Here is a 60,948-nt window from a genome sequence, read left to right as displayed (position 1 = left end):
AGGCGAGTACCGCTAAAAGCCAGTTAGAGAAATGGTTTTCAAATTGCTGTCCATATTGAGCGGTCCAGTCGCGCTTGGAATTATAAATGAATTTTCTAATTCGAATATTTTTCAATATCAGCATGGATTTTTAATAGCTTTTTCCCATTTCTGTATTGTTGGGTTTTCTTTTAATGCGCGTTCGCTACGGTCTTAATAGCAGACTACTTAATGCACTTAACAAATAAATTTCATTAGCGATTGCGTGTAGCATTTTCCAACATGTGTTGATTTGTATATTTTTTTGTTTCATGCATTTCAGTTCTCAATCAAATGAGCGCCAATTTCTTAAAGATTTCATTAGTGGCGCACCAGGTTCGTCCGGTGCTCGTTTGGCTGCTTGGCTGCAACCGGAATCACGCCTCGATCCCAATAAGTGAGTAACCTTGATACACTTGCATTTTGTGAGTGTTTTTTAATCCTTTCTCCTTCTGATGTTTCTTTTCGTAATGCGACTTCCAATCAGATGCGAGTTGAATACAATAACTGAACCGCTGCGTTATGGCTGGCCAACGCAGATTACGGTGACGATACGCGATCAATATGGTGATGCTGTGCTGGTGCCTGAATTGAAGGTAAGTTGGATTTAAACAATTATATGTAAAAAATGGAAACATTAAAATTTTCAAGGACTCGCTCATTGAGTTCAGCAATCTCGATCCGAATGTTGTGTTTCAGCTCTGGAATCGTTATTGGCTTATTTACATAGACTTTACTTAAAAAAAAAAAAACCCCACAAAAAGTAGTCTAGTGGAGTTAGTTCGCATGATTTGGGTGGCCAGTTTATGCCCCGATTACACAAAATTTTTCGACTTGGAAACTTAGATTGGAATAATGCAATGTGTGTAACTGGTGTCTCCATGCGGTTGAAAATAAAGATCGTCTATGTGTATTCTTTTAAGCTCAGGCCACATAAAGTCTTCAATCAGAACAGCTCTTTCATTTTCATCTTCGAAGAAAAACGAGTTAATTACTACTGTGGGCAAGAAGTAAGGTGAATTTGGTTGTAAAATTAAAAATCTTTATTTATTCTTGTAAATCAATGTCATCCCCTTCAAAATAATCCCCTCTCGACGAAATACACTTATGCCAACGATTTTTCCAATTCCCGAAACATGCCAAATAGTCCAGTTCCGGTATAGCCATCAGCACCTTCTTCGATTCAGCTTTTATCTCCTCAATCGACTCGAAACGCGTTCCCCGGAGTGGTCTCTTGAGTTTTGAGAAACGCCAGAAGTCACACGGAGCCATATCAGGCGAATACGGGGAATACGGGGAACGATATGCAGGCAATTTTTGGCGAAATAGTCACGAAGAACGAGTGCAGTGTGAGACGGTGCATTATCGTGATGCAAAAACTAAGAATTGTTGGCCCATAATTCTGGTCTTTTTAGACGAATTGTTTCATGTAAACGACGCATAACGCTCAAATACTCGTAATATTCCTTATTAACAGTTTGGCCAGGTGGAAGGAATTCATAGTGCACCACACCACGAAAATCGAAAAAAACTGTCATCATGACCTTTATTTTTGAACGACTTTGACGTGCTCTTTTCGGTCTGGCCTCGCCTTTAGCACGATATTCGCTTGATTGGTCGGTTGTTTCAGGGTCGTAAGCATAAATCCAAGTCTCATCTCTAGTAATGATGCATTTGAGCTTGTCCTGATAGTCTGAAAGCATTGTTTCACACACATCAACGCGACGACTTTTTTCCAAGAAATTGAGAGTTTTCGGTACCAAACGCGATTTGACTTTTCGCAGGCCCAAATGGTCTTTCCAAATGGTTTTCACAGATCCTTCTGATATTCCGATCATATCAGTAAGGTCTTTAACAGTCAACCGACGATTTTTGAGCACTAACTCCTTCACTTTATTGACGTGTTGGTCATTTGTTGACGTCGATGGTCGTCCGGAGCGCTCCAAGTCATCAACACGTTCTCGACCCTCTTTGAAGTCTTTGTACCACTTATAAACATTTTTCTGCGACATGGTCGAATCACGAAATGCCTTCTGCATGCTAAACGTTTCCGCAGCCGAAATTTCATTCCGCAAACAAAATTTGATGACACTTCTCTGCTCAATCAAATCAGACATTGTAAAAATCGAAAAATGCACTCTTGGTCGTTTGATAAACACAAGCGTAAATATATTACTGATAATGACATTCACATGAAAGTTGGCCCAGATGTTATTAACAGTGCTGCCAATTCATGAAAAAAATAGCTAGAGCGAAATTTTAATCCCGCGAAGTTTGAAAAATAAATTCACCTTACTTTTTGCCCACTGTATTATTCCACCAGTCTAAAAACCACACCAAACAGTTCGGTGCAATAGCAATATTCTCAACGAACGTATAGTTTTTGGTCTACCTGTCCGTTTTCTATCCTCGACAGAACAAGTTTCTTGAAATCTTTTCTCCAACTTTTGAAGTGTTGACTCCTTCGTATGATTGCTTCTACCAAAAAAATTTCGAATTTTGCGTTATGTTGTTCTTAAAGATTGACCATTTGCATAACAAGCTTCAATAATTTTAACGCGTTGTTCTGTGTGAATTATAAATGTGAAATGCCACATTGACAACGAGCATACATGTTATATTGTTTGATCAATACTTTGCGAAATATCGATGACTACAGCCATCTATCGAGAAAATAATGGATTTCTTTTCCCTCAAACTAATATTTGAAGGAAATTGTTTTTTTTTTTCTTATGCCATTTCCTAGCTTTAGAATAATACCATTTATTTTAGCTACGTACATTTGTGTATTTTATTTTGTTAATGTCTACCTTCAGGTTGAAATCAAAGCAATTCCGACCGGCGCTTCTGGCAATGGCAACATAAAAATGAGACGCGGCTCGTATACCGACAACACCTCATATGGTGGCGTATCTCCACCACCGCGTCTAAACTACGAACCGACAATTAAAGAGAAAATGTGTTTTAAAGCCATAACATTTATGAAACCCTACGGCAATTACTCATTTGAAGAGTTGCGCTTTAGCAGTCCCATACAAACGCGCGTCACTGAGACACTCTATGCCCAAGACATGGAAGATGGCACATTCAGCGTTCACTGGACGCCCAACTCAGTTGGCAGTTATTGCCTTACAGTCAACATTGATGGAATTCTCTTAGAGGAAGTATATCGGGTAGAAGTGAAAGAAGGTGGTTTGCCTCCACCCTCCCACAAACAAGCGTTGAAGAAACCACAACCGCCAAATAAGTTGCGTAAATTTTTCACTAAGAATACGGCGGGCTTGCGCATACGCTCACATCCAACATTACAGTCTGAGCAGGTGGGCATTATCAAGCTGAATGGCATTATTTCATTCATTGATGAGATTGAGAACGATGATGGAATATGGCTGCGACTTTCGACAGAGTCTATACGTCAGCATTGTACTACGGGGTGGTATCCGACTGAAGCGTGGTGCTTGCAATATAATCAGCACTTTGGCAAGACATTGTTACATCCAGTCTCTGAGGTGAGTACCACGAGTGTGGTAACAAGCACAGCGGTAACGACTACAAGCACTACCGCTACTGGTACATCCACAACGGATACGTCGGTAGGTGTTGGCACTTCATCTGCTATGTTAGTTGGTGGTGGTAGTGGTGGCGGTAAGTCGATGTCTAAGCTTCGTCATAAAAATTTGCTAGACGACGCTGAGCCACCCGTTTCGCCGGTACCAATTGAATCACCTTCGAAATCGAAATCTACATCACCTAGCAAGAAGATATTCGATTTCTCGCATGGCCGCTTTACACCACCTAAATCGTCGGATGTTTCACACGCTTCGACAAATCCATTTTTGTTTCCGAGTGTTGAAAAGTCCGACTCGGAAGATAGTGAATTACAAAGGGTGTTTGACATGCAATCTTCGACGCAAACCAGTGTCACCTCATCATCCCAACAACATCAGCAACAAGCGCAGCAGTCGCAACAGTCGCAACAACAACAATCTGATATTTTATCTTTACATTCATTACAAAACACAAGCCCTTCACAGATCGGTTCGGCCATTGCGGGCGTTGTTGGCGGTGGAGCTATTAAACTGCAAGCGCTGCAGAAGTGGTTTAAAGGTGACACCTTGGAGGGTGCAGGTTCCGCAGCTGGTAGTGGACCGCTTTCGCCCGCTAAGGAACATCAACGTAAATGCTCCGACGTCACTGAGGTAATGTCCTCGGTGTCGGTACGCGAGTTAGTGCGGGTAATGGGTGGACAGGATGCACGGTGCAATGGAAATAATGCACATGCTCATGGAAGTGTGCCGCAAAGTTCTAGTCCTGTGCAAATACCAGCCGCCGGTAGGGGTTTTGCAGATTCCCCAAGCGCTAGCGTAAAATCAATTGAGACATCAGAGACATCTGGTATACTCAGCTCGCTTACTCAGGATTCGAGTCATTCGCACAAGAGCTCGAAGGAGGAAGAGGGGGGCCAGCTAGAAACTTCTGCAGCCACATTTGATATATCTACAATTCGAGTCACCAGCTTCACACCATCGCAGACGGCAGCATTGCTTTCAACACCAAAACACTCGCCTCGAAAATTGGTAACCAGTCTTCGTCGTACCACATCCCCATCGAACCGTTCCGTTGAATCCACTGCAACGCCTAAGGAACCTGATTTGGCACAACTCGAAGATGATATGAGTATGTTGCAGATTACAACAACCACAACTGGTGGTGGTGTGACCACGCAAGATCAAGTTTTATTTGGCGAGATGAAGACAGCCAGCACTACCGCAAGTACGGACGACTCGAGCCCGCCTATCTGGCCACCACCATTAAATCAAACTGGCGCTTCTTTTAATACAACAACTATCGCACCTAAACCGTCGCCCAGTAAGCATGGTGTAATTGGACCAATCAAGCGCGCTATGCCTCCATCACTTGCCGAGAGTATACGTGCTGTCTTCGCTGCTTTCCTTTGGCACGAGGGACTCGTACACGATGCAATGGCATGTGCCAGTTTTCTGAAGTTTCATCCATCTCTGCCCAAAGAGGGGGCCACAGTTGTGACTAGACGAGATTCGAAGGACAGTCGATTGCAATTGTCTCGCGAGCAAAAGGCACAACAGCGGCACTCTGTGGAGGTGGCAAATGCGGGCACCTACTTGAACATCAGACCGTCAACGTTGGAGACTCTCACAAAAAGCGGAAACTCGTCGTTGAATAATCGTAAACATCGTAAAAATTTGGCAACCTCTTCTGGTACTGGTAACGGTGAGGAATCGGAAGGTGGAGAGAAACAGAAATTACATACACTACCCGAAGTGGTGACTGTGCTGCCACCCGCGCTGCGCTGTCTCGTCTATTTGTGGGAGCAGGTGTGCACAAATTGTGTGCAAGTGATGCAGTCGAATATAGTCGAACGAGAGAAGGCAGGCGGTGGTACTCCGACGCGAGAACCAAGCATCGACGCTAAAGAAAAGCAAGAATCGAGTGAACGTGAGTTAGCGAAGAAGACGCGACGTAAGAAAAAGGATGATGGGTCATGGTGTGAGGTTTGCGAGGTATTTCTACCGATACCCGTGACATATCATATGAGGATCGTACATCCTGGCTGTGGCAAATCGGCTAAAGGCAAGGGGTATAATTCTGTGGGGATTTTCTGCGAAGGATGGGCTGGCAATTGTGGTGAAGGAGGTAAGGGGGCATCTAGTTGGTTCTTGATGTGTGACGAATGTAGAGAAAAATATATGACAGCGAATAAGAATGTAAGCAATGTAAACAGTGCACCGGGCGTGACACTTTCAGGTGAGATAACAATACAATGTGGTTTTAAAGATACATACAAATACAGTACATATCTGAAAATATATTTTTCATAGGTAATGAAATGAATTTATTTGGCGTAAAAACCACTACACTGATCGCGAATTCTGAAATTTATACCACAATGCGAGAGAATGCCTCGTTCTTGCTGGAGCTCTCGTCTAGCGCATCTACTCTGAATACTACAGGGGGTAATGTCGCTGCTGGCATGAACCCACCCAATTTGGGCACATCAAGCAAACGATCACCCCAACAAATGCCCGTTGTGGTCGAACATCAGCACTTCAATATGCCTGATTTGAATAAACCGAGCACTAGTCGTGGTGATTCCGCGCGTAATAGTCGCATCGGCTTGCGGATGAGTGGAAAATTTGGCAGTGAGTAATATAAAGTAACTTTTTCGGAGTTAGAAGTTTAAGTACCAAATTTGAAATGTTTCAGGCTCGACACCGTATCGTAAGAGTTTTGTTGGTAGTTCAGCATCACCAGAACACATTTGGGTAGCACCAGAAACGTTTGCTTGCTTAGAGTCTTTAGGAGTCAAAAATAACGAGGATTTACCCTATGAAATGTTTGGCTTGAATACAACTGACAATGGATTTGAAAGGGTGAGTAGATTTTCTATTGAAACAGGTATGTTCTGTACCTTGAACAACGAAATTTTAAAGACCAATCATAAGACTGATCACCTGCCGCCGTAGCCGAATGGGTTGGTGCGTGACTACCATTTGGAATTCAGAGAGATCGTAGGTTCGATTCTCGGTGAAACACCAAAATGAAGAAAAAGTTTTTTCCAATAGCAGTCGCCTCTCGGCAGGCAATGGCAAACCTCCGAGTGTATTTCTGCCAGGAAAAAGCTCCTTATAAAAATTATCTGCCGTTTGGAGTCGGCTTGAAACTGTAGGTCCCTCCATTTTGTGGAACAACATCAAAACGCACGCCACAAATAGGAGGAATAGCTGGGCCAAACACCCAGAAAGGGTGTACGCACCAATTATATATATAATAAAAAGTATGATGTCCGCGAGCGAAATTCCAATTATATTTTTTGTGGCTGCGGAGATATTTAATTTTCTATATTTGCACAGGACTTGCTCTGAGCAGGGAGGGGTTTAAGACATATTCCAGATTTGAATACGATGTCGTGATACCTGATGGGACATAACAACTTTATAAAATGACTTATGGTACATCGACGTGGTAATGAAGGAACAATTTGAATTTTTGTACGCACTTAGTACAATGTAAGGCATTCATTATATCGAGAAAATGCGGAACACCTTCAAGGAAAAAAGTTATAAAAAATCCACGAAACTTTTTATTATTATTATTAGAAATGTTATATGTTATCTGTATTTTCCATAAACTGGTGGAGTATTGTGGGGCTACAGGCTCTCGGTTTGTGGTAGTATAGGGGTGGTGAATGTAGTTTATCCATCCTTTTCGTTTTGGCGTAGAAATATCGTGTTGTTGCTAATTTCATATCTCTCTTTTCATATGTGGGATCTTTTGTTACCGGTGCTGAGAAGGCTTGTTTCACTGCATCTCATTCCGAATTTCTTTAGCAACTTTACGTTTGCAATTTACTAAAATTTGATAAGCTATATAACTAATATACATACCAAAAATTTTATTAAAAAGGAGATCTTGTAGAATTTTTCCATATATTTGGATAAATGATTTAAGTGGTTCTTGTTAGTGACATCTTTTTACAAAAGTAATAACATAAAAAAGGTGAAAATTCGTTGAAAACTGGTGAAAATGTTAATGTGCTGCTGTATCGGTTTGTCGAGGGGTGTATAAATCATATAGTTGAAGTCAGGAATAAAGGGCAGTAACAAAGTTTCTCCATTCAGATTTGTTTTACGCCAGCCTTGCTTTCGTGTGTTTTGGCGGTTCTAGTCGCTGGCGATTACCACTACACCGTCATTTTGTATACGTAGGAACCAACCCTATTTTCTTTTCCAAATTTCAAAAATTGCCTTTCGAGATGATGTTTATAGGAAAATTTTAAAAATTTATTGAAGATAGAGATTAATGAGGACTTAATTCATTCAAGTATGAGATCATCAGGCACGGTTGCATTTTACGTTTCGCAGCCATAGTGTAAATTGGTTTGACATTAAAATTAAAATTTTTTAACTTTGTGCGTCGCGAATTGTGTGATACATTCCAGATTGGACGTAGAGAGTCGAATGCTGTCAACTTTTGTAAGTTTTTTGATACCCGTCCAGCCATAAATCAAGAATAAATGGAAAATGCCTTATTTTAGTAACAGCGGCTTCTTGCACAAGTGGTATTGCCATGTCGAACTAGGAATGGAAGCTCCGCGCAATCCGACTTCAGCCGCTTGAAAAGTTTTTCATAACAACAACACAAAATTTGTTGAAAAACAGTTTTGACAGTATACACTCTTAACGAGCACTTTATTCTCTCTCCAAGAAGGTTTTCGTGCATTATGCGATTTTCTGCCTCAGTGTAGAGTGTATGCCGAGCACGAGCTTGATCAGCTTACGTGGAACTCGCTTACATTCAAGAGTTTTACGAATCTGTAGTCTTCGCCTCATTGTGTCGAAATGGACAGCTTCTAGTATACTTTTGTCACGAATGCGCCTGCTGCGTCTTTTATTGATGGTGAGAATGAACTTTTATATGACGTCCGCCTTCTTGTTGTTCTTTAAGGGTCTCGGTTGCGATTTATTACAGCTGTTGCCTCAGCTTCCCGTTCTAGATTTTCTATCTAGATAGGTTACAATTTCGAGTGCTGCTTTTACCTCACCATCAGTTGACTACTTATAAGATTTTTGTCATGTAATAGCGTAAGGTAAGAAGTAAAAAGATCTCACCGTTTTTTCGCTTTATTTCGACGATCAAATAAACATAGTTGCAATTATGTAAATGATTCTAAACAGTTTTCTGATTAATTTCCAATTCTTGAACCCTGGTATAAGTACCCGCACACCGGTTCGCCTCGACGATTTATTTGATTTTATTAACATTGTCGACTATGGGCTTCCAGAATGGAGTCATGAGAACCATAGCTGCACGCAATACTGTATTTGTCCCATAAGCAGCAGACATTATTGATTTTTAAATTGTTCTCTTTCGCATGGCTCACTAAAGTCATCTAGTACTTTTTATTTCACCTAATATGTCCAGTAGTGTACAGATCAGCCCTGAAAATTTGCTTGTGGATGGAAATTATTGTGCCTACGTTAATTCCTACTTTCAGCCTCTTTCTGAAATGTCTTACGAATCCTGCGATCCAAATAACTACGAAATAATGACGGGCTCAATGAATACACAGGCAGGAGGCGGCGGTGGATCTAACACGGGTACGTTGTCTAAATTCCATCGAAGTTTTTCGATGGGCCAAGGTTGGGCTATGGCTCAGCAACAGGGTACACTCCAATTGAAAAACCTTGCTGCTAATGCTGACGAAGCGCAGCAAACCAAGGTCGTGTTTCGGCGTCGCAATAATTCCACAAGTGAAAGTGATGGAGCATTACTCATCTGCTATCCTTCGGAGAATTTGCGCCGCCTAGTGCCAGAAAGCATTTTGAACAGCTCCATAGTGCACCCAGCTGTTCAGCGGCTAAATAATATAGAGGGCGGTATGGGTACTGCAAAACCGCTATCAGCCGAACAGCAGGAAAGTAATGACAATAACGAGAGGCTAAAGACGGCCGAATCTGTTGGTGTTAAGACGAAAGAATATGACTATTCTACAGGCAATGTCTGCTTAAGATCAAATGCTGTGCGCGATAAGGATTCATCATCTACACTTCTCGATTTAGAGTTGTCAACACAAGTGAATGTGTTGCTGCAGCGGCCAGCCATGGCGTTCATTACACAAAAACATGATCTGGAAAAATTGCGTTACGCTATGAAGCGCAGTTTACGCATTGCCGCTTGCCGCATTTACTCGCTGCAAGCGCTCAATTGGCTGCTACGTTCGGTGACACAGAGTATCTGTCTGCACGATCTGATGTGGTGGTTCGTTAGTTCGCTGACCATTTCTGCAATTGAGATGATCGATGGAAAGTACGAAGATGTAGAGCCGGCATTGGAGCATCCCGTTACATACACACAGATCAGCGGTCGATTCTCGCATTTAATTACGCAAAACTTGCATATTTTCCTACAGTCTGTTGCCGATCTCACACTGTACTTGCCACTCGGTTCGCCTTTGCAACGCATCGCTATACATTGCTTCGGTATACGTTTTCGCCAAACGGATCATCAATTTTTACACAATTCCCATGTATTCGGTAATATTTCGAAGATACTCTCCAAATCTGATGAGCAAGATGATGTTATGGCAGTATCAAACATGGGCGCGGCTGGTGCGGTAGCAGCGGAGAATGTCAGTTCCACGGGCATGCATGATGTGGAACACAATTTCCAGAGTGTTAGTGGCGTGACAGTGGGAGTTGCAGGTAGCGTGCCGGCAGGTGCTAAAATTATATGCTATTCTGATTTGAATGGGATGTTTGAAGTAACTGTGTCATCGCGTCAAGCCATGGCCGAATCGTTGACTGACAACTCGACCGAGACCTTCTGGGAGAGTGATGAGGAAGATCGCAACAAATGCAAGATCATTGAGGTATCGATGAATAAGTTGACGTACACATGTAAAGTGGTTTTGGTGCACATAGATAATAGTCGGGACATACAGGTGAGTGATGTACTAAACTTTTTGTTAAAATGGACTTTTAGTATACTATAGTACGAAATCTTTAAAAGCTGAAACTTCGATAAATGAGGCAAAGCTTTTCCTTTAACTTATCAAATGTTTCTGTATTTTATGTTCGCCTTTAAATCTCCCTAAAGCTTTCTCTTCCCACTTTGTTTAATCTTGCGACGAAATATTTCCAATTTGTATATTTTTCCTTTTAGAATAAAGTTCTAAATGTGGTATTTTATGCTGGCCAATCGCTGGGTGATACAAATCTAATAAAATCCGTGGATGTTGATCCTAAAGCGTGCGCCTGGATCTCCGCGAAGATCACGAACGAGTCTTACACACATTTCCGCTTGGAGTTTCATGGTCCGGAGAACACTTTGCGTGTGCGACAAATCAAATTACTTGGCCTTCCGAGTGTTATGAGTGGATTGGATGAGCAACTTAACGAGCAATACGGTGAATTTCAAGCGGCAATTGGTATCAGTGGCAATGGTGGCATGGGGCCAGGACATATACAGTCACTCAAATCTAATCTGAAACTTACTAATGCTGTACGAATACAACAACAAATCTGTGAGTCCGAAACGTTACGTGTCTTCCGGTTAATAACAGGTCAGTTCTTATTGTAGAATATTATGAAGAGTTTTACAAAATTTACCACTTTCGATTACAGGTCAAGTCTTTGGTAAATTGATCAGCACTGTGGTCCCAGATGCAGGCCATCAATCCATACTTGGCATGGATTCTAGCGGTAATTCGATGCTCGCCGATTCGCTGGACTTGCGCGAACACATGGTCGGTATACTCTTCTCGCGCAGCAAACTCTCGCATTTGCAAAAGCAGGTGATCGTGCATATTGTGCACGCAATAAAGAAGGAAGCACATCGCGCTAAAGAAGATTGGGAAATAGTGAATCTGGCGAATTGTTTCAAGGACGCACATGCCAACACCACATCTGCCACCTCAACGGGCGAACCGAAGAGTGAGTCTAGTTCAGAACGTTATCGAGCGCCGGACACCTACTGTTTCGAGATGTTGAGCATGGTGTTGGCGCTCTCTGGTAGTGTTGTAGGCCGTTCATATCTTTCACACCAATATGGGCTGCTTAAAGATCTGTTGACGCTGCTGCACACAGGCAGTGATCGTGTCCAGCGTCAGGTAACTGCGCTACTGCGACGTATATTGCCTGAAATTTCGCCAGAGGGTTTTGCCGAGTTGATGGGCGTACAGCGTTTGCCGCCGGCGGATTATAATATTGCGCACCAGAATGCCGCTGATTTTGATATGAATCGCTTGGGTTTGCTGGATATATTTTTGGCTGTAATAGCTAAGGCTTTGCAACTGCAAGTCAAAGTCAAGTCCCCTTCGATGAAACCGAGTCTCGAGAAGACACCGGCTTTTGTACGTCTATGCAATTCGCTTGATTTATCGGTGCACCTTCTGAAACCGACGCAGAAACCAAAGTTGAATGCTGAGTGTGAGCAGAATAGTGGAAATGCTGACGCTATTGAATACGCCGGGAAAACACACCCATTTCGTTTTGATCAACAAGTGGAATCCGGTGAATATGAGCTAGGTCGCTCAACGTTGAAGATAAGTAAGAAGGACAACAAGAAAAATCTTAATCAGCGTTGGTTCTTGAATGGTTCAATCTCAACTAAGCAGGCGGAAAGCATCATTAGTCTAGTGCGTGATTTGGCTAGCGTAAGTGATGAATATTTTATTAATGCTGGTTTTTCATGTAGAAATGAACTTTTACTTTTCTCTAGGGTAAATTGAGCGAAAAATGGTCTCAGATCACCAAGGCTGCCATTGCTGAGTCGGTGTTGAATTTAACTCGTTTGGATGAAATTTTTCGCAGTCCAGAATATTGCATCAAGACGTCCACTCTGTGGCTAGCGCTTGCTAGTCTTTGTGTACTCGATCGTGACCATGTAGAGAAGCTATCGTCGGGTCAGTGGTCAAAGGTTTCCGATACCCGTCCCATGTGTACAAATCATGATGATGGCGAAACTGCTGCCATTATCCAGTGCGAGACTTGTGGCTCTTTGTGTGGCGATTGTGATCGATTCTTGCATTTAAATCGGAAAACAAGAATGCATAAGCGAACGGTTAGTAAAAATAGGGGAAAGGACGATATTCAATTAAAATTTAAGAGACAAATTCAGAGGAATTGCCATGGGTAAGCGCCAACTACTATTTCTAGAGCGTCGTTGATATCATCTAGGCTTATGGAAGACGGTTGTTTCGACATAGCTCCGATGAGTGGTGTTAGATGAGTTGGTTTAAGCAGGCATTTGAAGAGATGGCTTGTGACATTCGTGGTACTGGATATGCGTGTGCCGGGTAAATATAGAGTATAACGTGGTCAATTTTGGATACTCTGGAGTTTAACCTTTAAAGCAGCTGAAGCTTTTGGTCTAGAATAGGTGGTGATTGGCCTCCTAAGACGAGATATGACTTCTGACATACCTGGAAGTCCCTTGTTAGGTGAAAGCACCGGCGTAGAGCGTGACGTTGGCGGTTGTGCATGTCTGTTGGTGAGAACTGCACGGAACACATACCCTTTGGCTTACTCTTTATATGCCGTAAGCCAAAAGCAGGTATTAAGATAGTTCAATCCATTGCACTGAGAAAACATAGTTTAAAATTCAGGTCCGGGGTTAGGCTCGATGCCCAGATCAGAAGTATTTGAGCAACTTCCCGAGACAAAGGATGGAAGGTGGGGCTCACCTGAATTTCCTGAATATGTGAACAGTTCTTACCAAACACCACCTAAAACACACTCTCTTATGCCAACTCAACTTATACGTATTTCTTTAAAGCCCCAAAAACAGCATGTTGCCATTAATTATAATTAATTATGAGAACAGTTGTCAGTCCCAACAACCTAAATAGTAGTGCTGATATACAAAAAAAATTTGTGGATTGTGGGACATAGAATTCGTGCAATTCTCTCATTCCTTACATAACTATTATGCTATATTCGTACTTCAGTAACTACCCATACATTCCATTCCAATACTAGGTTTGTAAAGAAGAAGAAGAAGCCATACGCGTCGAGCTGCATGAGTCCTGTGGCCGCACTAAGCTTTTCTGGCTACTGGCTTTGGCTGATTCGAAGACCCTGAAAGCGATGGTCGAATTCCGCGATGGCAGCCACACTATAATATCCGGACCCCAAGAGGCAGTGGGTCGTTGTCGTTTCTGTGGCATTACTGGAAATTCGGGCCTGCTTGAAATTGGCAACGTTTGTGCCGATGCGCAGTGCCAAGAACATGCGGCCAATTCGTGTATGAAGGTTAAATCGTGCGATCATCCATGCGGCGGTGTTGCCAACGAGAAGAAATGCTTGCCTTGTCTGCAACATATATGCCATGCACGTGAAAATAAAATCGCCGAAGAGTTGCATGAGCCAAAGTTGACGCAGGATGCGGACGATATGTGCATGATATGTTTTGTGGAAGCGCTCTCATGCGCGCCATCCGTACAGGTGGGCATGAGGGAAATGTAATTTAATTTATTTAATCATAACAAACATTTCGTTTTTTTTTTTTGAATATTTAGCTCGAATGTGGCCACGTTTTCCACTACCACTGCTGCAAAGCTGTGTTGGAAAAGCGCTGGATTGGACCACGCATCACATTTGGATTCTCTTTATGCCCCATTTGCAAAGCAGACATACAACACAATCTGCTCGCTGATATTTTGGAGCCAATTAACTCACTTAAACAGGATGTCAAACGCAAAGCACTGATGCGGTAAAAATGAAATAATATAGAACAATTTATATATTATAACGTGAACTAATTTGTTTCAGTCTCAAATATGAGGGCATCGTCAAGGATACCGACTCCAAGGATGTCACCAACTTGGCTATGGATCGTTATGCCTACTATGTGTGCTTCAAATGCCAGAAGGCTTACTATGGCGGTGAAGCGCGTTGCGATGCCGAAATCGGTGAAAAATTTGATCCTGAAGAGCTTGTCTGTGGTGGCTGTTCGGATGTCGCTCGTGCCCAAATGTGTCCCAAACACGGCACTGATTTCCTGGAGTATAAATGTCGTTACTGTTGCTCTGTCGCGGTGTTTTTCTGTTTCGGCACTACACACTTTTGCGACACGTGTCACGATGATTTTCAACGTCTCACAAATATACCGAAAACCAAATTGCCCCAATGTCCGGCGGGCCCAAAGGCTAAACAACTAATGGGCGATGAGTGTCCATTGCATGTCATACATCCTGCTACTGGCGAGGAGTTCGCGCTGGGGTGTGGCGTGTGTCGTAATGCGCAAACGTTTTAGCATGATGCTTTTGGGGTGGAGGCAGGCGGTTTAATGCCGCTCGAGGAGTGGATAGAAGTAGAAATGTTAGATTTGGACAATGAACGCAGTTTTGAGGTGGTACTACGGGCTGACGAACGAGATGAACGCGAGGGGAATCGCTATGAATAAAATTTTAAGAGATTTGTAGAATTTTGTTTTTACATATGTACGTAGAGTATTTTACTTTGATCTCGAAATTCGAATTTTATAATTAATCTGAATGTTAGCGTTAAATTAAGAATTGCATACAAACACACGTAAATACTCACATACATACATACATACATATATTTAAATTATGTTGCACTTAAAGTACTCACTTGTGAACGTGCAACATTGCAATATTAATTGTGCTAAAATACCACTAAGTATATACTCTTACACATACTTATTATATTCGTATTTACACATACATATACTAGTACATGCATATATAACAATACTCGCATTTCAAATGGGAAAATAGTTTATCAAAATTTTAATAAAATTAATATAAATAAAGGCATCTACTATTCATTTTAAAATTTGCACCCAAACGATATGAAAATGAAATATGAGTTTTACATTCTTCGGAGAATTAACAAAGTGCGATTCAATGCAAAGTGGTGTTAACTTCCAACTAAACTGGAATTCAGCCAAATCTGCTTTTGCATAAAGTTTTGAAGTCTTATTCCCGACAATAAGCAGTTCCAATATTCTAACATTTCGCATAAGTAAGTAATATGGATGGTTCCATATGTAGAAGTCCACGCAAGTGGGGAAAGTTACTGATCGCCATTCACTTGGGAGTAGCCAGGACGATTCTTCTGCATATGGTTCAAGCAGCTCACAACTCCCGGGATTAGCCCAAGTATCCTCTGGGTAGCTTCCGAACACCCGTTCGGGAGTGAGCTAACGTGAGAAAGCGAAACATTCCAGGATAGCTGGTTGGTTAGCCTAGATTTGGGACCCGCTACTTAAAATCCCACCCTCCAATGAAAACACACAAAACCTCGGATGAAAACTTCCAACACTGATGACGACCCCTGCAAACGAACTAAGGACTATGATTTGAGGGCATGCACCTGGAATGTCCGGTCCCTTAATGGGGGAGGTGCCTCTGCCCGGCTGGTTGATGTCCTCGTGAGTGTAAAGGCTGACATCACTGCCATCCAAGAGATGCGATGAATGGGGCAAGGTAAGAAAAACATAGGACCTTGCGACGTCTACTACAGCTGCCATGTAAAGGAGCGCAAATTCGGTGTCGGATTTGTTGTGGGAGAGAGACTTCGTCGCCAAGTACTGTCGTTCACTCCGATGTACGAGCGTCTCGCAATACTCCGCATTAAAGCGCGATTTTTTAACATCTCGCTTATTTGCGTCCACGCCCCAACGGAAGAGAAGGACGATGCGACCAAAGATTCCTACTTTGACAATCAAGTTTTATCATTTGAACGGGCTGTTTAATCGTGTAACTTGCCATGATGATTTGGCATAAACAACTGAATAATAAACAAAAGATTTGACAGATGTCACCAAACAAAATGGCTGCCACAGGGCGCCAAAAAACGGCCCGCGCCAATTGAAAAACCCTATAGATTCGCCTGGAATGAAAGCATCGCCGCATACCTATAAACAAAAACACAGATGTTCTTGTCGGGAAAACAAGTTTTATATTTCTTTGTGTATAAAGAGATTTTTGTTGGTTGTGAAATATATCACAAAATTAATGATTATTGAAGAGAAAGAGGGCGTTAATAGAATTTATGGTAGTCGCAGACGGTGGGTGTAACTACAACTTCGAGATCGACCTTTTCTATACTCTTTACCGCTTGTATCGAGAAGATAAGCTGATTCCATCAAAATCGCTGAAAGCCAGTTAAAGGTCTGATGTTGGCTACACCTTCTGAATCCCTTTTTCGATGGGCTATATATAGTATTATATATATATACATATATATATATATACCTATATATTAGGGCGGGTCGATTTAAAAATCGCACATTGCTCTGTGAAAATCGTATTCTAGGGATCAAAATAAGAAACTTTGCCGAAGGAACCATACCTCTAAAACGAATTCTGATGTCCCCCAATTTAAAAATATCCCCATTTTTGGCCTTTACATGAAAAAATCGGCTAAATGGCTATGTTTTTTCTTTATTTTTATTTATTTATTGGGAGGTTGAATTAGTTTTAAAGGTTTTTTTCGAAGATTTGGGGCTTTATTGTGAAAAAACGGTACAAAATATTTTATTCGAAGTATTGGCCATCGCTAGCTACAACTTTCGCCCATCTTTCGGGCAATTTCCGGATGCCGTTTCTCCAAAATTCTGGCCGCTGCTTGGCTATCCATAACTCAACCCATATTTTGGTAGCCTCGTACGAGGAGAACCGCTGGTCCGCCAAATCGAGACTCATATGCCGGAACAAATGATAATCGGAGGGAGCTATGTCTGGACTATACGGCGGGTGGGGTAACACTTCCCAGCCAAGCGTTCAAAGGTATGTTTTGACAGGTTGAGCAACATGCGGCCGAGCGTTGTCATGTTGCAAAATAACCTTGTCGTGCCTTTTTACCGTTTCCGGCCGTTTTTCTTTCAATGCCCGGCTTAAACGCATCAATTGCAGTCGGTAACGATCCCCCGTGATTGTTTCGCCCGCTTGGAGCAGCTCAAAATATACGACGCCGACCTGATCCCACCAAATGCAGAGAATGATTTTCTTGACGTGAATATTCTGCTTGGACGTCGACGTTGATGCGTGGCCGGGCAAACCCCATGATTTTTTGCGTTTTGGGTTATCGTAGTCGATCCATTTTTCGTCGCCAGTCACCACCCGATGCAAAAAACCCTTCCGATTTTGTCGCTCGATCAGCAATTCGCACGTAAAAAGTCGCCGTTCGACGTCGCGCAGCTTCAACTCGTACGGGACCCAATGTCCTTGCTTTTGGATCATTCCCATTGCTTTTAGACGCTTGCAAACGGTTGATTTATCAACGCCCAATGATTCAGCAAGCTCTTCTTGGGTTTGGCACGAGTCCTCGTTTACCAATTCCCCCAATTCCGCGTCCTCGAACTTTTTGGGCTGGCCAAGACGCTCCTTGTCTTCGGTGTGAAAATCACCACTTTTGAATCGTCGAAACCAGTACTCACATGTTGAAATCGACGGAGTATGGTCTGGGTAGGCCTCCTGCAGCAATTCACGGGCTTGAGCTGTATTTTTTTTCAAATTGAAGCAGAAAAGCAAAGCTTCCCGCAAATTGCGTTTCGACGGCACGAAAGTTGACATACTCGGAGCACGAAAACACTGCGTTGTTTATACTTCAGCGAAATGACAGATACTGATAAACAAAGCCTAGGGATGAGGCTTTGTCATGAATATATATTCAGTATTGCCAACGCGATAAAGTGATAAATAGCGCCATCTGTGTGTCACCTTTAAAACTAATTCAACCTCCCAATATAATAATATTTATTATTTATTTATAATAATATCTATTTTTTCTCTTAAGAAATTTATTTAATCAGAACATATGTAAATGAAAAAATTAATTTAAGTGAGTTATAGAAAAGAAACTAAAAAGTTCGACCCAAATTGGGGGACATCAGAATTTGTTTTAGAGGTATGGTTCCTTCGGCAAAGTTTCTTATTTTGATCCCTACTTTACTCTAGGGTAAATTGAGCGAAAAATGGTCTCAGATCACCAAGGCTGCCATTGCTGAGTCGGTGTTGAATTTAACTCGTTTGGATGAAATTTTTCGCAGTCCAGAATATTGCATCAAGACGTCTACTCTGTGGCTAGCACTTGCTAGTCTTTGTGTACTCGAATATGATTTTCACAGAGCAATGGGCGATTTTTTTGCCTCCCCACAAATCGACCCGGCCTAATATATACATATACATATAAATATTTGGCGCGTACACCCTTTTTGGGTGTTTGGTCGAGCTTTTCCTCCTGCCGGCTCCGAACGGCAGATGAGTTTTTATGAGAAGCTTTTTCATGGCAGAAACACTCTCGGAAGTTTGCCTGCCGAGGAGGGGCGATCGCCATTAAGAAATACTTTTTTATCAGTTGCTGTTTCTTGCACTAATAATTGAACTTGCGCACCTCCGAATGGTAGTCATACACCAACACATTCGACTACGGCGATCCTATGGACTGGTGTGCTTTATTAAACTAATCCAAAATCTCTTCAGCGATTATCGCCCCAGTCTAGAAGTACATGAAATAAAAACAATTATTTTTGGCTTTCCAGTTTGTGCCAACAATTTAATAAGTTCTTATCACTTTATTTCAATCTTTTTTCTATTCAGTTGTTCTATTGTTGATTAAAGTGAAATTTACAATTAACACAATTGCATACAAATAGAAATTGAATAGTAATGTGTGATACCATTTAAAATCCACAATACGCCAATATTCCTTCTGTTGATCTTAGGATACCTAACTGATATTATTAAGTAACAGTATAATTTATTTAGTTCTTTATAACTTAAATAAGAATTTTTGTATTTGTGTTTTTTTAATTATTTTATTTTCACGGGTAAACTCTTTTCAGCTCAGCTCCGTATCCTGCCACAGAAAAAATGACTCGTTTTTAAGCCTTCCCACGAAATCGCTGTTTTACTCGTACACTGCAGTTGCCAGTTCCATTCTTGCTCGATGGTAAAGTTGTTAAATTATTATAATAAAACGGGCTTTCCTAATATTTTGTTTCGTTATCTTTTGACTTAATAAACATTTAGCTTTAAATATAAATATGTATTGCTCGTAGTTGGTGTTTTTTTAACAGATGCAATGCCAAAAACACTATCCGAGGCGATGATGCAATATTAGTTGACGCCCATTTATGCTGGTGTTTCGGGGGCGTGTTCCTAAAATAATCGATTAGAGGTGAGTTTTAAGGGAAAAAATGTTTAGAAGATGGCGGATTTACGGGCAAGTGGATGACTTCTTCGTAGATGCGCATACACATTCCATAGGTTGGGGATGGCATAGGAAAACATATGCACAAGTATATACATATATGTAAAAATACGCGTACACAAACTCAACTCAATACGTGCAGGTGATATCTATACATGTGTTGCGCACTCATTTCAAACCAAACATATTTATATGGTATAGGTAAAAAACGAAAAATCAGCGAAAAACTTGAAAATCTGAAGGAGGTAAAAATCACTTAAACGGCATTTCCACCAGAACCTAACTGCAGTTTATGCTGAGTTGCAGTTAATCATTACATCCATTTGCTTTTGTGTCAAAACACATTAACCCACTTTCAAAAGAAGTTGAGTCGATTTAGGACCTAACAGAAAATTTTATGCAATAAAGGGTATTTGAAAAAACGTTTTAAAAGAAAATATGCAAAAATTTAAATGCAGGTTTAAATATATTTATTTAAGATACGACTCTTCGCAGTTGTGAAAAATTACATGCTTTAAATGTCAATTATGAGCACGTCTACGAGTAAAATTCGTTTAAAAGTAAACTCATGAATGCCTAATTTTTGAGAAAGTCGAGATATCGATGTTGAAGGTTTCTCAGCAACACTTTACACTACAGCAGCAATATTCTCAACAGAACGTCCAGTTTGTGGTTTGCCAGCCCTTCTTCTATCCACGACAGAACCAGTTTCTTGTAATTTTTTCAACAACCTTTGAATTTTCGACTCATTCGGACAATTCTTTAAATCTTAAATCTTAAAAATCAAACATTTTTTAATAAGGTTCAATAATTTTAACGCGTTGTTTTATAGTGGAAAATTGTACATCTCTCTACTTTACAAATGTCAGAGATGACATAAAGATAAGGTACCGTCCAGGAATTATTCACAACTGTTGAAAAACCCCTAATTAATAGAGAGTTTTAAGTACATGAACCACTTTTAATTTTGGTATATCTACCAACTACTAGAATAGGTGTGGTCAGGATTTCGGAAAGAAGGTAAATCATTTTTCACATGCCGCTCGAGCAATCGCGGGTTAACTGCAGTTAAGGGTTCGGTGGAATAGAAACAAATAAGAATATTTACACTTGTAGCCGAGTGTTGAAAAAAAATGCTACCGAGGATAATGTGAATGAGTAAAGGTAAAAAAGTAGTAGCAAAATGAAAACGAAAAAATTGTTAAAAACTAAAAAAAAAAAAAATGATAAAAAATGTCGATTGTGTTTTAAATTTTTTTGTGTTTTTCTTTTTTAATAAAATGATTGTTTTTGTTTATATTACAATTAAAAAAGTTTACTTTCATTGATTGGATTTTTTTTGTTTTCTTGTTGTTATTAACTCAAGAACTGTACAGTTTTAAGTTTAATTGCTGTGTCTAATTTGTTAATCAGTATTTTTATACAATTTTTTACTTTTTGAATTGCTGATCATTCAGAGAAGGTGATTTTGGTTTGCGACCATTAAAATTACTTTTTAAAAAATATGTATTTGTAAATAATGAAATATATTCATAATTCTGATGTTGTTTGAATTAAAAAATTGAATTAAATTAAATAAATTTTATAATAGGGCGGGAGTCACACACAGGTCTGGGACGAACTTAGGCATCGACTTCAACTTCTTCCTTTACCTTAGCATCACCGGGTTTGCCCTTGGACCAGTCGGGTTTTTTCTGTGGGGAGAGAGGGTAAAATGTATATAAATAACTAAATTGTTACCACTAAGTAATACATAGACACAAAGTGTTTATTGTACATACATATATATGTATGTACGAGTATGTAAATACAATAAAAAATAATAATAGAAAAACTGTGGAATACATAAAAATTTTACAAAAAGAGTGCTTCTACATACGAAGGTAATATGCGTGTTTGCGATTTGAATGAGGAAGTGCAAAATGGTGGATTGAGTAGTGAGATAACACAAGCAAATTTAGATATAGATAGAATTAAACTAGGGTGGATCAATAAGCCCCTGAAAATTAGGAAAAGTAACATTCAATAGGACAAAGAACGTTTTATAAAAAAAGTCATTCTAGCTTAATACTCATACATGCCATTAAATATTATTAAAATTTTGTACTGCCCTGAGAGGTGCTCAATATAAGCGTTTGTTTCATCGATGAAATTCTCTTTTGACACTAAATTCTACGCCATTTCTTTTCATTTTTTCATTTCGCTAGTTGAAAAGCGGTAGTAGCTAAATCTGGGTAATACGCAGGATGAGAGAGAAATTCGAAATTGAATACAAGCAATTCTTTCATGGAACGACATCAAGACGCATGCCACAAATAGGAGAAGCTCGGCAAACACCCCAAAAAGATGTAATCGCCAATTCCAGACTAAAAAAATGCATTGCATCATTAATATTCTGGAGCAATACGAGGCGAAAGTGCTCCTTGAATCTGGCGTCATCCATTCTACCATATTAAAAACTGTATAATATCAAGCTTCCAGTTTTCCAGATTTCTCGTTCTCTCTCCTGAGATAGTACGTATGAAATGCTAGTTTGCACTAACACACGTGCCAAATTACATTAATTTTTTTGACATTTCGCATCACTTCAACAAAAGGCAATTAAAGATTGTTTTTAATAAATAATTCTTTTTTAGTATCGCAATTCACAATTTTAATCAAATGAACTGCCCCAGTGATCCGCATTAACGCCGCAGTCTGTCAATGCTATGACAGATCATTTAGAAATTTGGGGTGCACGCTTTTAAAAGATGCTTAGCACGCAAAATTTTATATTCGAGGTGGCAGCATCCTTTGTTCTAAGTTTCAGGCAACTATTCGCCTGGTTTGAGCAATAAATATTCAGTGTCTTTTTTACTCCTATATCCTTTGAAAATCTGCGCCCAAAAGTATACTTAGATTTTTTTATTGTTATTGAATGTTTTCCAGCTGTACTGGAAACCGAATTCTGACTGAGCTTACTTTTAGCATTTCAGTACCGTTTTAACAGAACCGAATTTTTGAACTAAGTTTTACCCTAAGCCCTAAACGAATTTAGTGTAGTCACAAAGGATAGTTAATTCCGCACTGAGAAACAGGCTTCTAGTGTTGCATGCCGTACAAGAGAATTAAATCAATTTTGGGAAAAATATAAACATACATATGTATATGACATAATTTGCATATTGGTTTCATTCACAATTTGGTGCACAAAGATAATGCCAATGAATGTGCACTTTGGGAACAAAAAATTCCACATCACAATTCGTTTCTATATTTTCTCCACAACACACGAATAATCTATGTTACACATACTATGAGTGTGTGTTTGTGCGTTTTTTTTTCTTTTTGACAATTTACACAAATTTCTTACACTTTTTTATTGTTGATTTTAATGTAGCATCTTTTATCTTTTTCTATGTAGCGTCGAAGAAGTGGGATTAGCATTAGAAAAGAAAGCATTAAATTTTTATAATACCAATTGTGTTTTATAAAAAATTAATTAAATATACAGGCAAATAATTATTTATTAGAATAATAAATAAGAGACAAATAACAAATGCATGAAAATGATAGACTTAAAAAATCCATATTTTTAATAAATATTTTGACATTTTACTGAAAACTTTCAGTGTAGCTCCAATGAAGGATAATGTGAAACCACCCGAATTGTGAAATTTCAAAGAGTAAGATTCGATTATATCTTGAACGCTCAAAAATATATATGTATTTAACCTAGAGCCCTAGATACCTGGACATCGAACAGTGCGAGTAACTCGATAAGCATTCTGAACTCGTTCGTTGCTTAACTGCTCAAATGTTTGTGTGATATTTTGAAAAATTTCAGCAGCTGAATTGTCAATTTTATTTATCAGCATTTTTTTAGTTTTCCAAAGGCATTAGCATTGTGTATAAATAATTTGTAAAACTTAAAAACCAATGCTGACAAAAAAGTAAAAATCAAAGAATTACTTGAAAAAGCTGGATATACACGAGCTTGCGTTCGAAAATTTTCCAGTAAAGAGCATCGAACGGGGTATGCGGATACTCGTTGCTCATTTTTCCGGGCTATTCGAAATTGTGTTTGTTTTTTGTCAGTGATACAGTGAATTTGGGGACTCAATGACCGCAATTCAGGCTGAACGTTCTACACCGATATAGTAAAATCCCGATAGGTTTTTGAATACTCGTTCTAATTTTTGTATGACCTATGTAATTAAGTTTTAAATTAGCCCCGAGTCTGTTTCGATAATTTCGTAAAAGTGGGGAAACCAGTTAAAATGCCTGCCCGACATATATGTACATACGTGTGGATAGTAAAATTAAGTATACGAATATATTTGCAGGATATTTCAACCTATTCAACCTATTCACTGCTTCTTAAAAGTATCGTTTTGGCCTGTTTTTGAGCGGTCTGGAAAACGCGAATTGGTGGGTCGTTAGAGGGTTAAAATATCCTAGAAATTAATTCTCTGGTATCCTCTAAGGATACACAATTTATACTAATATAAAAAGAAATTTCGTAACGAAAATGCTTTTTCTTTAAACGGGGTTTATAAAATGTAGTCTTATTTTTTTTCATAGTTTTGAAATATCCCTCTAACTTCGAAATGGTCTGATGTAGTATTCTTACTAATTAACTATTTAAGCAGAATATATTTCAAAACTCTGTGTGATATACAGAATTCTATGATCGAAATTGAGAAATATTGAAAATTCAAAATCATTTCTAAGGAGCCGTTCGACTTTAAATTTTTCATCTGCTGGGATAGAAGAAAAATATATATAACCATTCTTTTAACTGCTAGTCCCCTTTATCCGGGATGCACTTAGTTTTTCCGTTAAATTTTTTTAAACACCTGTGCTTATTTGAATAAATAGTATCTACTTTGAAATAAAATCTTAATTAAATATCTATTTAACTAACTACAATAAATAAAATAAATAAGTTAATATACTTATTTATACTAACTTTTCATACGCACATAACCTTAATAAAACATACATTTTTGCAAAATTTCCAACTCACCTCCTTCTCTTCCTCCTCCAATGTGAATTCCTTCTTCTTTACAACCTTAAGTTGGTTACGGAAGTTGAACTCAGCGGCCTTCTTCTGGAGCTTGGCGAATTTGTTTTCATACTTGGACACCTTCTTCAAGGCTGGTTTCACGCTAAAGATTGGCAAGAGAACATAGAAAATTAATGATGGAAATAAAAAATATCGTAAGATATCGTGTAAGAAAAGGTCGAAAAAATTCAGCCGCGGTGGTTCAAACCATGTCTATGGCATCTTAACAGGTGACGAATCTTGGATCTATGCATATGAACCGGAAACAAAACAGTAATCAAGAGATATGGGTGTTCCAAGGCAAGCTTAATTCAACAAACGTTGTTCGTGGAAGAAGCACCTCAAAGTAAATTTTAAAATTTTTGGAAAATCTGGTTATATCGCAACTGTATTACTAGTGGAACTTAAAACAGTCAATTCTGAGTGGTACGCAATCATTTCTTTATCAGAAATTTTCGGAGAATTAAGCAAAACTAACCGCCGAAGATGAATTATCCTTCACCAAGACAATACGAGCTCTGATATATTGGCTCACGCAAGTATTTTTTAAGCACTCAAACGATCGAATTAATGTGTCATGTGCCTTACAGCTCTGATTTGGCATTCAAGCTGTTGATGCCTTTAAATAGCTCGTTTTGCTGGTATCCACTTTTGAGTGGCAAAAGTGCAAGTGAAAATTCATTCAAGCGAATGCAGAAGTGAATTCTCTAAGGAAAATGTAAAGGAGTGCGAAATGTAAAGAGCAACCCTCGTATGAGTATTTTAAATTATGAAGCAAAATATTTTGTGGCAAGTCCACCAAATGTCTGCTTATAAAATATCGGTGTTCACATGTGACTGCGCAATGGCCTACCAGTCGTGAATAACAAGAAAGACTAGAGACTACTATTTTGCTGCCTTTATTCACAAAAGTGATTGAAATATGTACTGGCGTTGGGTACTGTTATTCAATTAATAGGACTGCAATGATTTTAAGTCACGTTGATTGCATTATCTAAAACCACTGGTGGGTGTGTCGATTAAGGATAAATCCCATTTTTATTATTTGCTACTTTACTGCACTTTTTTATGGTCTCAGGCAAATGGTTTTGTTTTAATATTATGGCATAATGGATATAAACATTTTAGTGAATAATTAAAAATATTTTAACATTTGTACTTACAACTTGCCACGCAGATCGTTAACTTGGGCATTGAGATCGTTGATCTGTAGCGCGTCGTAGATTCATCATATCATCCAATCAAAGCACAATGCATCAACCAGTAAATATTAGGTGGTGGAAAAGTTTCAAAATTACAAAAAAAAAAAAATGAAATAAAATCATTAATATCACTTCAGTGGCTTTTAAAAAACATGGAAGCGCTTTGCCATATAAGTTGGTTAGTTTTTATGGAAGAAAATATCGTTATTTTGACACATAACAAATATTCGCACATACATACATATATAACGACTCGCATTATTTGCTATATTATATAACTAGATAAATTTTTGTTAGTAACAATAATACTTTGAATGCGCTTTTGGCAGCAAATACCAAGACCGCTCGTTAGTTGGCAGCATTTCCGGCTATACGAAGGGGTTCCCTTTCGCTGTTTTTTAGTAAGTAAAAATCCACGCGAAGGCGGAGCATTATGAGCTTATATGAAATTTTCTATAGTTGCTTGCTTAGTATTTTGTTTTTTGCCTTTTAATATTGTTAGCGCGTTTAAGTTGTATTGCTTGAAAACTTAGTCATATGCTTGTGAAATAGAAAGATATGAGTTTTTAGTTCAGAACCGTTATAGCTGATTCCTTGCTAAGGTCATAAGTAGTAAAGAGTTACTTTACGAATAAATAGTTTCGAAATTTGATAAATATAATTTTTTTTTTTTTGGTTTTAGAAAGCGTCTGAACAACATAACATCCAAATGTCGATTTTTTTGTTTTTATTGTAAATTTCTAATATCTTTTTCTTTAACATCTAAAAGTTCGTTACGAACGGTGAGCCAGGTGTAATGCTCAAGGGATTCTTTTAATTTCGATGAGAGAACGATCTGTGTGGTAAAAGTTTAAAATTTTTGCTAAAAAAAAAATCAACTTTTTTGTTTTAATTCTATATTTGTTTTGTTTTAACTGTATAAATATGACATAAATCAATCAATTCTACCTGGAAGAGCAGACATTTATATACCAAATGGAAAAGGTGCTGTGCAACTACGCAAAAAAATTGTTTCTCAGCTAAACTCGAAAATTATATCTGCTTTCACTTAAAATTAGTTGCAGAGGTTAAAAAGCATGCGTAGAGAATGAAAGCGCACATAATTTTCGGTGATTCATAGTTGAAACGGCCGTGAAGTATGTATAGGGTTATTCAATAGGTGCGCTTCAACTTTTTTCCGATAGGGAGGGCGAACGACGCAATATTTTTTATTTTTCGCTTGTCATTTGTAAACTTCATTAGTATACATTTCATCATGGAACGCTACACATTTGAGCAACGATTGCAAATCGTGCAAATTTTTTATGAAAATAATCGTTCTGTTGCTGCTACTTTAAGAGCATTACGGCCATTTTACGGTCCATTTAACAAGCCATCCCGTTTTGGGGTTATGTGAAGTCATTGATCTACAGTAACAAGCCGACGACGATTTGTGAGCTGAGAGCCAATATTGAACGCGAATTGGAATTTCGGCCGATTTATGCAGAAGAGTGGTCGAAAATTGGGCTCAAAGATTGGACTTCGTAAAACGTGCACGCGGTGGTCATGCAAAAGAAATCGAATTTCATACTTAAATGTATATGTTCAAACTCGATAATAAAAAAAAAAAAAATAGTTAAAAAAGTCAAACCGTTTGTGTTTTATTCAAAAAAGTTCAAAAGTTGAAGCGCTCTTACTGAAAAGCCCTATATTTCGAAGTGAGTCTGCAGAACAAAACTGGTAAGGCATACCTTAAGGCGCTTAATGAAATATGTAAACATACATAGATGCGAGTATATGTATGGTATTTGTCGCTACTTCGGTTGGCTTTCCTCCACATAAAAATTTACAATTATAAAATATTAATGCTTCGAAAACAAAAAAAAAAAGAACGGAAATTATATCCTTTACCAATTACAAGAAACAAAAATACTCTTCTTTTAAATAATCATCGCTCTGTTCAGTTATGATATAAATAATTTTCCAGACCGCTTCTCATCGTTTTATTCCCAATAGATACTTTCGGTTTTTGTGTATTATTTTCATAGGTTATAATAGATATTACCTAACAATTGTATTTTACTTTTTATGCGAATATTTTTAATTCGAATTACAAGTAGTCAAACTGAGGTACTGCACACAGTATGGCACACAATTTGTGTTTTTGCGTCGATAAATAATTTTTTTTAGATATGTAAAAAATGTAATTAATTAAAAAAAATATTGTCATTGCATGAGTGTTTTACAAAATCAATTATAATAATAACTGCATTAAAAATGTTGTGTTTTTTATTTGTTGTAAATATTTTGAGTGTATATGGGTGGGAGTAGAAAATATGCGAGTATGTAAATAAATGTACGAGAAAAACATCTTAAGTAAATGGTTGTATGCATACAATTAAAGCCGGGTGTACAATAGAATCAAAGGAAGTTGAAGAAAAATTTGAAGACTTTCAAATACATAATCGATTAGTTTTATCCAATTAGTTAAGAAACTTGTGAGAAGAACGAAAGAGTTATGAGTAGCCAAATTAGTTGTACTTATGAAGATTTCTTCAAAAATACATTTATTTGCAGCAATCAGTAGCTTCATTTTCTAAAATAGTACAGTTCATATCCATAATTAAAACAGTTTCTCAGTCTAATGATTTAATTATTTTTTTCTATACACAAACTGATTTGTTGTTATTTGCTGTTAATTTCAAGCAAACTTTACTAAAATTATTATTTTTCGTTATACAAAATATGTATTGCACATACAATTTTTTCACTAAAAAAACAACAAATTTTGAAACATGAAATTATTTATATTGTAGTCCTGACTTTATTTGGTTTATTTTCGCATGGGTAAGAGGTTAAGGTAGCGATTTTTATGTGTTCTGCTGTCAGCAAGATAGAAGTAATTCGGTAGAAATAAGTTGGAAAATTAGTGTTGCAACACTGGAAATTTCCAATTGGTCCAGTGTCTTTGGCACACAAAAGGAAAAACAAGAGTGAAATCACCCAATGCTTTTACGCAAAGCAATTGTTCGTTGTCATTTACAAAAATTAACCAAAAGCTTTGAAAAGTCTTAAAAGGGAGTGAGAAAAGAGAGCCGCAAAAAAAGTTTATAGTAACAAAAAAAAAAAAACGAGAGCAGACTTATAAAATAATACAAAAACAAGATGGCAGTTATGGATGTCAGGATACTCTTTGTCGAGTGGTTAGCGAAAGAAATGGGTAACACATTTATTTATATTTTTAGTATTGTTGTACATTTAGCTATGCAATTTTTTATCTGATTCGAATTGACAGCTTGATTAAAGTTTGGTTACTAAATTTTTTGTTGTTATAGCAAAGTTAAAAATTAGTTAATTTATTTTTTGTATTTGATTTTTATTGTTTAGTTGTTTGCTGCTGAATTATCCGCTGACGTTTACGAGTTAACCGGGCCCTCTGTGACTGAATGATGATTGATGAGGTAAATTGTTAAATTTATAAAACTTTTTCAATGATTTGGTACACTCTTTTTATCACTTCAGAATTCAATTAGTTTTTCTAATTATTGTATTTAGTGTAGAGTGTTGCTAATTTTTTTATGATACGATTACAAATTGAATGTGCCATACTGATGCTTTTCATCGTCGAATTCGGAACTAAAATGGTATTTGATTTTATTTTCGAATATGAGTAATTTCATTACAAATCTTTTTTCGATATTTTTTTTTATTTTTCTACCAAAAACGACTTTTTGTAATTTATGTTGCGTTCAGAACCATTTCCTTTATATTTTCCATTTGTTATAACGTACTAATTGTAAAACGTTAGATTTGAAATCACACGTTTAATTTCGTACGCCATGAATTTTGTGTGGATTTTATTTGAATTTGATCGCGCTTGCGTTTGAACATTATTTACAGATGCAGGCGCTGCTTCAGCGCAATTCTACACATTTTATTTTGGGTGGCTTAAGTAGAGGAGGTGTGGACTGTGGAATATAAATTAAGGGATAGCAAGAGAGAGAAATAGCTAACAGAGTGCAGTAGGGTGGAGTGCCAGTATATACATATTTGGATGTAAGTGCGGAGAACCTTTGCATGTTTAGATGTTAGTGTTGTATCGTAAAGTAGGAATAATTTGCTTAAACAATATTTGTGACAATTCAAGCATAGTAGAGATACATTTTAGCTGAACTTATGTAGTTAATTAGAGTGGAATCAGTAGTTTGGAGTACATCGTGTGTGGGGAGGTGCGTTTTAGCGGTTATGTGTGACAGAGGGATATAAGAGCCAGGTGTACTACAATATAATACCACTGAAAAACAGACTAATTTTGGATGGGTGTGGTTTTAGTAACTATTTAGCATATTTTAAACAATATTTAGAGTTTTTGGTTGTGTATACTTTTAAGAATAGTGTTGGGTAGAACAAATAAAAAACACAAAACATAATTAATTTTACCAGCTTGCATTTTTAATAGACAGAAATACCAAATAATTACTATAAAATAATCTTTGTGCGTATGCAATGATCATTGTGTAGTTGCAATAAAAATTCTTTTTTTTGGTTTAATAAAAAAAGAGTAAAGAATGTGCAAATTTAAAAATTTTAAAAGTGTAGGTCTCGATTTTTTAATTTAACAGTGTTCAAGGGTGTGAATTGTGTTCATATTTTTCAAGTGCTTGTGCTTGCGATATTAATCTAAGATTGCTCAAGGGTGTAAATATGTATGATTGAAGGTGAGAAAAGGTGAATGAGAGTGCGAAATGCCAAAGGGAGAGAGGAAATATCTATTGTATAGTAATCTAAAGATGCACCTTGAAGAATGCACAAATAATTTGATGCTTTCCAATTTTAAATATTAAGTATAATTCAAATATATAGCATACTTTGAGGCAGCTACAAAAGCGAGTGCTGTTTACACCAACTACTTGTAAATAATAAGGCCAAAAGGAGTGGTTGGAAATGGGAAAAGGTCGGCCAACTACTGCAGGAGTTCACTACTATAGATGACGCATGGGGTTTACATAGAGTACTTGTATGAGTAATGTGGCGACTTGAAATGACGAATGCTTATTGATGTTTTAATTGTTTAATGTTTCTCTTTGAGGCATCATATTTTCTGTGTTTTATGAATGTGTATTGCTGTTGTTATTATTTTTTTTGGTGTCACAAACTTTACACTTTTTTGGTCGAATAAAAAAAAAATACATTGAACAAAACTGTGAATTTCAGATGCAATTAACCACATACACGGCTTGTATTGTTTATGCTTGTGTTTGTGTAGTTTTTTTTTTTTTTGCTTTGTGTAATTACTCTCTTTTTTGCAAGAGAACAAACAACAAGAATTTGTATTTCATTCGTTTTGATTTTATATATTTTAACTCGATTTGGTTTGTTTTGCAGTACCTCCCAGTCTTTTTTCCTGACTTCGTATTCCAGATCCCATTTCTGGCCTTCACATATATACATACGCTCGTAATACTCTTCACAAATCTCTTGTAATTCGCCTGTAAATATTTTGTTTTTTATATATAATTTGTAGTTTTCCATAATATACAAATACACACACATATGTAGAAAGAGAGAGTGATTGAGTGTGATCGAGAAAGAGAGAGCGAGCTGCAAATCGTGTGTGAACTAACGCTAAAGCTACAATGAGTCTCTTTCTCTCAATACAAACTTCGTTATGACCTTTTTACGAGTATCAATCAGCAAATGTCAAAAAATCTTCATGATGTTATGTGTTCAAGTGTGAGTTTGCTTTTTAAGTATGTAAATGGATATATATACATATATATATATATATTATATATAAATATATATATCTGTTTTTGAAAAGAGGAGGACACGCCAGGTTCAGTTGCACCAATTTATGTGTTACTTTTTGTTTTTGGTTAAACACTTTTTCCAGGTGGCAATGATAGCAATAACAAAAATTAATTGCTTGCAAAATTAATTCAACTTTGTTTAAAGTTTATGCTTAACTTAATTGTATTCGTTATAAAAATAATTGAAAAATTCAAAAACTGTTTTAAATCAAAATTAAAACAAGTGAATTTCGATAGAGTAAACTTATATATGTAGTTTTCATAAAACGCAAAAAGATAAGCAAAATTTAAAGTTTCCAAAACAAAAACGGTTGTGTGCATATAAGCCGATTAATTTTATAAAATTCTGTTTATCACGAATTGCACCAATCAACCAATAAAAAAGTATGCACCAACAACCGATTTTCGTTTAAATTCGTTTTCTTTTACTAATTTAAATTTAATATTTTTACAAATAAACACTGTTTAACGTTCATCTTCTTTTTCTATTTCTATTTTAGCTTGCTTATAAATAAATAATAAATTAAATTATTCCAAAAAAATTTACATTCAGCGTATGTTTTTTTGTTTCTTTTTAATTTCGTATTATAGTTGTTGCATTTTTTTTCAAAGTGCAGCCTTTATTTACCTCTTGTGCCTTGACTTTTTCTATATGCTCTAAATCAAATTTGTCCCCCTCCAAATTGAAAAGGCGTTGCCAATATTGTTTGCAAATTGTTTGTAGTTCGGCTGAATCACGTGACATTTACATAAATCAATGCAATACATACAGACATAGAGATAAATTTGTAATGCAAATGTAATTGATTTGTTTGTAATTTTGTTTATTAGAAAAAAGAGAACTAAAATTTAATGTTTTTGATTTGTGAAATGTATGCAAGTGTTGTGTTATCCTTAGCAGTCAATCGGCTTCATGCTTCTACTACCGGTTGTACTACAATTTTTCTAACCACCTGCCTGGGAGTTTGATTTAAAACTCACCATTAAAAAGCTTTATTTATATACTAAAATTTATTTAGATATAATATCTTTGTCCAAAAAAGGGGACAATAAATTGGGGGACATATTTTCACTTTCAACAAACTTTTAAATGCTTAATCGCGTATCTATTAGTTGCACAGTTTATCTAGATCAAGCGCATATGCTCTTACGTCGTTACAGGAAACGCCGCGCGGGAGAGGCTCAAGGAATCGTATGCATAATTAAGTTATAAGAAGTGGAACAGCCTAGGGATCAGCCCTAAGTGTGGAAACTGTTTTATAATCCTTCAGCAATGGTTGCATTCTGAAACAATCTTTGCTAGCAAAAGAGTTAGGCAACGAAACTTTGTACATACATTATGTTTGCTGCATTATCGGGCCCAAATTTGAAAATATCACCCCAGCTGTTTTGAATAGCACAGCTGGATGAAATAACTAGAGCCATATAGTAAAACATCCAAATCCTTTTACATGCTGAATTTTGCGAGAACTTATTTTGTGGAACATTTTAACCCATAAATTCTTACACTTTCCATTTTTGGGAAGTGTAGAAAATATTATTTGAGAGATGGATAGAGAGTTCAAATGTGCTACAAAATTATTCGGCGGAAAATTTCACTAGGGGTATTCTCAGATAAAATCTTTACTCAAAGAATGTGAAAGCTCACAGAAAAATAAATAGATATGTTCCTTAAAATATGCATAAAAGAATAGAGATATTGCTTGGGGAGGAGAATAAATGATTCCCATAACAGTTGTAGTTGCTCAGTACTGTGTTAAGAATACTAAGCGCAGATATAGGGGCGAACTCTGATATCAGAAACGGAAAGACAAATATTAGATAGCGACATTTGAAAAGGTTGAGCTTCTGGTCTAACAAAAACAATATAAATAAATCCCAGTTCCAAGCTTTATACACAAATTGGGTATACGTTTTTTGTGTCAGTATGTAGCAGCTTCCAACGAATCTTATCAGGTGGAAAGTGGAAATATTTTTGGGTACTTTACAAAGTATATAAGTACAAAGAATATCGAAGAGTATACTTTTTTTTGGTGTCAATTAATGAAGAATTAAGATGGGGTAAAAGTTCAATATAACTGCAATCAAAAATAAGGTTGGCATTATTCCGGAGAAAGCACGTAGCGCATCAAAACCACATCGCAACAAACATGACGCTCCTGCATCTCACCTCATCTTATCTGATTACACCATGGAAGCGACGATTGAAGTGTGATATCACAAATATATTTAAAACTAGAATTTTCGTTGTATATTTTTGTATTTATATTCTACTTCGTCTAAATTATCATTTTAATATGCACTCCTCCCAATCATTCTTGTTAGTGTGTTTGGACAAAAATATGATTTATAGTATGTTTGTATTGCAATGAGACTTTTTAGGTCTAGTTTTTTATGGGTAAATATGTACGATTTTATTTATTCCTTCATTGCTTCAGATTACAATCAGTGGGAAACACCGAATTGTGTAAAAATTATTTTTTTCTTATATGATATGCAATAGTTTTGTCAGATATGACAAAGAGCCATGAAAATGATGTGAGAAAGATTATTATAAGTACTCGTACAAGTTTATTTAGTAAAAGCTTCGGCAAAATACAAAATTCTCGGCTTATACAATGCTTGTACAGCTAATATCTAATTTATGTTTAGCAGTTGTAGACAAGTTAGATTGTTTGCAAAAATCAAATTTTGTACCAGGATGAAAAACAACAAAAAATATATAAAAAAACGAAATAAAAGAAGTAAAAAAGTAAAAAAAGCAAAAAAATTGAAAAATGTTTTAAATTCTAATATAGGAATAGTTGTTTTTGCTATGGTGGGATCCTACCTTGTACATAAAGGATTGGTAAACGGGAAGGTTAATAAAAACAAGATTACTGCAGTGAGAAGCAGTGGGCGAACGATGTAACAAAAAAGCCAAATGCGGCAAGCAGTTTCTCTCCAAAAATGTTTTTTTTGTGCAGTTCACAATTAGCGCAAAAACCGTGAGCCTAAATTCTTTACAAAAATGAATAAAGCTTTCAACTGCATACGCAACTTAGTTTATATTTTTGTGAGAAATAAATGCAAAGATAAGAAAAACTTGCTACTTGGTTAGCTTTACTCGAAAGGAATGCTTCGAAGTACAAAATACAAAACTCAAAGTTTATTTACAGTTTTTTGAATGCAAAAAGTGGATAGTTTATTTAGTGTTAACTTGAAAGAGAAAACTGTAACTACTACACGTACACGTTTGAAAATTACTTTAACATATTTTTTGTTTTAATTTTTAGTATTTGTATTTGTTTACAAATAAAAGTACGCGTATTGTATACCAAGTAATACAGGGTCAGCACCAACAACGAGAACCTTTACAGTATATAGGGGTTTCGGTTCTCCTTTTTACTTCAATGTACTTATAGTTGTTTTAACGGACAACCAAAAAAATAAAAAAACTGTAAAATACAAAACTACAAAAACAATATAAATACTGAACAAAAATGATAGAGCAGTGTTGTCAGCTATCAAGCCTGGTCCAAAAAAGGTTTCTTTATTGGCTACTTTTTAATGTGTGTGTGTGTATGCAACTGTGTGTGAGACTTTTTAATATGTATATGTTTATATTACCAACAAAATTCAAACTAACTACAGTCAAAATGAGTTGCTTTTAGAGATTTTTAGAATACAAAATAATACCAAAAATTGTGTAATATACTTCATAAGCGCAAAAAAAGAAACTCTCAATCAGTACAAAAGTTTCGCAAAAAATATGAAAGAAAAATATTTGAGCATATATGTAGTTCATTTGTTCATTTCTTGCCTCTAATTCCTTTTTGGCAACCTGATATTCAACGTCGTATTTCTGATCCTCCAATTTCAGTATTTTATTGTAATAATCCTGAACAATTTTTTTAAGTGTTTCTGCGGGCAGAAAGTGCAATTAAAAATTGAGAAAACGGTTAATACGGAACGTTTGATTTCGATTGGTTGTACCAGTGCTGGGGTAGAGTATGCGCGCGTGTATGTGTATGTGTATGAGTGTGGGTGCTATGGGTGTGGATCAAGGAGGAGGGGCGGAAATTCCACAAAAATAATATTTGCCATTTTCGATTAAAATTTACCATCGATGGTAAATAAGGGGTGAAGAAGACATATGTATAGCAAAAAAAAAAAACAAAATCCAACCTCTGGTGAGTGTGTGTTGAGTTGTGTGGGTGGGGGGTGAAAAAATAACGGCTTGTGTTGTGTGTGTTTTTATCTGATATGATGTGAAATACCTGTAACTTTTGAAGTTACAAATATGAATAATTTATGAAACAATTAAATAAAATTAAAAATATGCGAATGTGAGTTTTAATAAACGTTCAAACCTAACTGACAGAGAAATACGCTAATTATTGAATTTAACCATTTATATGTGAATAAATATATACACACATGTGCATATTTACTCTAAGCTCGGCCCATCACTGAATCCACCTTGCGTGTTTTGGTGGCCGAAGAAAAGTTTCAAAGTGAATTCCGAAGAAATAACAACTGTTATTTTACCAGTATATGAAAATATGGTAAATTAGTAAAATGTGGAATAAAATTTTCCCACCCTAATATACGTATATATGCAACAGACGCATGTTGTTCGTGGCTTGCTGTTGTTTTTCAAATGGAGACTTGCCGACATTGAACGGCAAATGGTTTTTAAGAGAAGCATTGCATGACGCGGAGCGACCGTTATTAAAATCACTCCTTCTCTACTTTGAGGCTTAACGTCTCCAGAGGATTTCAAAACTGACGTCCTTAACTGCGACGGATTGTGAGGAATCGGATGGTCATAAAAGTCTGCTAACGCAAAACTCTGTGGCAACGCTATCAGTTTTGGGCTAAGTGTAACTATTTTTGCAATCAAAAGGCGCTCAGTAAGAATGCCGCCATACACATTTTCTGCCTTGTGTCGCTAAAGTACGACTTATAGGCCTGTGACTTTAAAATTAAATTTCTTCCTTTGTTTTTGCGTGACTGCTCAAAAATATTCAAGTAGTCCGTTTACTAAAAATTTTGAATTCAGTTGAAGCCTTTTTACTAGAAATTTTACATAAATTCGCACACACTAAGCAATCTTTGCTGGACCCTTTATAATATATTTCTTTAACTGCTGAGTGAACAAATTTTAGGGTGTAAAAAAAGAGTGATTTGCGTAAATTTTATGCCACTGTTAAAGTGGCTTGAGTTTAAATAAAAAATATTTGTTGTGCGTTTCGACAAAAACAAAAACCAAAAAAAAGAAAATGGGTCTTTTAACTAAACTATGTGCTAGAAACATACATATACATGTACATACATACTATATATGTATGGGTATTTCGATGTGATAGTCATCGTTGTTGTTGCAAGTTGTTGTACTCAGGCGAGTGGGTGCAGTTTAAATACGCTAAGTGTAATAAATTTGTAAAGCTACAAATTTAAAATTGTAATACATAAATATTATAAGTACTTTTTGTTGAAATTTTTGTGCAAAAACGTGAGAATTAAAAAAACTTTGGTGAGTGAGTTGAGTTTGAGTAAAAGTAAGAGTAAAAATATTTGTATATATTAAATATTGTATAAAAGTAAAATAGAGAGAAAGAGATAGAGAAGTGTTGTATTAAAATTTTAAGTTTTCAAAAGCGTTGGTTTAGTGTTTCTTAATTTCGCTTCGAGTGTTTCTTTATACAAAACGTATTAATTGCGGCAATGCAAAAACTCCGCTCCTTGGCTGATGACGCTGAATTCGTAAGCGACAGTTTACAGCTAAACTACAACAAAAATTGCAATGAAAAATTTTTAAATGGCTTTAAGTTTAATTTTGTGCTGTCACTTGGCAAGCTCGGCGCACAGCTAACAGGAGTGGAGTGTGTGTGTATGTGTGTGAAAAAAATTAAACTGCTTAATTTGGTGCGAACGCACGTATTTAGTTTTTGAGTTAAATTTGGCGAGAAAAATGCGTTTTTTTGTTTGTTTCGTTTTTCTAGTTTTGGTTTAGCGCAGTTAAGTGCTTGAAGTATTCTTTGTGTTGCTTGCTGATTTTTTCAAAACGAAAAAAATCAACAGTTTTGTTTTTGTGTGTACCTCAACATCCTTGCGCTTAACAACATACTCAAGGTCATATTTCTGGTCCTCCAATTTACAAATCCTTTCATAGTGTTGCTTGATTAAACTCTTAAGTGTTTCTGCAGATAAGTGGAAGTGAAAGAATTGCGTTTTTTAACAAAAATTAACACAATTTCACATATTCTTTTTTGTTTTCGTGCTTAAAACAAAGAATGTGTGTATGTATGTATGACAAAAATAAAAAATTTAAAACGAAAAGAAAAATATACATATGTAACAAAATATACAAAAAAATACACCAAAAAAAAAAAAAACAAATCTTTATATGGGAATATATGGGCTAAAAACTACTATGAAAAAAGGGACAATATTTTTAGAAACAAAATTTAAAAATTTCAATTGCAAAAATGGCGGTTGTTCCTATATGAAATTTTTGAGATCTTTACAGGCCAGTAAATTGTATGCGTGAGCGTTTTTGTGTGTATATGAATGTGGGTTTGTGTTTTATTTTATTTATCAAAATGTGGGTAAATGTGCTGATTCGCTAATTCTTGCTAACTATTTGAATCGATTTAATGAAAATTAATTTTTTGTAAACTTTCTCAAAGAATTTAATTTTTGTTGTGATTCTAAAATGAAAAAAGTCTAAATGCGTAAAATCAGAATTGTTACCTTCACTGGCGTCGCTGAGATTTCTGGGGCTACCGCAACGTTCTTCAATGATGCGTCTACGCTCAGCGGCTTTGCGTTCTTGTTCTTTCTTCAGCTCTTCAGCGGCTTTCTTACGGAGCAACAACTGTGGAATGGGCATTAAAATATATTGTAAATTAGGCATTTATGTTCATTGAATATCACTTATGTAATGATTTTCCACTCACCCTAAGCTTCTTCTTCCTTTCTGGGGTCATGAAACCTTTCTTGGCCTTCTTAGCCTTGGAGGCTTCCTCCATACGCTTGCGCACCTCAGCACGCTTGCGCTCAATCTCGGCCTGTTTAGCCTTCTTTGCCTGAAATAATTTCCATTAAAAATTCAGCATTTAGTCGTTGGCCATACATTACGAAACACTAAACACGTTGAACACAGACACATGAACACATCGATCGAAACACCAGCAGCATTACAATTGCACTTTACATCGAACACCCAATGCTGGGACAATTAACGATGACATCACAGTACTCGTACTCTTCACACAATTGTGGTACATATGCAGTTATGTATGTAGATTACACGCAGTTGAGTACCTCCTCCTTGGGATCGAGCGGCTTGGCTGGCTTGGCGGGTGCAGCGGCGGCAGCTGGTGCAGCGCCTTTTGCGGGCGCGGCACCTGCGGCTGGTGCTGCGGCAGGAGCAGCTCCGGCGGCTGGGGCAGCAGCTGGCGCCGCTCCTGCCGCTGGGGCAGCTGCTGGTGCTGCTCCTGCCGCTGGTGCGGCAGCTGGCGCAGCCGCCGGTGCAGGCGCTGCTGCTGGTGCAGCTGCAGGCGCTGGAGCTGCAGCTGCGGGTGCTGGAGCTGGTGCTGCTTTTTTCTAAAAAGTATGGAGAGAAGAAAGAAATTATTAGTAGCTGATTAAGTAATTTTTTTGTAATTTAAGTAATTTCTTTTGAAAAAGCTTCATGCAAAGAGAGTTTGAAGTAAATGTTAGGCGTTTTTTTTTCAATAATTTCGCTTAGAATTTTGTTTAGCGTTTTATAGTTAGTTTCTTCATTAGCCTTGCTATTTTGGTAGCACATTTGTCGTCACTGTTTTTGCTTTTACTTTTATTTTTGTTTAGCCAAAGAGATCGAAAAAAGCTAAAAGCAAACTTTAGAATAGCAGCTTAGAAAATGGTAAATTGAAAGCTTAAAAGCGAAGTATGAGGGAACCAAAGTATTCACCTTCGATGTGTCCATGTGTCAACGGCCAAAGTGTCATTTAGAATACGCGTATTTACTGTAGTGAGAAGAGAAAATAAAGTATGAGTTGCTGATTCAATTTGGGGGGCAATATCGGGTGCATTATTAGCGATACTTACCTCACCTCATCATCAGCCATTTTGAATTTGTGCTTTTGGATTTATTAACTGGAAGGAGAGAGATTATATATTTCAATATAGTTTTAAAATTAACAAAGTTATATAATGCAATAAACCGAATTTGTTAAAAATATTGGTGCAATGTGTATTTCAGTTATCTGTCCAAATTAACAGTTAAATGTTTATAATGATATCATATCATATTTACATTTTTTGTTTATATTTTTACAAGTAAATGATATAATATATAAGAGCCGAATTTGTAGAATAAAAATATAATAAAAATTGCAGTCATTCGAGCAGAATGTCCTTAATTTCTGGTATTTTTTATATACATATATAATGTCAAACTATCTAGCAGAGCAATATTAGAATATAGCTACATGTATGTACATATTTAAATATTTCTATACGTTATTTGAAAAATTTTTGTGCTCCTTTTTTAGCTTCATTAGGTACTATTGGATGGTAAATGAATAATATTCGACGATCTTTCAATGATAATAGAAATTATAAACTGTTGTATCCTAACTTGAAAGGTGTAGGCCAAACTTAATTTGCCAAATGTCCTTTAAATAAACATTACTTTCGTTGATTCGTTCAAGCTGATAGATAGAACCTGATGTTTCATAAAACTTTGAAATGCTTAGAAAAGTCGAGCTTTCAGTAAAATTTTCCCATTTATCGCTTTATTAAATTGACGGCAGTTATTTTCAAATTTAGAATGGCTGCTGCTGTCGCCGAGTGGGTTTACGTGAATCATTCAGAAAGGGGTTTGTTTTGAAACCCACTATTGACATGAAACTCCAACTGATAGAAAAAAGGTGTTTTCTAATAGTGGCCGCCACCCGGCATGAAATGATAAGCTTTCCAATGTATTTCTGCCACGAAAAAGCTTCTCTTAAAAGCCATCTGCCGTTTCGAGACGGCTTGAAACTGCACGGCTTGAAACTGCAGGTCTTCCATTTGCGGAAAACATATCAAGACGTACACCACAAATAGGAGGATAAGCTGGGCTAAACGCTTTAGAAAGAACGTGAGCCCGAATTATATATACATATGTAAGTATATAATCTTAAAAATATTAAATTTTTGTCACTTGAATCATTGCAGGAAACAAGAAAGAAGAAGATCATGAATACTGGTACTAATGCATAGTTTCTTAGTACACATAATACTTATATATGCATTAGACTTTCTGCAAATGTAAACACATTATGTGATGCCTTTATAGATTTAATTACAAATTGTTCCAAATAAAATTAAACAGGTCAAAGTTGCCGATAGTCAAGTTCGATAATACAGACACCTTCTCATAATGCGTTGATACACATGCATACATACATACGTTTATATGCATATACATACAACTGTATATTCAGATGCGTACATACACCATATATGCAAGGATGTATGCAAATTTTCGTAAATGTTTTGGAAAACTTTTTCCTACAAATGTTTAGAAATAAAGAAAAACAGCTCTTTCATTAATATAAATAAAATACTTCTATCCGTACATATACGCGCACATATATATGTATTTTTCAGTACGTCCATACATGCATACACTGCACATACACACATACATATATCTCCATATTCTAAAGTCCATTCCAAACGTAAATTTTCCACGCATCATTTCAGTACTAAACAACAACAACGGCATTATCGAAGCTGCTCTGCTCATAGCTTTTTTAGCAATCCGTATATGGACGCTGCTATAAAAGACGAGCGAGCTGACAAGCCGAGTGATCAACCGAATGGAGGTAATGTATACGCCGTGTGTGGTGCGATCACTCACTCATAAAAACGTTCATGAAAGCATGTTTGTGTGCATATATGTGTTAACACACACCAAAACGAGAATTAAATAATTATGGGGCATGTATGTGTCGGCTCGCACTTGGGTGAGTAAGAATGAGTGTGGGAGTAATGTGGTGCACAACTACATACCAACGTGTTTGCTGAAATAGCAAATGCGATTCACTCAATCACCCACTAATTTGCAATTAAGCTGTTGACAGCTGAGAGTAAGAGAGAACACAATAGTGTTGGCCAGAGTAGAATGTAGAAGTAACGGCTTATTGGTAGCTGTCGAAAAGAATAAATAAGTCGCAGTCATATCCAATTTCAAATGATTACGGCGCATAGTAACGACATGGGTCTGGAAGTTTTTGTTTTTTTTTTATAAAGAAAAATTCAGGTATTTATGTACAAATATGTTTATGAAAAGGCCGAATTCGCTAATAGGTACATACATATGTGTGTCGCGTCCTTGTACCGATCGTGTTATGCCGTAATAAGAGTGGGTGTGTGGGTATGAGTGTATCATAGTTGTTTATTGCACAGAAACTAGTTGATATATGTAGGTGTGCATGTGTATCCCGGATACATAAATTTATATTTACTGGCAGTTTTTATAAACAAACTATTTTGTTCCCCTGTTTTTAGCTCTTGCCTCAGTGGTCGTGTTAAAACATAGTTCAAGTTTTAGGAGAAAATCATAGAAAATGTTGATAATGGCAAACAGTTTTTTAGAAAATGCATAGTAAAATATTTGCAACATTTTGTTTACATAGCGTCTAAATATTTACTTGAGAACGAAAGCACTAAAACCAACAGAATTTAGAAGAATTACAAAATTTAGGGATATATTATATATATTCGAATTTCTCAAAAACCGTAAAATGAAATAAATTTTTGTATATCACAATGTATTCATAGGTGATATGTACATATATACATACTTATATTATGAACAGAAGCGAAAGTTGGCAAAATCATAAGAAAGAATTTTTCAAATTAAGTGCAATCAAGATGAATTTTCCCTTTTACGTAGGCTTGTACTTAGTTGATTTAATTTTAAACCTCTTGAATGCCTAAATTATTTCGAAACCCTAAATTCAATTTCATGACAGTGCACCAAAGTCGTATGATATGCACACATACATATAAGAATAAACTGCGAACAAAATTTTAATAGCACAAGTACAATGTTATAATTTAAGCATCAAAAGGCAGAAAATATAATAAATATCACACACATGAGAGCGGATTGTGAAACCTTTTGTTTGAATAACCGCATTCAGGGGAATAATTTTTTGTATCTTACAATCCAAAAATAAGTATTGCATATTTCTTTGAAGAAAACAATTTCGCCCCCGATAGTGCCACATTGTCTTGCTAACGTCACTCAAAACCGACTCGCGCATTAGTATGCTTGTATGTAGTACATACGAGTACATGTTGTTTGTACATATTTTATTTTGCCAGAGCCTGCAATTAATTTGACTGGGAAAATGTAGTATTTTCGCATATATGCATATATGAAGAAGTTAATCTTTGAAATACATTTGTAGCGTAGCTACGATAGGCAATAGGAAAGGCAATTGTTTTGCCAAAAATATTTATTGAATGTCTTTGGCATTATTTTAATTTAATTTTCCTTGCCTGTTGTCATAAAACGGGTTATACATTATTTCGGCTACTTGTGGTTTATACTAGCATATACATACCAACACGAATAATATATGTGAGATATTTATACCATCCCTATACTATGCTCTTAAATATATGTGGACGAACTTACTGTTTACGGCATTCTAACTAGTTATGTGTACTAAGTGCACTCAGTGATTGTCGAAAAGCCATCTGCATAATTTACTTTATCACACATGCGGAACACTTCAGAAAGCTGACTGACTAGACTAACTTAATTAACTATTCGGACGTAGTATATGGTTTTACTGCATTTAGCTAGAGGGAAAATGCCAATAAGCTCACACCTTTTTGGGTTGAGGAATGCCTTCCTCTACCTAAGTGATTAGTTATGAGACGGACCTCATATTTTAATTACAATATGTGCTGAATTTTTGTAAAGGAAATCCGTGCAGATCATTACATATATGAAGCGTTCATTGACTCATGAGTTCTTTACTTCCCCTTGCCTTTGTATTTAGTTAAAATCTTTAGAACTTTTCGAATTAATTGCCCAACACTATTTTTAGAAAAAAAATAGAGATTAATTGAATGCTAATTGTTGCATGCGTTACTCTGGAACCGCTGATGGCATTCTGAAATTAATAAATATTACGCCGAAAAGTATGCTTCATCAGCAGTGCAGCTCCAAGTGGCAGTTGTTGCAGTGTAATGGTTAATGACAAATTGCAAATTTTAAGCTACACGCTGTGGGCGACTAAATGATAGAAAGGACTTTCTAAACCGGCATTGACTTATATATCTATTCGATTGTGGAACAGCATCAAAGCGTGTCCGTTTTTCAACTAAATCATTCGGTCAGTTACACTCAAGTCGAATTACTTTACTATCTTATAAAAATCTGATGTCGGAAAACGGATTGCAGTTGCATTTATATGTACGTACTCAGTAATTTTTATATAAAAAAAATTTAAGCTGACATAGTGCATATGACATACAATTTATAAACATAAAAGTCAATTCGCAGATTTGTAAAAGGTCTTTCAAAAGTGACACTAAGATGTCAGCAGTTAATAATTCCTACACGCTACATTTTTTATGTCATTTTTGACATTAGTCAAGGAAAGAGATGTACAATTTTAAATAATAGAACAACGCGTTAAAATTATTGACACTTGTTATGACAATGATCAATTCTAAGATCAGCTCATCGCAAAATGTGTGACTTTTTGGTGGAAATAACCATCCGAATGAGTCGGCAAATCAAAGGCTGGTGGAAAAATTTCAAGAAACTGGTTCTGCCGAGGATAGAAAAAGAGCTGACAGACCAAATACTGGACGTTCTGTTGAGAATATTGCTACTGTAGAGTAAAGTTTTGCTGAGCAATCTTCAAATAAAATTAGGCATTTATGAATCGACTGTTTGTCGGATTTTACTTGTAGACGTGCTCATGGTGGACATTGAAATGATGTAATTGTTCACTTATAATAGTTAAGAGCCCTATTTTGAATAATAGTGCGTCTTTATAAATACCCTTTATTTCTACTAAATGGGTATTCAGGGTATATTTGGGTATATTGAGAATATCAGTGAAAAAGCAGTTTCTATTTTTCTAAGATTAAGATCGTTTACTATGGATTAATGACAAGCATGCCATAGGATTCTGCAAACACTCATTGTGTTTATGTGACAATGGAGGGTTAGCAGTGGCCGAAGTGTAGAAATCCTTCTACTAGCGTACTCTGGCGCGAGTGTTGGCTGTGCCGTTACAGCTAGGTGATAGTACTATAGCATAAGCGTTTTACATAGTCTACTGGCAATCTATAATTTTGAAGGTCATCCTATTATTTAAAATACGTACGCATTCCTGATACCCAATGGGTTCTCACAGCAGATATGTTCCATTAATTACTTAATTTATAACGTTAAAGATTATAAGCATCTAAAAATTGATTTTATGGAAGATCGAGTTTCCAGCGAGGTGTTAATTAATTCTTTCAAAAATTAAATTCTTTGCAGCAAAACGGCGTTTCTAGTATACATTTTTTAAATCTATGGTCCGAGGTATCATTTACTGCTTTTAATTAATATCTTCGCTAAATTTTTCTTGCAGCGTTAGTATGCTGAGGAATATTTCAAAATTCCCGTCTGAGTATTTTGCTAAAACATATAATTATAATAAGTTGATGTTATCTCAAGATCAGGAATGCAGAGCTTTTGGTGCATGTGTGTAAATTTTTCAATTTTAAAATATACTACATTTTCAAAATACATATTCGAGTTGGAAAAATAAAAATAAAAATCTTAGCACTTGCTCATATCCGCACAATTTGCTTTGCTGGCACACACTCGATCACTCTTCGTCTACCAAATATTGTTGCTTTCAAGCACTTTTCTGGCGTATAGAGAAATTTTCTATTTTCAGATATTCGTATTTGCATATATATTTTTAATTTTCAATACACCACAGTTCTGTTGCTGCTACTACTGCTTTACATTTACTTAAGCGCTAAGGAATTCGAGTTTTTTAGAAAAAGAAAAGCTATGCTGGTTCTCACTTTTTTTATTCACACCATTACTTGCGTGCGTTATAGATGAGAGTGTGTCATGATACTGTATCTAAATGGATATGTATGTATGTATGCGCGTTTGATAAGTATGAGCATACACATATGTATACGTGTATATATATTTTTCTGGTATAAGACAATAAATGTTATAAGTATGACTAAATCTTTTTGTTTGTATGTGTATGCTTTTGTGTGTATGTGCATGTGCGCTTTTGCATGTAGTTAGGTGCATATCCTTCAACGCCAGGTAGCCGATCTACTAACAAGTCTACGTAAGTATTTGCGTACGTGTGTATGTATGAGTACAGAGCAAGACTTATGTAATTGCGGTGGCAAACGCCCGTGATACGCGTATAACGTACACTAATACATATAATACACTTAATTTTTAACAATTTTTATTAATTATATTGCTTCAAAAATTATTATTTTATTGTAATTAGTCTTTGGTCTTTTGCTTTTAATTTCCAGGCTTCACTTTCACGTAATCCAAAAACATTACAGTATTCTTTTTTTAACAGTTATTGCACTTGTTTATGTACAATATTTTTTTTTTTTAATATTCGTTAAGTGCTTTTATTTGTATTGGCACACCAAAAAACAAATGTGTATATAGTTTCCAGCATTTGCACCTGCCACACTCCTTCGCAGCAGCAGTTGGTAGCACTCACCTTAAAGGAATTAAAAAATAGGTGTGCGAGCAACCTCACAGATCGGAGAACACTGTTCGAACGGGAAAAGACTGAACGGTCCGACGATCCACGGCAGACTATATTTTAGCCGAAATTCGCTCACCAGATCATTTTTCCTGCGTAGGCTTGGCCAACGTTAGCCAAGATTGTCGGAACGATCGCACAAAGCCGATATACGGAACAATTTTCGTGTGCAAGCCGATTGCAGCATTTTATGTTGAGGCGAAATCGAATTTTATTCGCCGCCTCTCACGATCCACATAGACTGATGGCATAAGCAATTGTAGACACAAAAGTACGTAAATACGTGGGAAGCCGAATATACCCACTACTCAGGTTGTGTTGAAATCTTTGGAAAATGTTGAAAAGCACACAGTGCAATAATGTGAGTACGAATACGAAAAATATACGATTACTGCTAGACTTGAGCCGATCGCTCATATTCTCATATTCGTATCTCCTGCAGAATTTCTTCATTTCGATAGAATGTGGCCTCTGGTATCTTAGCGATATGAACATACTCATACATATATATATATGTACCACGAATGATGTGTGCGAAGCACTAAGTGTCTATCGGAGGATGCACACAGTATGTGTGTTTGATATCTGGGCACGGCAGCTAAATATAGCTAATACGAGTAAACCGAAATAGATGTTGAACATTTTATTTTGTGTGATTCCATTTAAATGAAAGAAAACGCGCATGAAAAATTAAAATTCTGCAATGAAAAACGCTTGCTATATACATACATATGTATACGTATGGATATATCTAAGACCTAAGTAAATAGTAAATTACACTAACTATAGATTTTCTTTGCTTGAAATTGTAATTACGTGCGAATTGAAGGTGCACTGAAATGCGAAAAAGTACAAAAATAACAATAAATTATATTGAAAGACAAAAAGAAGGACTGCCGTGGTCACACACATTGACACGAACATAGAAAAACATAAAATAAACATGCTACATACATATATTTGCATAGTAACCTATGCATATGTACATGCATTAAAATAAACCCTCTCTTCCGAAACAATCCGACCTTTTTTGAATTTTTTTAAAACGCTATACTAGTCCAGGCGGCCGCCGTGGCTGAATGGGTTGGCTCATGACTATCATTCGGTATTTCGGTATGGCCTGGGTTCGAAATATTAAGTGATAGAAAAAGCATTTTTCAAATAGCGGTTGATTCTTGGCAGACAATGGAAAAAGTGCTTTTCTACCATGAAAAAGCTCCTCAAAAAAAACCGTTTGCTCTTCAGAGGCGGCAAAAAATTGTAGGTCTCTCCATATGTGGAAAAACATCAAGATGTAAACCACAAATTGGGGAGGAGCTCGGCCAAACACCTAACAGAAGTGTGCGCCGCAATTACATATAAAGAGTCTTTCAAAAGTGACGCCAAGATGTCAGTAGTGAATAATTCCTAGACGGTTCCTTTTTGTTATGTTATTTTTGCTATTTGTGATATAGACCGATTCGATTTAATAGTCCCTAGCGACCTATGAGGAACCTCTACTCTTTACATGGGCAAAACTTTAAAACTAAATTTCTGGCATAGAAATGTTCTCATTACTCGTACTTTGCGTGAATTAAATTCCTTTAGTAATGTTGTTGATTTAAATTTTTCGCTTTCAAGAGTTACTTTTTTAAATCTCTTGAACTTATATATATTATATAGTTGTTTTTGAATATGTAATATATATGTAATTTAACAATAGGGCTGGCAGACCAAAAACCGGACGTTCTGTTGAGAATTTTGCTGCTGTGGTGCAAAGTGTTGCCGAACAACCTTCAACATCGATTTCTCGTCCAGGGTTGGGCATTTTGCATTAACACTAAATTGCACTGCCACTTATCTTTTACAGGGTTGCCCATATTCGATGGACCCATCTGGCAACCCTGTATCTTTTGACAGAGACGGCAGATTGCTTAATGAAATACCGCTTTGGAAGCGTCAGTCCAAGCAGATTTTTACAATGGAACAGTACACGCCACGCGAGCGCTCCCAAATTGTTGAAATTTACATTCAACAAAAGAAATCAATTGTGAAAAGAAGAAGAAGAAGAAGAAAAGAAGAAAATTGTGATGCCAATTATTCGTCGAAAGCGTATGAGGCAGTTCTGGTTTCAACAAGTCAGCGCTACACCACACACAACTCGGACCACAATCGATTTTTTGAAGAAATTGTTTCCTCGTCGTTTGATGTCGAAAAATGGTGATTTTGACTGGCCACCGCGTTCGCCCGATTTAACGCCACCTGACTTTTTCTTGAGGGGATATTTAAAATCAAAGGTTTATATTAATAAGCCAAAGACCATAGAAGAGCTCAAGAACAGCATCCGTGAGGAAATAGCCGCTACTCCAGCCGAAATGTTAGCTAAAACTATAGAAAATGCTGCACAATACGCCGTACAGGCTCAAGGCGGCCATTTGAGAGATATCATATTCAAAAAGTAATGTCAACAAATCTACTTGAATCAAATAAAATGATTATTATCGTCAACATCAAAAAAATTGTGTTTTTCTTTGATTTAAAAAATAAAACACATGGGTCCGTCGAATATGGGCAACCCAGTATATATATATAATTGGCGCGTACATCTGTTTTGGGTGTTTGGCCGAGCTCCTCCTCGTATTTGTGGTGTGCGTCTTGATATTGTTCCTCAAGTGGAGGGACCTACAGTTTTGAACCGAGTCCGAACAGCAAATGTTTTTTATGAGAAGCTTTTTTCATGGCAGAAATACACCCGGACGTTTGCCATTGACTGCCGAGGGGCGACCGCTATTAGACAAATGTTTTTCTTCATTTTGGTGGTTCACCGAGATTCGAACCTACGATCTCTCTAAATAAATTCCGAATGGTACACACGCACCAACCCATTCGGCTAAGGTGGCCGCCTATTCTTTTAGTGGTAATTTAAATAAGAATTTCATTATCACTAAATCTTCAGTTTTTCAGTGTTTTAACTATCCGCTTATTGCACTAATTATTTAGGTCACTATACCCAACCTGATCTCAACGTTTTCAACAATTAGGCATTCATGAATTGTTTGGCGAAATTTACCTGTAGACTTGCTCATGGTGGACATTTAAATGGTGTGATTTTTCAATTATAATTGTTATTGCCGTATTTTGAATAGATATAGTGAAACCTGAACGAATCGAAATTTTAACATTTTGTGTTTAAAACATATAGGCGCGTATTTTGAAAGCTTTTTTATATAGTCTTTTAGTTTTACTTTTAGTTAGTCTAGTTTATAGTTTTCTTGTCTAGTATAGCCATACCGTGAAATAAGTATCAACATAGTTTTTCCAGAAAACTTAGAGTTATTTGATTAGACATAATAAAAAATCGCCTATATCTAAATCATTAAAATGGAATTGAAGGGTTCATAATCAACTGTGTATCGTAGACCCTTTATGCCTTCGATAGAACAACTCAGGATTTGTGGCGCATACTTCGCGAGTTGTGAGTGAATTTTTAATTGCGCCTATTGAAATAATCACTTGGTTTGGCATCTAGCAACTAGTATCTATTCCCCAAACTGCATTGGCGATGAAAGGAATAAGTCATGAAACGATTGAATCCATTTGATCCGCTGGACTACCATTCTAATGAATATTGTTAATACGAACACACACGGCTTTTTTGATAGCTGTGAGAGGCCTGAGCGATTTTCTATTCTTATAGATTAATAAGAATTTTTTGATTGAAGTAAAAATATTTGTTTTTATTTGTAAAAAGTTCGGTTTTTTTAGTAGAAGATTTTTTATGTGCTGCCTACCATTTATATGTAAAAATATGTTAAGGTGTTTCTTAAGGAGAACACTTTTTCCTATTACCGCACAATACGAACACACAATTTTTCGTTATTTTGGATCTGCTCAGTGGTACGAATTTCTCCCGGAATAACATTTATTCTGGATTAGAAGGCTAACTTTAATATATTAATGTTTATCATATATAAGAAGATTCGGACTTAACCTGGTAACGGGTTGTGATCCGTCTTCAGGTCATATAAGTAAGTAAGTATATAAAAACAACGCTCCCGCCGTTACTGAAAAAGGCGTTTTCAAAGATCCAGATGCCAGGTGATGAGCACCTCCAGAAATATTCCGAGCATCCTCTAAAACTTCACTTCGAAATCTATGTTTCAATACAATTTAATGGGCATTTTGTCAAAGAAATTCGGGACATAGCCAGTAGCGGCGTATGCTTATAAGATAAGAATTTCGGACAACGAGGAATGCAGAAAATGTAGGGAGCAGAGCTTAAGAAAAACTATAGAGCATCTTCTTTGCGGATGTCCTGCGTTTTTCAAAACACGCTTAAAATATCTGGGACCCCACAATTCGATGGAATTTGGAAGATATCTCAGCAGTGGGTTGAAAAGGTCTCTCTAAATTCGCTGTAGAAACCGCCACCATGCGGATGGACTATTTCAAAATGTATAACTAATGAGCTCCAAACCGGTCTATGCGTGACTGCAAGTCTACCAGTTAAGCCTAACCTAACCCAGCTCCACCCAATAATATATTTAACACAATCTTGGCGTCGGCGTGAAAGCATGTGCTTTCTCCATAATTCTCCGCTCTTTCGTGTAATATAGAAAACCACTCCGCTTTTGTCTTTGAATCAACTGTATACAGGTATGCCCAAATAATTGCTTTTCAAAATTTCTTGGTTGTAACTCGTACTGGCCTTTACTTCTGGATCATTTTCATGACTTTGAGTTGTTTCAAAACAGTTTATTGAGACAAACCAACACTTTTGCTAATTCTTTTTGCGTTATGCATGAATCTTCTTCAACTAATGCCTCCAATTCTAAATTTTCAATTATTTTCAATCTTCCCCACGTTGGTCTTCGACGTCATAATTATCTAAGAACATTCAATGAGCCTTAGCTGAGGGTTCTCTGCGAGTCAGCATCTTTGTTATAACATCACAGTTCGGGGTGAACCATTGCTCCTATTACAATTCGCATCCACTTCACTCAGTCTTTAGCTTTACTTTTGACATCAGATGTGCCCATAGTTCGTATGTCTTCCTCTATGTCATCTCGTCATCTGTCGCCTTGTGGATTTGACCAGACACGCCACGGTCCGGTTAAGTGGGAGTTGCGACATGCTTTGAGCTTCGTCCAAAGGATAATGGTAGTAGATTTTAAGCTCATAGTTTCGTGTGAGAATAAATAACAAAAATAGTATCATGTAAAGTAAGCAGCTGTAGATTGACAGGCAATAATGAAAAAAAAATTGTAGACATCTTTTGGGTTATTTTAACAGCAAGAGTGGAAAGCTCAAAAAGAAAGATATCGAAAAAATGGTACACCCTAGCTATGTACATACATAGATATGAACTTAAGCGCAATACTCATGCGCCGCCCAATGAAGTATATAGCATTTCTAGCATCGGAGGAATGATATGGCTTTAATTTTTGTTTCGCTTAGCCAAAGTGTTGTCAGCATTCAATGCCTGATTGCTGTTGCTGGCTAATTTGTAGCAATTCATAGTTATTTTTTGCAGATTGCGTATAGATGGCTTATGTATATCTACATACATATACCATATATTTGTATAGTTGTATGCCACAAATGCTTCAAAATAGCCTTTTTCTTTTATGACACAGAATAATTGCCATACAGGTGGGTGGGTCGAACTCAATTCGCTTATAAGTGAAATAGGGTAACATATTGACATACATAAATGAGTGAATAAAGTAGAAGTGCATATGTAAATACAAAAATATTTAATGCAGTGTGAAAAAATTATGACAAATATCTATTTGGTTTACTTAAATTTTATATTCTGAAACATGTCTTTATTTATTTAGTTAAAAAATAAATTTAAATGTTTATTTTCTGTTTCTCTTGCTTCTATCTAGAATTGGAACGTTTTATATCGACAAACCAGTGCTATAAAAAAAATAGTGTTAAAAAAATTAAATGCTTATATAGATATAGACAATTCAGCTGTTATCAGAGCGCTGAATTTTTTTTGAAGTGCTATAAATTTTAGCTTGAAACTAGCGCCATCAATAGGAGAGTTCGCGTTTGTTTACGCCTAGAACTTGCAATACTTGAAAGGAGAGAGCGGAGTTTTGACATTCTAAATTCGAGCTGTGAAAATTTCGCCAACAAGAATTTGCAAGCAAGACGAATATATTATTTGTGGTTATTTGGTTGCATTAAGGTCAACAAAACAATCGTTTATTCAAAGGCTTAAAATCAGAACAGCATAGATATGTATGATATATAGTATTAGCAAAGGAAGTAAACAAATGTAATTGAATTTAATTTGTTCGGTTAATTTCATCGATTTAATTAATAAAAGAAAGTGGGTACGTGGCAGTGCAGTGGAATCATCGCCGGTAGCAGCGACAACTGTGTTTTCTGCCTGCTTGGTAATCTTTGTAAATTCCAGTTTACATAAAACTCTACTCTGACCTCTGTTGCTTGCTAATTCTTCTTTAAACGAACACTTCTAGGCTTAGAGGGAGTTTTGGTATAACTTCTTTGACACTTATAATTAAAGACACCATCCATCAGCTCCAAGATGATCTTTTGGCACCAAATTGAAAATGATGAAATCATGACTTTAACAATTCCACAGACCCGATTTTTCAACTGAATCTTACAACAATTCTCGACGCCCGAAATAAAAATATTAGTCTTCACATGTACAGCTGTGTTGAAAAATATAGTAGTGCTGCACCTTACAACATGTTAAAGAGTGTTAAATGAACACGTGGTCATTTGTGCTCTAAGAATAGGATGCAAAGAAGAGAATAGCGATTGGATCCCGTTAGTTTTGCATTGGTTTGTGTAAACTTTTGATGACTTTTGCGAAATGCACCGAAAAGTGGATGTTCATAATTATAATAGTGCTTGGTGTGAGTGCTTATTATATTATAATAATTTATTAGTACAACAAAAAACTTCAATAGCAAGTATAATATAATTTATTCTAGTGGACAGGAAAAATAATTGCACGGCTGAGAAAAGAGATTTGATAGTTAGCCTAAGAGCAAAAGGCAAAACGTACAAGGAAATTGAAAATATTGTTGGCTGTTTAATTATTAAAAAAAGCCAAAAAATTGGGGTTGAAAACGCCAAACAACCGCTGTCGAAGATAGACGCATTGTGCGCTTTAGCAAGATAAGGCCCTCAGCATCATCTAAAGTTATCAAAAATGAATTGAATCTCTCGGTTAGTGACGTTACAGTCCGTCATCTAATTGAGCAAAATCGGAATGCCAGAAATCCTAGAAAAGTACCCCTTTTGACTAGGAAGCATGTGAAAGGACAACTCAGATTTACAAATGCTCATCTGGTCTGGCCCGCAGAAAAGTGGCGAAACATATTGTGGACAGACGAAAGCAAAACTGTTTATTTGGTGGAACATACTCTAGGCAATATGTACGACGTCCACCAAAGACCAAATATAATCCTAGGTACACAAAGAAGACAGTTAAGCATGGTGGCCTAAGTATAATGATATGGGCTTGCTTTTCTTGCAATTGCGTAGGCCCTATCTATATGATAAATGGCATTATGAATAGACGTGTTTATGTAGATATATTACAAAATATAATGTTACCATTTTCCAGTTAGGAAATGCTTATAAAATGGGCATTTCAACAGGTCAACGATCCGAAACGTACGAGCAAGTTTGTGAAAGATTGGTTTGCATCCGAAAAAATCGATCTTATGCTATGGCCACCTCAGTCCCAGATCTTAATACGATCGAAAACTTATGGGGAGATGTTAAGCGAGTTGTGGCAACTGCAAATGCTTCAAACAAAGCTGAGCTTTGGCATGTGGTTCAGGAAGCATGGTCTCAATCCCTTTGAAGCGTTGTCAGACCTTATCCATTCCATGCCCCGCCGATGCGAAGCCATTATTAAAAATGAAGGCTATGCAACTAAATATTAGACTGTATTGAGTATGATGAACTCAAAAAATCATTTTTGAATGAAGTTATTCAGTTTTGTTTTTCCTTTAATGTAGCTACTACTATAATTATGAACAGCCACTTTTCGGTGCACTTCACAAAAGTCATCAAAAAATTACACAAACCAATGGAAAACGAATGGTATCTTTTCACTATTCTCTTCTTTGTATGCTATTCTTAGAAATATATGAAAACCCGTTTAATTTGTAAGGTTTAACATATAGTAAAATGAACATGAATGTTGTGAGGTGCTGCACTACTATATTTTTCAACACAGCTGTATGTATGGACTTCTGTGTATGGAAAAAGGAAAAAGGGGATTTGGATTGAAGGATGATGACGAAACGGTGCTGATGAATTTCACCAGGTGTGTAATGTTTAAACCTGCTATATCTGCAGGGGTAACAAAAAAATTGAGAGCCCAGATATTTTAATCTGTGGTGTCAGGGCAGCTGAGGAGAAGGTGCTGAGATGATTCCACCTCAACCTCTAAACAGCTTCTGTAGAAATGACTTGAGACAATTCCAAGTTTCACCGCATAGATACCTAAGGACACCCACCAAATTCGAGAGCTGCTGCTTTGTTAGCATCAGAAGCTCCCTCGAGTGCCCTCGATCTACCTGTGGCAAGAAAAATTCCGCGACTTTGCACGTTGGCGCACTAAACCAGCGCCCTCTAAATTGACGCCATCTTTCCAGAAGCATACCATATCTTTTCAAGAGAACCGGAATCCTCTCATTTCGCGGTGAAACCGACTCGCGGGTCCGCTGTCTAGCCAAGTCATTAGTCCAGCAGTTTCCAGCTATGCCACTTTGACCGGGAAACCAAATGAGCTTAATATCAAAGTACTCGGACTTTCGAGACATCCGTAGACCTGTTTGCCATGCATAATTGACGTAAGTATATCGATACAAAAGGCCGCCGTAGCCGAATGGGTTGGTGCGTGATTACCATTCGGAATTCACAGAGAGGTCGTTGGTTCGAATCTCGGTGAAAGCAAAATTAATAAAAACATTTTTCTAATAGTGGTCGCCTCTCGGCAGGCAATGGCAAACCTCTGAGTGTATTTCTGCCATGAAAAAGCTCCTCATAAAAATATCTGCCGCTCGGAGTCGGCTTGAAACTGTAGGTCCCTCCATTTGTGGAACAACACCAAGACGCACACAAATAGGAGGTGGAGCTCGGCCAAACACCTAACAGAAAGTGTACGCGCCAATTATTTTTTTTTGTTTTTATATCAATACAAAAATTTTAATGGGCATTAATATCATTAATTTAGAGAAGATTACCACAAAAGATAAAAATTTACGATTTTAAAATTCTGCAAAGTTCAATTAAAAAAAGAATTTTAACCAGTATTAAAGAACTGATTGTAAGCGAAGGCTTTCGAGTTTTAGATACAAGCTGGAATTAAAAACTTTGCCAAATATTTTTAAATAATTTGTATAAATAACAACAGGACTACCTAAAGCTTCATATAGAACCTGAAAGAAAATGCTCAGAAAATAAAGCTCGATAACTTAAAATGATAATACAAAACAGAAATGTTGTTGGGATGAATTTTGTTTTTATTGTATTATAATCTGATAGATGAATTCATGGCATTTGTTTTTTTTTTGGGATACGATATCCGGCATATGTCATCCGAGTTAAGAATTATATGGTTCATTCTAAGTTCAATTTTTCAATAAATTTGAATAATAAATCTAAATGAGTCCAATAAGCAAAAATGCGACGCGAACGATGGTCGTTTAGATCCAATTCTTGCACGAGCTGTATTTTATAGGAACGTAAGCCAATATCTTTATGTAAAATTTTCCAGGTAGTCGAAGAACAAAGACCGACATTTTGAACACGAGACGAAGCGACATTTCTACGTCTTCTTCAACACTTCGTTCTATGAACTTCGCGAACAGATTTTTTTAAAAGTAAGTTTCCCCAATTCATGATGACTTACCAAACCTTACTGAACAGAAACGTCAGCACAGTTTGCCATTCTCAGCTGTCAAACAATTGTTATCAATATCGATAGTTCTTATGCAGCTAAAAATCAATCGATATATTTATGATGCATAATAATAATATTACATAAAAGAGAAGATTGGTTTTTATACAATAATTTTCTTATTGATTATATTTTATAAATGTTGATCACGTAGCATAGTCCTCGTATTATCAAGGAAGCTGCATATATTCGTACATATATAGTTTTAAATAAAATATTTTTTAGTTTTTTCATACGATTTTCATGCGTGGGCGATTACATATTTACTTCGCTTTATATTAGGTTGTGCCTATATTGTTTTTTTCTTTTAGCTATTAATACCGTTCGTTTAAATAAACAACTAAATATCTTGCACGTACTTGAATACAAGCATACATACGTGCACACATACTTGGATGTGTTTATAATTTGTATGTGTTTGAAAATGGACAAAACAATTTTTAAGAATTTTGAAAACAGTCCAACCAAAGCGCTCACATGCCGACATGCATTCCACAAAGGTTCTCTCTCAGGCTACTCGGCGATTTAGAGAATAGGAAGGAAATTACTCCACTTCATGAGATAAATAAATCAGATTACAATATTTACTTGTTTTATAAGTATAACTTTTCAAATAGAAATTGACGTAGATAGCAGTGTTATCGGTACGCTTTCGCAAAGTGGAAAACTATGATATTTACACGTCAATTGCCCTCGCCGCAAGAACGCCGCTCTACTCCGTACGTGGGGGAGAGGTTTACTTATATTGGAACTCATTTGACCTAGTTTCCATCAACTTATATGGATATGCATATACGAGTTTGTGTGGATATGAAGTTTTTATATAGATATGTATACATATGAACATATGTGCATCACAACGTTGCAGTTATAACGTCACAGTTCTGACGTCATCACCCGTTTAATTGACTCACGTTTGGGGTTAAGGCCATTGAAATACCAGTGTATGGGTCGGTGGTAATAGAAGAAGCGCCTGTGGAAGCAGCTATTTTAAGATGTTTAAGATTGGTTGCACTTAACTGGACACCACTTCTCTGCCTTCATAGGCTCCAGCTTCCTTTGATGTATACTCATATGTATGTATGCATGTTCAATTTCTGCAAAAAAATCCTCTAAAAGGTTTGCTAAAAATACTTATAAAGATTTAGTGAAACATTGATAAAGAAGCTATAAACTTTGAATTAGTTTTGAAGTTGTGAATAATGGCAAGATTCTTTTGAGATTACAGATGAGGTTATTCAATTGATAATTAAATAAATACAATAATAAGCAACTTTAAATACGGCGAGGATTCAACTGTTTGACTCATGACAAGAAGCATTAAAGCTAGAACTCCATACCAGTCCTTTCAGGAGTTGACGCATACGCCGCTTATGCCTCAAAATATAAATTAGTGCATATAAATTAGTATATCCGCAATTGAAGACCAAAATACGCAGAATGTCTGAAAGTAAAACTAAATTAAAAGTGGCAAATGTGCAGATACTTATAACAATAAAAAGTAATTGTATCCACAAATGTTCATTGCAAAAGGAAACGTTGTCACGCCCAAAAATTATCGTATGTCTATTTGTTATACCTGTAAGAACTGTAAAGCTTGAACAACTGCAAAAGCCACAATTCCTGAACGGACTGGTGTGGTGTTCTAGCTGTATGGTTGCGAGGGGTACTTTGAACGGATTGTTGTCTTACTCTCAAAGGGACATCGAATAGTGAAAATGTTGGCTCGAATGTGTACATTATACAATTAAAACATAACCGAACCGAACATTTCTCATTACCCTTGGCAAAGCAAGAAAATCTCTCTTTAAACTAAAATATGGGGAAAGCACGTTTCATATATGTGACAGTGGCGCCTTAACACTATCGGATTATTACATTATTGAATTTTTTCTGGTGTCCTTTAATAACTTTGCAAAGCGCTTGTGATGACTGAAGCATTGGTACGGAAGTATTTACATTGCATAATAGAACGTTCTGTCCCGACAATGACACAATTAAAAAAAATGGTGTTTGGTTATTAATCACAGACAACAGCTCAATGCTATTCCTAGTATTTGTTAACGGCATCCATGAATCTCAATATTTCGTTTTCAAAATATTTTGTATCGTAAATTTGTCAGCAGCCTGCGAAAGACTTCAGAATGATTTACCCAAGTTGAAGATATGGGACGAGATTAATGCAATGCTTCTTAATGCCGAAAAATGGGAGTGTATGTCGTTTAGTATAATAAACTACCGACATACGATTGGCTACAAATGGCATGTGCATCTGCAGCAAAATATTTGAAGAAGTTATAAACGTTGACGACTCCCCCGGACGAGGCCAAAAATATACCAATCCGAAGCAAGCCCAGAAGATTATTGATTTGTTTGTGACAAAACCGAACTTATCGTTGCGTGAAGCTGAAGCAGTTTTAAGGAAAAGTTTACGTGCAAAGGATCTCCCTGCTCTCGTTATCAAAAATTTAAAAAAGATCTGCATGCGCTAAGGACATGGGCAAAACTCAAAACAGAATTGGCACACTTAATACTCTCGGATGAATCTTCCTTTTGTGCAAAAAATTGCCTCCGTCGGTCTTGATGTACTGCTGATAACCGACAACTTAAACGAACTGTTAAACCTTCAGGTTCATCTGAAGGTATCGAAGCCGAAGGTGTTTAGCGTGGAAACAGCAAAAAGGGATTTTAAACATTAATTAAGTGTAGTAGTCAATACGTGAAAAATCTTATTGATTGAAATGAAATACTTGAAATAAATAGTAAATAAATTCTAATGTACAATGTCAAATATTGAAATTCTTCTGAGAAAATTTCTGAGTATGCTCGCCTCACATTTTTTTGAGGAAAGTTTCTTTTTAAAGCTTAAATATATTAAAAATTATTTAAGAAACTTAATGCATTTGCTTTACTTTAAATACGGAATTTTAGATTGCTTGCCAATGGTTGTATGGATTACTGAATAAATTCTCACCAAAAAAATAACTGCATTAATATTTGCGTCTCCTTTTTGCATATCTATGTTTACCATATTAAGTATGTTTATTAACTAAATAAATTTAACTATAACCGCCTAAGCATTTGTAATAAAGTGCACCACTCGTTTTATTTTTCTCATGTTAACTGGCGCCAGTTGATGATGTAGCCCATGTAAAGTGTTAGTTTTGTTCGTCGAGAGGGGACTTTACTATTAAATTTCCGACTTAGTCCAAAGTAGGCAAGAAAGATTGTCCGTTGGATTTCCAGGCTGACATTGTCATCGATGTTAATGTTGGTTTTTAGATAAAAAAAGTCTCTTACAACCTTCAAATCATAACTGTCAAAAGGTAACGTGGGTGCCGATACGCGAGTGTGCCGACTGTTTGTTTGATGACAGTAGGTACTTCGCTTTGCCCTCGTTCGCCATCAGACCCATTCGCTTTGCTTCTTTATCCAGTTGTACGCTCTTATAAAAAAAAAAGAGGTGGTCTGTAAAGTCGGTTTACTGACGACCGTTTAACGTGACAGCGTCATAAGAAAATACTGATGGGAATGGTTGCAATTTTCAAAACAAAATTTTAATTTTATTTGTTTGAAAGATATTTTGTATGGATATAGAGAAGGAAGTAAATGGAATCGCAATGGAATTGATCAAGTTACATTTACACAAACGTGAAAAATTACGAAACATTTATCAAATTCATGAAAGATTTGTTCAACTTCGATTGTGCATCAGACGTTAATAAGTCAACAACACTTTTTCAACACTGTGACTTTTTCAAGACATATTACACTCGAAACACCCCTTTTCATTTCCTACTTTTCCTACCATCGTCCTATTCTATCCTATAAATTAGTAATAAAAACATTAAAACAACAGGTATTATTAACAACTAGTTGTCACTAATAATACACTAATCATCCTCAAAGAGAAATGGTTTATTACCATGCACACTGGAAGAAGGTATATGCAAATAGAAATATGTGAATTTATATACATATGCGCATATACATACATATATATGCTCCCTCAAGTAGGAGAGAGCCAGATGTCGAACGTTGCCGAACGCGGGGGCCGATTGTGCCTCTTTGTCGTTCGTTCCGCGCTCTCGCTTGCAGTTCAAGCAAGGTAACGCCGCATGAGCAAGATAACGCCACATTTTTTGGTGCGTGCAGCCGGCTACATCGAATTATAAAACGTAATCACGTCAAAAAGTTTGCCTAAGCGATTAAGTTCTGCGGCTCGCACGATTTTTTCCAGCATCAGCATCCAGCTCGAGATCTTCACATTTTCTGTGGCATGCGCAGTTGCCACTATTTAGGAAGCTTGAGAAGTGTTCGCTCCATAATTCAAGCGCGCTCTGGATGTCATCCCCAGATTGCCGTCTTTCTTCTTACAGGAAACCACCCCGGTCAAACTATAAGGGGAAAAGGTAAAATTTTCC

At 36.5% G+C, this 60,948-nt stretch overlaps 2 protein-coding genes across 13 annotated transcripts; one reads left to right on the top strand and one right to left on the bottom strand.

Annotated features, from left to right (window-relative positions):
* Positions 1 to 290: 290 nt before the first annotated feature.
* Positions 291 to 15,331, top strand: LOC128858449 (E3 ubiquitin-protein ligase highwire-like). The gene is made up of 12 exons (XM_054094740.1): positions 291 to 415; positions 506 to 614; positions 2,835 to 5,802; positions 5,877 to 6,197; positions 6,262 to 6,428; positions 9,053 to 10,498; positions 10,720 to 11,119; positions 11,181 to 12,211; positions 12,277 to 12,618; positions 13,536 to 14,000; positions 14,075 to 14,268; positions 14,328 to 15,331. The coding sequence occupies exons 1-12, from the start codon at positions 291 to 293 to the stop codon at positions 14,809 to 14,811; spliced, it is 8,052 nt and encodes a 2,683-aa protein (XP_053950715.1). The 3' UTR covers positions 14,812 to 15,331.
* A 4,046-nt stretch (positions 15,332 to 19,377) lies between these two features.
* Positions 19,378 to 46,659, bottom strand: LOC128858448 (troponin I). 12 transcript variants are annotated; one of them, XM_054094733.1, is made up of 11 exons: positions 46,537 to 46,648; positions 39,862 to 39,904; positions 39,089 to 39,370; positions 38,722 to 38,850; positions 38,516 to 38,639; positions 31,356 to 31,456; positions 25,950 to 25,993; positions 24,748 to 24,889; positions 23,092 to 23,134; positions 21,392 to 21,433; positions 19,378 to 19,687 (listed from the first exon to the last, which is right to left on the bottom strand). In XM_054094733.1, coding segments are annotated over exons 2-10 (882 nt in total). In that variant the 5' UTR covers positions 39,877 to 39,904; positions 46,537 to 46,648; the 3' UTR covers positions 19,378 to 19,687; positions 21,392 to 21,431. The 12 variants fall into 12 exon arrangements, with proteins under 12 accessions (XP_053950708.1, XP_053950707.1, XP_053950713.1 ...); XM_054094732.1 differs by lacking the exon at positions 23,092 to 23,134; XM_054094738.1 differs by lacking the exons at positions 31,356 to 31,456; positions 39,089 to 39,370 and adding an exon at positions 37,862 to 37,962.
* Between the last annotated feature and the right edge of the window lie 14,289 nt (positions 46,660 to 60,948).

This window comes from Anastrepha ludens, chromosome 3 (genome assembly GCF_028408465.1).
Source record: "Anastrepha ludens isolate Willacy chromosome 3, idAnaLude1.1, whole genome shotgun sequence".
Classification (NCBI taxonomy): domain Eukaryota; kingdom Metazoa; phylum Arthropoda; class Insecta; order Diptera; family Tephritidae; genus Anastrepha; species Anastrepha ludens.
The sequence above is the reverse complement of the archived record's forward strand: the minus strand, read 5'-3'. Positions and strand labels throughout refer to the sequence as shown.

Bases quoted from the DNA above. Each gene is read 5' to 3' on its own strand.
- LOC128858449 (XM_054094740.1), top strand. From the start codon at position 291: ATGCATTTCAGTTCTCAATCAAATGAGCGCCAATTTCTTAAAGATTTC. The intron at 5,803-5,876 runs GTGAGATAACAA...TATTTTTCATAG, and splicing joins ACCGGGCGTGACACTTTCAG to GTAATGAAATGAATTTATTT. The intron at 12,212-12,276 runs GTAAGTGATGAA...ACTTTTCTCTAG, and splicing joins TAGTGCGTGATTTGGCTAGC to GGTAAATTGAGCGAAAAATG.
- LOC128858448 (XM_054094730.1), bottom strand. The intron at 24,890-25,949 runs GTAAGTACAAAT...GCCAATCTTTAG, and splicing joins AACGATCTGCGTGGCAAGTT to CGTGAAACCAGCCTTGAAGA. The intron at 21,434-24,747 runs GTGAGTTGGAAA...CTCTCCCCACAG, and splicing joins TGGAGGAGGAAGAGAAGGAG to AAAAAACCCGACTGGTCCAA.